We start from the raw sequence: 60,948 nt of genomic DNA on the forward strand, positions 1-60,948 counted from the left end.
TATGAATAAATTTAATGCAGTTTTCTTGGTCCGACTACTCATTGTTTAAAACAGTGGAAGAATTCAACGCCAACATATTACTTTTACTATACCACGACCGTCAGCTTTTGATTACGTTGGAAGCAGCAGCTTCATATCAGAACAAAGCCAATCAAGACAGGAGCCGGACTTGCCAAAGCAATATTCAAGTGCAAGTGTAGATGATGAACTACGTGTATCCAATTAACTTTTTTCTCTATAAAAAAACACATCCATTTCATGAGTCTACATTTAATATTATAGTAATGCCTTCTCTACAACTCATTACCGGAAGTAATTTACTTCAACATAATGTTATGTTACCTCTGGTCTTTCGCTCTGTTGGTGTTTGTATATATTAAGTGTTTTCTATATAACTTGTTGTTAGTGTTGTTATTTTTTTTTCGCCGTTTTTTTGTTGACCATGCTGTTACTATTTGTATTGGACTAATGTTTAAATAGGTATACTTGTTTTTGTTTACACCATTGATCTTGCTTCAAAAGTGCTAATTTTAAAGCCATAATTGCTTACTATCCTGAAACATCTTAGGTGTCAATCTCTACAATTTGTTCAACAAAGTAACAGATTATTTTATTTCTTTGAATAATAATCATATTATGGATTTACGAATACACAATTATTTACATATCATCTGCAAAGAAAAGTTTCATTGTTTGATGATAATTTGTGGCAAAAATTAAAAATATTTATTTGGATATTTCGAATCCGTTTAAAAGATCTTTTATTCAGTTTGATATTTATTAACGGCTAACATGGCTAAAATCACCTGAAAATATTACAGTTGTCACAAATCGCAAATCCATTTACATTGAACATATATTGAGCGGATGCAGTTTAATTAAATTGTAGAACAGTTTCATTTAAATCTGTATCTTGATTATATATATAAAATGAAAACAGTAGGACTCGTGAATATAATAAAACTTTTGCTGTGTAAAGTATATGTTTTTGAAAGAAATATTTTTAGGGTTTCGTACACATCTGACTTACGATATAATATTTCCCACAGTGTGATAAGTCTATCTATACATACTGCAGTTATGATAATATAAATTTACTTGTAATTGTTTATATACATTATGTTTACATTAGTTTATCATAAATCCAGGTCAATGACCAATTTCATTAACAAAGCCGTACCATAGTCCAGTAGTAAATACAGTGAAGTCTTTATATAAAATATTCAAATGTTATCCTTAATTATAACTTAAAGTGTTTCATTTAAATACACGACATACATATATAACCGATATTGATTTAAATGTAAAACATTGTAGTCATTGGTTATATACATTACCTGTGTATTATACATTCAACATGATAAGTGACAAAATGGCACAGGCAGCATCTAAAACTTGTGAGATTTGTGATAGTGCCTCTGGATCTCATTACTGTTTAGAGTGTGAACAGTACTTTTGTGACAATTGTAAAGGTTTTCATAAACGACAGAGAGTGACAAAGAACCACCAGTTTCAGTCTTCCTCTGATGTTATACCGGAAGTTAAATCAAAATGTAAAGACCACAATGAAGACGTAAGTTTTGTATGTAATACCTGTAACGTAGCGGTATGTAGCAGTTGTGTGACTGGCAGTCACTTAGGGCATGCCTTTTCCAAACTTCTCGACAGCATATCACAGCTGAAGAAGAAGAATACAACAGACCTGCGTAGTAAGCTACATGAGGCAACCCAAAACATGAAGCAGCTAGAAGAAGGTCTGAAGGCATTTGATGTGAAGGTGGAAGGAATATTCAAAGCTATTACAGACGAAGGTACAAAGATAAAGACCATGGTTGATAAATGTATCTCAGAGAAGATTGCATCGGTGAAGGATCAATTCAGGAAGGAAAGGGACAAATTAATAAAGCTATTGGAAGATACTCAAATAGATTTGAAGGCAGGACGCGACTTAGACAAGAAAATACATGAACTAAACAAGACACGAAACGATGGAAAATTGTTGCAGTCATTACAGAAGCTTACAGACGACATCGCAAAGCTGACGGTAAAGCCTACACCTGAATTTCCTAGGATACAGTATATTGCTAAGTCCGCAACAGATAACGACATTAAACAGCTGTTTGGTAACTACATAATCAGGTAAATCTACTAAAATTAAGGAGCATTTTGTATTTGTAATACATGTTTTAATATACCCATAGCATCTTAATGAGACACGTATTTTTCAAAATCACAAATATGATTTTTTTTTAAATATCAACTTATGTCGGGATATGATATCACAAACGAAGAAGAGACAACTCATGAAATAACAATGTGTGGTCATTATAAATGTATTGTTCAATATTATGGATTCACAATGTGCGGATAAATACGGGGTCTAAGGTAGTGTACATTTTAAGTTGTATTGATACATGTACATGTACCAACCATGACAATACGTAAAAATGCAAAAATACTTGCTTTCAAACTAGTACAGATATAACTGTTTTTCTCGTTATTTAAATATGTTATTCTAATTGCATGCATTTTATGTTATATTATAAAAGAAATAAAGACAAAAGAAGTATACCGCTTTACAATAGTAATATATCGATTAAACTGAGAAAAAAATCCGAACAAAACTGAGGGAAACACACATTAACTACAAGTCGAAATCAACAGAACAACATAAACACTATACTGCTACAAAAACAAACAGCACAAATACAAAGAAAATTTCTATTTGTTCACAACTGTCATACTCCTGACAATTGACAGAACATTTCATGAAAAAAAAATATAAAAAAATTCTGTTTATCTTTTATCAGTGAAATGCGTACACAACGAATCCTGAACAAAGAAAGAGAATTGCCTTCATCCAAGAGGTAGGGAAATATTTGTGTATATTAAACAGTTTTAAAGTTACATATTTGGCAATATAAACTTGTTATCAAATCTTTGAGTGAATTACACATTATCTTCTTGCATACCTCGCCATTTGACGTTTCAACGGTTCCGATTAAGTTTGTATTATATATTATGTACACCAGTTTACCGTTTAATTTTATTTTCAATAAATCAATTAAAATGTCTCTCTACTTTTTTCCACTACGCACGTTAGAACACTCTGTATTGGACCCGATTGCATTTACGTAGATACATCTTCTTATGATATGCAAACACATACTAGTAGCATCAATTATGTTCAATAGTGTTTAGATTTTGTTGAAATTAATTTTCGTAAATATACTGCTTGTTAAAATGTGTCTGCCTGTCTAGTTGAAATATTTAAAACCTCATAATACTTATAGAATGTCTCTATGGCTTATGTATCTCCTCTTTTTTCCACTAAGTACGCTAGAAGACACTGGCTCGAGCACGATTGCATTAAAGTAAATAAATCTTCTTATGATATACAAACACATACTAGTAGCATCAATTATTTTCAATAGTGTTTAGATTTTATTGCAATTAATTTTCGTAAATATACTGCTTGTTAAAATGTGCCTGCCTGTCTAGCTGAAATATTTAAAACCACTTAATACTTATAGAACGTCTCTATGGCTTATGTATCTCCTCTTTTTTCCACTACGTACGCTAGAACACACTGGCTCGAGCACGATTGCATTTAAGTAAATAAATCTTCTTATGATATACAAACACATACTAGTAGCATAAATTATGTTCAATAGCATTTAGTTTTTGTAAATATACTGCTCGTTAAAATGTGTCTGCTTGTCTAGTTGAAATAAATAAAATCTCTGTATACTTATATAATATAACCAAATATAAAAGACATTCATCAAAGTTATTTGGACTTTTGAGGCACGTTGTACATAGTATAATCAGAAGTCATCATGTTTACAACAACATAAGGAAGTCATACTGTTTTGTTAAGTGTAGATTGTCCTTTTGTAAATAGTATTTTATGTCATATCTTTCCTCAAATGGAAATGTTCTCTTTGTGATGTTTTCACCTCTTTTTAACATAAAAATCATTATTGATTCACACAGTTATTCGCAATCGACTGTCATTGAAGAGTTCAACCAATTCAGCATTCACATTCACAATCGACTGTTGATGCAGGGGTAAACGACTGCAGGAGTCACATTGATAGACGACTGTAGATTAAGAAGTTAACGAATCCAGTAGTCACTTTCATAATCGACTTTTGTTGACGGGGTATATGATTTTATCAGTCACATTCCCGAAATGCATATGGAATTAGTACAAGGAGTTTCAATTGTATAGTATACTTGAGAACTATCAGTCATTACAAAATGATTGGAGTAATCGTATATAGTTCTTCAAACAAGTTAAAACAAGATTATGTTTTAATAAATAGTTCGTCTTTTCATTCAGTTTTTTATTGTCTGTAGGAAAGAAAGGCAAAAAGAAGGAAAAATATATGCAAATCAGGATTAATTCTACATGGATTCGGAATATAAGAAAGAATGACGTGAATGTATTGTGTCCTTGTTAGTGTAAACTCTGATATTGTTTTGGTGATGTCATCCGATTTTGTTTAAAGAAATGTCATACATCAATAAGACCATTACAGCTAATTAAAAAGTCGAAGTTAATTATAGGGTCTTGTCAAAAATTAGGCACGCTACGTAACAACAACCCCCACTTACAACAAATGGTGAATTGTGATACTCTTGGTGGGTAAACAGTTTCTGTTCTACACGGAACCATAGGAAACTTCTCTGAATTTAAGCAATATATCTTCCTGGAAAAAGAAATGTATTTCAGTTTGGGTGTGAGCTGATTTTTTTTTCTTATATATTATTATTTCAATTAATTCAAGATTCATTAACTTGGTTTCTGACTCTTGTATATATTTCAAATGCTTTTTGATATTTTTGCACTGTTTATGTGTGTACCAGTTAGTATAGCTTGTTGGATTTCAATATCATCTTCAAATAGAGTAAATTTTAAGTCAATCAATTGTATTGCTCATTATAGTGATTACAAACAGGATGTGAAACAAAAGGAGCAGGGAAAATACCTTTATAGATGTGACAAGTGTGGGTAAGTTCATTATAATTGTTTTTATGGACATGACACAAAGTTGTACATCTATATCATTTGGCGTATCAAATGTATGATTTTCAAGTGTCAATGACGTGCTTAATAAATGTTTTTTTTCTCTCGAAAAATGCAACTGCTGTCATTTGTAATTGGCTTACGCCACACAGATGTTTGCACTGTTTAAGAAATCAATAAGAAACATTGATGAACAAAACAATTAGAGTGATATAGAACAGCATTATATCTGTTGACTTGTAAATAATTTACACAAGTCATATGTATGAAGGTAATGAGTAACATAGCTTCGCCTGCGTCAACAGTGAATTTAATGAATGTATAATAATGATAATAGACGGCATATTTTGGTACTCATATTTAATCACTCATAGGGCGCATTTGTTGGTTTAACACGTAATCCTTCACGGGTACTGTGCATGATTGTCATAATATGGAAAATTTCATTTTTAATCGGTTGAGTTGTGGTCTAGAGAGTTAGTATTCATGTCAGTAACTGTTATTAGTCTTTGTTGTATCATTGCCATTTTGCATAGATTTTTGTAGTTACCTATTCTGACATCAGACTTAAGCGGGCGAGGTTTGGCTAGATATAAAACCGGATTCAACACACCAATTGTTTAAAAAAATGTCCTGTTCCAAGTCAGGAATATTGTAATTGTTTTCAGATAGTTCAGTTCTATGTATGTTGCATTGACCTTTGTTTTTATTTCACTTTAGTGTTTCTGTTGTTCAATTGTGACTTCTTATAATTGGTGTGTTTCTCTCAATTTTAAATTGTAACCCGGATTTGTTTTCTCTCAAAATATTTATGACGTTGAACTGCGATTGTCTACTGTTGCCGTTATTGGTACTGTGTGGGTAACTGTGTGTTTGTTTTGTCGACGTTGATCAGACGGTTGCACCTCTCCAAATTCAGGAGCCTCTGAGCCGTTGTTTTTTTTCAAATTTAATTTGAGTTAATTTATGTGTTTTGGGGTTTGATATGACGTCAATGGAACTAAGCTAGTACACTTCATTTTGTAAAGAGGCCAGCCAAAGCCCTGCTGGACTATCTTGTTGTGTTTATGACCCATAGTTGCCTTGCATTTTCTCTGCTTTTTGTCGAGTTGTTGTCTTTTTGACACATTTATATTTCCATTCTCAATTTTACTTCGTAGTCTATTTGTACCAGGATACATATATGGTGCGAGGACAATTGCGAAAGGCCAAACAATACAATACTCATTTATACAATATTGCAGTTTTGTTTGGATACAATTTTTAAAAAAATGTGAAGAGCTTAACCAAAATCCTCAACAAAGAACGACAAAGAATATTTGTACATTGAAATGTAATACAAACTACAAGACATTTGCCTTTTTCGTCGGTTATGTTTCAAATATTTAAGACGCTGAAACGGCATAATGTAGATGACATAAAGCTCTAAACGGAGCAAAAAGGAGTAGGTCCGTTAAGGGCTGATTTTGGCCTCAAATTGCAGGTTCATCTTACGAAAGATTTTTTACACTTTTTAAACACTACAGTGTCTATTTTAATTGATTCGATTGTTTTTTGTGAAAGAAAGATTTTAACTGATTTAGTCATTTACAACGCTCCAATTCAAGCTTATTAAATATGCCAAAAAAACGTCACTTTTTAGATGGTTTCTGTCAAATATGAAAGTGGCCGCATTCGTGTTTATCCTCAACCTGTATATATGTAATGAATTATCGTCAAATACAACTTATATTTCAATATTATGAATGAACGCGAATGCGGCCAGTTGCATTTAAGACGGAAACCATCGAAAATTTAACTACAATGCTAAAATTGTGAAGATTTCAGTAATTTAGCATGACTTTATGATGCTAGTACACAGCATATGTGCATTTTATTGTCAAAAAATAGTCCAAATTTAGGTAGCAGAAGCATTTTACATTATAATAAATAGCTAAAAAATTGCATTTTCACAATTTGTAAAACTGCTTTATTTTGGGGTCAAAAAGGGGTCTTACTGAACCAACTCCTTGATGAGTTTAGACGATTTACGTTTGTATTAAATTTCAGACACTTATATTTGCTGAGTCAATTATCAGTTTTGAGTCATTAGTTGTTTGATGCATAAAGGTGTATGCCATCAATTTTATCATGATAATGAAATATTCATCCATAACGATTTTGCATGATTATCTCACAATACAATTCAACAATAGGTGGTAAAATAAAGTAAACTTAACTTAATTTACAGAAACTATTAATATTGCTTTGGAAATGCTTTCTGGATAAACGACAACTTATCTATCAGTATTTTTGTTTAGAATGTGTAACTGATACCATTGATCTGTTTCATCTTTCAGAATGGAAGAGAGATCTGATTTGTAAGTATGATCCACGTCTATTGTAAAAGACAAATATTAAAAGTTCGCAATTCGTCAAATTGTTCATAAAAATAAGCTTACAATAGATTGTGACTTGAGCAACACGACGATGGCTAGGTCTAAGTGTGCTTTGTTTTTTTTATTAAACGTGTTGTTTGGCTTTTTTTCAATTTTTCTTTGCTATGGTGTATGTTTTTTTTTTGGTTTTTATGATTTTCGAATGCCCATTGTATTAGGTTTAAAACATATTTCGAGAAAATAAACATTTAACGTCTATTATACTGTAATCGAAAACAAGTCCCATTTTAAGCCATTGTGCCTTTTATTTTGCTCACCCGTGCATATTGTTGTCAATTTATTCGAATCATATGATACTGTAATACGATTAATAGGTTCAGCTAGTTATAACACAAAGTTAAATCCATCATTTTCTACATTAGTGAATGCATGTACCAAAAACGGGGCGAAAGATACCAGAGTGACAGTCAAACTTATATATCCATAATAAACTGGGAACCACATGGCTTAGAAATATAAAAAGAAACAAGAACAACAAAAAAATAACCAATCATTGTTTATACTATAGAGATACAAAGAAACACATATCAAACAAAACAATCATGTTGATGTACTAATGTTGTGAGATTAATTGCACATTTATAAATACCAGGTTTTACAAATTAAAAATTCATGAAAAGAAAGATTAATGAATGATGTTGTCTCGTTGATAAAGACTCTCTGCGACGTTTACTATGTGTCCAGTTTATGTGAACTGTGGTTAACAGTTTTTTCTATCTAGTTACCATATCGTAAATCAAATGTTGCTCGGACAAAACACTAAGTAAAAATATAGAAGTGTCATGTCGAATGTTTGTTCATTTGTCACATTCCTATTTATACAGCACGTAAACATTGCAGGGTTTGCACCGCACACTCACCATGTTACTGCATAACTTGTTCAATTACATTTAGTCTATTTATCAATTTTTTATAATTATTTATTTGATATTTTCAGGTTGTAAGTGTCAAGTAGAAAACAGATAAGTATAGCGCATTATTGTATATGTTGGTTTGTTTGTTTGTGTCGGTGTATACAGATATTTATATAAATTAGTTAGGTAGCTTTACAATTTGAAATAATCTCAATCACTATGAGGAAACATGAGAAAACAAATTAAACTCATAGTAATGACTTTACTATTGAATTATCTGACAGAACACTGGATATTCTCAAAATGTTGTACTTTTATTGCATTACTTTTTCAATTAAATCCAATGAAGATTTTTTGTTTTTAACTGTATGATTTGCTGTTCAATAAATTGATTATTTTGACTGGTTTTTGTTCAGCGTGTAACTGTCAAGTAACAATCAGAAAAGTATAATTATATATACTATAGTCCATTATAAAGAGAGTAATACAACTGTGTTAAGTAAAACAATAAACATGTCATGATTGTGATGTATGATAGCACCCGTTATGTCTACAAAAGAGGCGGAAGATACCAAGAGACATTTAAACACATAACGTTATAATTAAGTACCCAGAACGACAAAAAGACAAGCAAATGAATACAAAATACAACAATCAGGATTGCGTTGTTTTCTATATGTATCTTCATCTTCATGACATAACGTGTGATTAATGCAGTAATAAAAGTAAAACAATACACATGTCATTAACGTGATGTATGTGAGACTCGCGGGTCGTCTACAAATGAGGCGAACGATACCAAAAAAACATTCCAATGCATTGGTCGAATATAAACTGACACCGCCATGGCTAAATCCTAGTCCTATAAAAACACCAACAACAGTCGTCAAACAAATTGTGTGATTTCATGCACTGATTAATACATTTACCGTCATTGGAAATGCTGAAAGCAGAAATGTGTAAACCTGTATAGTTACCAAAACTGTTGTCAGTTTGTTTTAGATTTATGAGTTTGACTGTCCCTTTGGTATCTTTCGTCTCTCCATTGAAGTATATGTCCTTGGAAAACACACATCAATATGATTATATCGACCTGTCATCCATTTTTTGTTTAGGTTTCTTAACAAATTATAAATGTACAAAGCGCCAAATCACACAACTTTTACATTGCAATAACTGGCATCGTTATATCTTATTGACTATACTTTTCAAAAATATGACAAAAACAAACTGTCATCTACAAATTTTCTCCTATCACATTACTATTTATTCCTATAATTATATTGGAGACAACTTAATTCTTTTCTTAATGGTATGCTGTATTTAATGGTTATTTATTTGATTGTTTCAGGCGGTAAGTGTCAAGAAGCAAACAGATAAGTAATTTACACTTATATAATGTGCACTTTAAAATGTAATAATATGTATATAAAGGTGTTAGAAGAGTTGCAAAGTTAAACAATAAACATACCATTGTAAGAGATAAATTTTCTCAGTACCGCTGTTCGAAAGTCGTATGTCGAATGAGAGAAAACAAGTAGGTGTCACGTAGAAAACAGATAAGTATAGGGTATAATGGTATATATAGGTCATTATATAAAGATATCTGTACCAATTAGTTAAGTTATAGTGAACATTAGATTAACCATTAAAATGATGTATGGTAGACGTGAGCATAGCTCTACAATTTGAAATCATCAACATAACTATTAGGCAAGATGAGAAAACAAAATCTAACTCATAGTAATGACTTTACTTTTGAATTATCTGACAGAACACTCAATAGTCTCGAAATGATGTACTTTTATTGCATTACTTTTTTTAATTAAATCCAATAACGATTTTTGCTTTTGCCTGAATGATTTGCTGTTCACTATAATGATTAATTTGACTGATTTTTGTTCAGCGTGTAAGTGTCAAGTAACAAACAGAAATGTATAATTATATATACTATAGTTCATTATATAAAGAGAGTAATACAAATTTGTTAAGTAAAACAATGAGCATGCGTATAATATGATGTATGATAGCCGTTACGTTATGTCTACAAAAGAGGCAGGAGACACCAAGAGACATTCAAACGCATAACGTTATAATTTAGTACCCAGAACGACAAAAAGTCAATCAAATGAATACAAAATACAACAATCAGGATTGCGTTGTTTTCTATATGTATCTTCATCTTCATGACATAACGTGTGATTAATTCAGTAATAAAAGTAAAACAATACACATGTCATTAACGTGATGTATGTGAGACTCGCGAGTCGTCTTCAAATGAGGCGAACGATATCAAAAAGACATTCCAATGCATTGGTCGAATATAAACTGACACCATGGCTAAATCCGAGTCCTACAAAAACACCAACAACAGTCGTCAAACAAATTGTGTGATTTCATGCACTGATTAATACATTTACCGTCATTAAAGCAGAAATGTGTAAACCTGTATAGTTACCAAAACTGTTGTCAGTTTGTGTTAGATTTATGAGTTTGACTGTCCCTTTGGTATATTTCGTCTCTCCATTGAAGTATATGTCCTTGGAAAACACACATCAATATGATTATATCGACCTGGCGTCCATTTTTTTTAGGTTTCTTAACAAATTATAAATGTACAATGCGCCAAATCACACAACTTTTACATTGCAATAACTGGCATCATTATATCTTATTGACTATACTTTTAAAAAATATGACAAAAACAAACTGTCATCTACAATTTTTTTCCTTTCACATTACTATTTATTCCTATAATTATATTGGAGACAACTTAATTCTTTTCTAAATGGTATGCTGTATTTAATGGTTATTTATTTGATTGTTTCAGGCGGTAAGTGTCAAGTAGCATACAGATAAGTAATTTACACTTATATAATATGCACTTTAAAATGTGACAACATGTATATAAAGGTGTTAGAAGAGTTGCAAAGTTAAACAATAAACATACCATTGTAAGAGAGAAATTTTCTCAGTACCGCTGTTCGAAAGTCGTATATCGAATGAGAGAAAACAAGTAGGTGTCACTTAGAAAACAGATAAGTATAGCGTATAATGGTATATGTAGGTCATTATATAAAGATATCTGTACCAATTAGTTAAGTAATAGTGAACATTAGATAAACCATTAAAATGATGTATGGTAGACGTGAGCATAGCTCTAAAATTTGAAATCATCAACATAACTATTAGGCAAGATGAGAAAACAGAATCTAACTCATAGTAATGACTTTACTTTTGAATTATCTGACAGAACACCCAATAGTCCCGAAATGATGCAATTTTATTGCATTACTTCTTTACATTAAATCCAATGACGATTTTTGTTTTTTGGCTGAATGATTTGCTGTTTACTATAATGATTATTTTGACTGATTTTTGTTCAGCGTGTAAGTGTCAAGTGACAAACAGAAATGTATAATTATACATACTGTAGTTCATTATATAAAGAGAGTAATACAAATATGTTAAGTAAAACAATGAGCATGCGTATAATATGATGTATGATAGCCGTCACGTTATGTCTACAAAAGAGGCGGGAGATACCAAGAGACATTCAAACGCTTAACGTTATAATTTAGTACCCAGAACGACGAAAAGACAATCAAATGAATACAAAAAAACAAACAATAATATGATTATATCGACCTGACGTCATTTGTTTTGGTTTCTTAACAAATTATAAATGTGCAAAGCGCCAAATCACACAACTGTTACTTTTCAATAACTGGCATCATTATATTTTATTGACTATACTTTTCAAAAATTTGACAAAAACAAACTGTCATCTACAAGTTTTCTCCTATCACGTTACAATTTATTAAATTAATGTATTGAAGCTAACTTAATTCGTTGTTAATGGTATGCTGTATTATATGGTTATTTATTTGATTATTTCAGTTGGTAAGTTTCAAGTAGCAAACAGATAAGTATAACGTGCACTTCAAAATGAATTAATTTGTATATAACGATATTAGTAGAGTTGCAAAGTTAAACAAAGCACATAACACTTAAGTGACAAATATTCTCAATACCGCTGTTCGAAAGTCGTATATCGAATGAGAGAAAACAAGTGAGTGTCAAGTAGAAAACAGACAGGTATAGCGTATTATTGTGTATGTAGGTCATTATATAAGGTATTTGTACCAATTAGTTAAGTACTAGTGAACATTAAATAGACCATTAAAATGATGTATGGAAGACGCGAGCATAGCTTTAAAATGTGAAATCATCAACATAACTATGAGGCAAGATGAGAAAACAAAATATAACTCATAGTTATGACTTTACTATTGAATTATCTGACAGAACACTCGATAGTCTCAAAGTATTGTACTTTTATTGCATTACTTTTTTAATAAAATCCAATGACGATTTTTGCTTTTGCCTGAATTATTTGCTGCTCACTATAATGATTAATTTGACTGATTTTTGTTCAGCGTGTAAGTGTCAAGTAACAAACAGAAAAACATATAATTATATATACTGTAGTTCATTATATAAAGAGAGTAATACAAGTGTGTGAAGTTAAACAATAAGCCTGCTTAAAATATGATATATGATAGCCCTGCGGTGTGTCTACAAAAGAATCAGAAGATACCATGAGACATTCAAATGCATAACGTAATCGTACCAAGAACGACAAAAATACAATCAAATGATTACAAAATACAACAATCAGGATTGTGTTGTTTTCTATATATCTACATTACATAAAGTATTATAAGTCTAGTAAATTAAACAATAAACATACCATAAATATAATATATGTGATACTCGTTCCGTCTAATAAAATGGCGAAAGATATCAAAGAGAGATTCAACAGCATTGGTCGGATATAAACTTGCACCGCTATGGCTAAATCCTAGTGAGACATACAGATACAACAGTGTACAAAACAAAACGTAATTTGTTGTCATTTCCCGTCTTCTAGAGATACCTTCATTGAAAATACAAAATCAAAAATGAGTAAAACTTATGACATATAATAACCAAAACTGTTGAAGTTATTTGGCATCATTACTTAATATAAATTAAATATATGATTGTCCTTTAAATTACCGATTCTTGTTAAGTATTCACCAGATAGTGACGTTCAAAGACATGGTATCCTGCTCAGCCCTGTCATATAACTAATTGTCTCCTTTGTATTAGTCAATCAGGAGTATAATAGAAGACACTGTCATTTAACAAAATGTTTTTTTTTTCTATATTTTTATTACGTATTCAACTAATTCCATTAAAGTTTGTTAATTCATTGCAGAATTGCATGCTGTAATTTATAGTTATATTTTTTGTTTTTTTAACCACTTGTAAGTTTTAAGTAGAAAACAGATAAGTATAGCGTACATGTACATAGACAATTTATAATGTAAGGTTTTTGATGCAATGGTAGTAGTAACATAGTTCAGAAAAAAACACTTAAATGCTGTATCTCAGAAGCAAGTTGCGAAAGATCATATAGAGACATTAAAAAATATTAGTAAAATGTAAACTAAACAAATACCATGGCAAAAGTATAATGAGACAAACAACAGTTAAAAAAAACCCAAAAAGACAGGGTATTTTAGAAACGATGAAAGCCAATACAGTTTTAAATGAAAATAGAAGACATACACAAAACTGGTTGAACTATCACTAGGACAACTTTTTCTTGAGGATGTTAGATAAGAGTCTAGGGTTAACGTTTGTTACATATCCGATAATTTGTCAAACCTTCATAAGATTTTCTAAAAAACCTTGGCAGAAGATATTTATGATTCAGAAATCAGGTATTTAATATATATTTTAATTTTCAGTCTTTTTCTTATAGATGGTTTTGAATTAATTTAGTTTTACTTGAAATATTTGTAAACCTGTATTGATTTTCATGAAACTTGGGCTTTATTAATACTGTATATCTCGTTTTGTATACAATGTGAAATATCTGATAAATCCATAAATACAGTTATCATAGATAGTTATTTAAACTTTGCTTATCAGATAGTCTTGGTTGTTAGTGTTGTATCGTTTTATCGTAAATAATTCAATTCTAAGTTTTTTTCTCGCCAATTAATATAATACAGACGTAATTGATAAAAGTAAGAATTCGTTTGCATTGTTTTTTTTTTATTGTTATATAATTAACAACTGGCTACCATAGAATAAAAAACATACAGAAGTATTTTGTTATCATGATTGTTATTATTTCCAAATATATAATCAATCTTGAGGTTTTAATATCCATTTACAATTAGTTTTGGAGAAATGTATTCATTTTCATCATTTGATTTGCCATTTGTGTGTAAATCTATATCTTTTTTTTTTATAGCTCCTACAATTAGGAAACCACAGTTTCTTTTAAATAAGATTAACATTTTCAGAGATAATTCTAAACCTAATATGCATATTTAAAACGTTGTATCTGGTGTTTTTAGTTGAGTATTTCTCCTTTCGTTGTTTTCTCAAATTATTCATCAGATTTTAACTGTACATATATTTTTTTTTCAGGGAATTGTAAGTACCAACCATATAAGTATGTTGTGATAAGTTTAAACAAAATGAAAAATAAAAGAGCATGTGATATTGAAAATTGTTTCTTATAATTTTATTAAATGGGAAAATATTAAAAAAGTTCGAGTAATTAAAGACACAGTTAAAAATATGTGACAAAATACATTTGTATGAAAGAAGCAATCCCTTGGGAAGTTTTGGCTATACATTTTTTTTTCAATTTCGAATACAGCTATTCATATCTTGATTTAGCGTTGGATGTTCAAACATTTTAGCATCGATCATCACTAAAGACACATTGACTGTCGAAATGCACACCTGGTGCAGAAAAAATTAGTATATTTTATGTTATTACAGATGATTTCTTTTTTTCAGGGAATGGTAAGTACAAACCAGATAAGTATTTTGTGATAAGTTTAAACAAAATGAAAAATAAGAGAGCATGTGATATTGAAAATTGTTTCTGATATTTTTATTAAATGGGAAAATATAATAAAAAAAAGTTCGAGTAATTAAAGACACAATTTAATAGATGAAACAAAATACATTTGTATGAAAGAAACAATCCATTGGCAAACAATGGCTTTACTTTTTCTTTATTTCGCATACAGCTCTTCATATCTTAATTAAGCTTTGGATTTTTAAACATTTTTGCCTCGATCATCACTGAAGAGACATTGACTGTCCAAATACACACCTGGTGCAGAAAATTGGTATCGTTTATGTTATTACAGATGATTTCTCATAAAACGAATACAAGCATGTAATTTTCTAGTTATGACTTGTTGATTGTAGCTTATGAAAGTACATTAATGCCATTACCTTCATAAAAGCATTACATTTAATGCATGTCTATATTTCTACAATCTGAAGTACAGTAGTTGTCGTTTTTTCTCGTTTTATATAGCTTAGACGTTGGGTTTCCCGTTTGTATGGTTTTGCACTTGTTATGTTGGGGGCTTTTATAGTTTGTTGTTCGGTGTTATCCAATGCTTCTTGTTGTAGGCCGTGACTTGATCTTATTTACTTTCATAAATTGTTCTTTAAATGGATAGTTGTCTCATTTGGACTCATACCACACATTCCTATACCTATATTTGCACCGTTACTTCTGTATACAGGCATGTATACCATCTATACAGTAGTCAAATCTTAGTTTATCATATAGTTAATGTTATTAGTGTATAGTGTATTTATACACATTAATGGTACTGTTTGGTTCTAAAATAGTACAACCCATACAAGTATAATAACATTGACAATTTCAACCCCTCAACTTTCGATTTTTTGTTGTTGATAAGTGTCACTTTACCAACCGATTATTATACAAATAGCTTTAGGCATTTGTTTATATACATGTTGGATATTAATGAAAACTGGCAGTATGTTGGACTGTTGATACATAATTTCAACATATGGAACTGTTACAATGTTACTGAGAATTACTTAAATTACTTAAATTACTGGAAATCAAATATACGTGGATACTATAATAAGATTTATTACGCCTTAATTACAAATCCTTTGTTAAGAAGCAAGAAAGTTAAGAAAAGATGTAATTAAATATTGCCAATTAGACAGCTTTCAAGGAAAAATGTAATGATATTAGTGGTAGTACAAATTTCAACCCTAGGTTACCCAATGGCTTTAAACAATGGGCACTAAAGTACCATATTGTAAGATAAACAGATAGCTACAACATGACCATATGTGAAGTAAATTAAATATGTAACTCGCCCAGATAAGTTAGATATGTAGGTCCGAGCGGCTTGTTTTAGATCATATGATATTTTCTCATTTTAGCTGTTCATGTGGAGGGTAAGTACTGCAGATAAAACTTTGATCAGCATTTTTATTCTATTGCTTGACAGTACATGACATGAATTAGTCATGCAAAGATGTAGAGATTTTAAAAGAATTGATATGACCTCTAAACGATTATCACGTTTGTATGTGTTTGCTTCTTTCGATCAACAATGATTATGAAATCGTTTGTCAAATGTCCTGCTTTAATCTCTTGCTTTCTTAAAAGATAACAGAATAACGCATGACAGAACTTGTATTCTATAAGTAGGTCTCTTAGCGGACACTATTTTGTCTATTTCAGTCTTATGTCTGTCTCATTTACAAATCGTTTATATTTGAAAACATTGGTACGTTATCATACTGAATACATACTTGTCGAACACAAAATACTTCAACACTTACATTAAATATATTAGATATATACATTAAATAAAGGCAACAGTAATATATGCTGTTTGATAGTCATAAATTGATTTAACTTAAACAAATCTGGATCATAAACAAAAACCGAGAGAAACTCAGACCTATAATATGTATAAGAGTAAAGCAACGGAACAATATAAAAAACTTAAAACTGTCGTGTACTGTTAAAAAATAGTAAAATTGAAAATGGAAATTGGGAATGTGCCAAAGAGAGACAACAACCCGACAATAGAACCCGACCATAGTCTATAGTTCAACTAGTACTAAGGACAGAGGCAGTTCTTATTGAAGTTTGAATACATTGGAAGCTTTTACTTGTATGACTTCTGTTCAATAAGATAACTGAAAGCGAACACAATTCATAGTGTCTGCTGATTTAAGTCGTGCATAAATGCTTAATTAAACAAATTAACGAACAAAAGATTTTAGTTATTTCAAAATAACAATTATATTTATTTCTGCAGTTTGATGGATAGAGTCCAGTAAAGAGACAAACTAAATATTTGCTAGAAACAGAAATAATCCAGGAACTTCCTTTAAATGAAACAACTGTGAAAAATATCTACTGTTTTGTTTTTAATTGCTTTTTATTGTGACTTATGCAAAGATTTCAAATGCATCCAAATGATGTACTATGCAATTTTGTGCTTCAAAGTGAATAAACTATTTTTAAGAATGTATTTCGTTGCTAGAATGCTGTTTTGACCACGAACGTGTTTCATCACACAGTTCTTTGGAATTGTCTTATGTAACTAACTTTAAACTCTAACACTCTGATGAACTTGTATGCATGTAAAAACATTAATTTAAATCGACTTGGTTCGAGAAAATTAAATATGCACAGTGGAACTGTAAGTTATCGCTCAAAATATAAAGAATTTGGATTTGACATATTCAATTCTATATCTCACGATGTATGAAGATTATGTTGATTATTGTATATTTCAACCGCGAAAAAAACCTAATATATATTTAGATAATGTAATTGTAGATATTCTTGTATTGGTAAACGAAATAAACTATAAACCTTGTTAATACCATATATGTAATTTCTGCTTCGCAGACATCAAACACAAGCCTTGTAACCGCTTTATTATGTATATAAATCCATCATTTCAGCATTTTGTTCGTTTTTTGTTCGGTAGTAAACCTTCGACAAAGTTTTCGTGTTTTATTTAAATAACGATTTGATATCTTGTATGTAACATTATAATGATGATTAAAAGCAAAAAAAAAAAATTGTTACTCCGATTATGCTTGATATGGCTATATGTAGCTAGTATTTGGAGTGTTGTTTATACTAATTGTCGTTCAAAACATATTGAGGCACAAAGTCTAACTATATGGTGCGGGGCATCTCAGTTTGTCGCAGATTGTTGTGCGATCCCTGCATGGGTGCACATTTATTTTAAAGTACACTTCCGAAATGAAATATATCAAATACTGTTCTTGTTTCCCCCTCAGCATTACACTGCGGTCGGATATATATAACTGCTGTTTGTATGTCTCTCCGTCAGAGCATAGGTCCAGTTCGTAATCTAATTTGTATACAAGTTATGAAATAGCTTTTAACAAACCACCAGTTAACAATCTTAACAACAAAAAAGATATTTTTAGCTTCCCTGTTTGTGAACTTTCCATATCTATATAGCAACATTCCAGCAGCGCCTGCATACGGAGTATATATCTCCCTATTGATACAAAATTCCCGGGTTTGTATTTTCTATTATGGTTTTCTAGATAGAGGGTTGCTGCTCACAAGGAAGCTATTAAACCAAGATTTCCAAATAACGAAGTTGAAATCATCCCTTCGTTAATTTTACGGACGCCATTACGAGCATGTTGACCGTTTTGGAATAACCGTTTCACAGATTATATCAGATATGTTCCTTATGTCGTAACAACAATCCACTTCCATTTTCACTACGAATGTGACCTACCGAATTATATTATACAACGGGTTTGTTATAACTTTAGCAACACGACAGGTGCCAGATGTGGAGCATGATCTGCTCACCCTTCCAGATCGACTGAAATCGACTGTGTTTTTGGGGACCATGTTGCTTAGTCCTTAGTTTTATATGTTGTGTCTTATGTAGATATAGGAAGATGAGATATGAGTGTTAATTGAAAAACTCTCCATACAAATAACAATTTATAAAAGAATACCAGTATAAGTCAAGGTACGGCCTTCAACACTGAGCCTTGGCTCACACCGAACAGTCAGCTATAAAGGGCCTCAAAAAATAACTTCTGAACTCTTATTTGTCTGGGGTTTTTTTGTTTTTTTTTAAGTCATGGCTTTGTCAGTTTATTTTCCATCTACGAGTTTGACTTTCCCTCTTATATATAATGCCCCCCCCCCCCTTTTTTTAAAGATTGAAAAAAATCTGTTGTGTTATCTTATTGTAAAAAAATGTTTTTACGAACTTGTTTTGAAGGTCTTGATCAGAAAGCTTCGACACATATTGTACATGTAAGAGTAAGCTTGTTATATTTCCCAAATAAACTAAGAAAACCATGAAGATTTTATATATAAAGGCTTGATTTTGAAAAGCCCCACGAATTTGTAAAATTTCCCCCAAAACTGGAATAGTACTTGTTAACATACCACATCCTTATATTTGTATAATGTATGTTTCCAAAGAGAGCTAAACTTTTAAAAGATCTCGTAATGAAGGCATTTGTGAACACGTTTATTAAACATGTTAAACCAACTCCTAATCATGCTAATATCAGTAAAATATTTACATAAAAAATATGGTTATCATTAAATCAGATCAGAAGTTGATTTGAAAACTGAATCAGGTTGATTCAGGTTAATAGGAATTATCCTTGGAGATAGGAAAACTGGTGGTACAGAAGGTAAGAAGAACTAACAATGTTAACGGCTCAGAATCATATGATGCTGGTTCGTACGTAATGTGTCATCATTCCAAGTGTACACTATTTTGTAATATTGTGACTACTAAGCAACTCTGGGAAAACTTCTTTACAAGGGAGTTTTGCAATATATCGGTTGTCCTTCGTTCTTATACTTTGTTATTAAATTGTCTCTAAACAGCTGGGTTTTTGTGTTTGCTTAACTTCACTGATTCATCAGAAACATCTCTTATTGATTTGATTTTCCCGAAATGATCCAAGTTGACTTCTTTTGTGTTATTTTGTGGCCCAGTAGTAATCAGAACCTATTAGAACGGAAATATTTAATATATCCATGTCGCTCAGAGTATACACTTACTAGTATAACAAAGAAGATGTTGTATGATTGCCAATGAGACAACTTTCTACAAGAGAGCAACTGATACAGAAATTAACCGCTATAGTTCAACGTACGGCCTTGACAGTGATCAAAGCCTGTAACTCGTAGTCAGCCATAAAAGACCCCGAAATGACAAAAGTAACACAATTCAAACAGGAAAACAAACAGCCTTATTTAAATATAAAACATGAACGAAAAACAAATATGTAACACATCAACACACGAAAAACACTGCATTACTGTCTCCTGACTGGGTACAGGCACATACATAGAGAGTGTGGCGGGGTTAAACATGTAAATGGCATCCCAACCCTCCCCTAACATGGGATAGAGGTTCTCCTAAGTTCACTGATGTATGGCAGTTAAGTGACACTTGATACTTCCATCCAAGACTAAACTAAACCCTTGGCATACGATATATATTAGTACATATACTTTGATCATGTCTGACTGGACGTATAACTTTTTACCATGTTTAAAACATTTGTCTTTATTTGCATGTTTTTATATATATTTTTTTCATTATAATATTTTGAACGTGTAAGTACTTTCTCCGATCATCGTTGACGTAATTACAACGCATACCATGACTTCTTCAATGAAAATAAGCACAACTAAATTACTTAGTTTCGACGTATGTCCTATTCCGATTGATAGTGTGAAGTGATTATTGTATTTAGTAACAAGAGACAGTTAAGTGCACCCACGTAATTAATTTATTAATATAATTTAACCATAACATTAAATGCAAAGTTTATATAATTATTGAAGAACTTGATAGCAAGTTATAACTATTGTCATGATTTTAGAAGGAATTAAGTATGTTCGAAATATACCTGCATCTTTTTTTGACAATTGTGTGTACAAGTTGAATTGTAGATTTGTTTATTCTAAAAAATTTCCTTTGGTTTAAATAGATAAAATTTTGCTATTTCAATTGAAAACATATCTAAAGAGTGCGGCGTTTTATTTCACCTTATTGTGAAATATATCCGACAGTGTATACAGTTAAACTATCACGGCGTAACTATTTATGTTTTGTATTATTTAAACAATTGAATTCGTTGTCATTGTCATATTGGTTTTGTTATATGATTTTTCAATAGTTCATTAATTTTTGCTGACAATGTATTTTACTTATGTTATTTATTCTCCTTTCAAATACACAATCCCGTTGAATACCTGCGAGTTGTTCATTCGTTGAGTATAAGAGCATGCGATAAAAGTTACACGATAAAGGATTATAGTAATAAATTCGCGATATCGATCCAATTTGAAATTGATTTCAACTCAAAGGATATACAATGATTGTATAAAGAATTACTTAAGTCGCTCTTTTTCATCAATTTTGCATTCGTTTAACTTACATAAACTACTCTAGAACTTAAAGAATATATAAAGGTTGAAACCAAAATATGTGTGGTTACAAACCCGTTAATTAATGAACCTGTATCGAAAAGTGTCAATTATAAAATAAATTCCATAACCATTTTTTGCAAATTATTACATGTATGCAATATATAAAATTATAAATTTTTGTACTGTTTTAAGACAATTCAGATCTTAAAGTATGGTTAACAAACGTTTTATTACTTTGTATAAACTGCATAAATGTAATATTAGGTAACTCCTGATATTATAGTCCTATCCACCATAAATATATTTATATTGATACCTTTTGTTTTGATGTCCAAAATAATTTAATTTAAAACTATAGAACATCTTAATTTGAATCGCGTCATATGAGACAAGACAATAAATTATAAACATAGAAGATCATGTATAAGATTAAAACTAGTGTTTTGGAAGTCAGTTGCCTGGCTGTATATTGTACTGATTGGACAAATTTCTTATACACTGTCTCCCCAAGTTCAGTAAGTCTCCTTGTAAATCAAATAGTTATTTTCTGTCAACCAATATACTTATTGTATATCTCTTTAAATGGAGAATCGTATTTCCTTACCATTTAAACCTTAGTGTTTCTGTAGTCAGAAATCTTCGACAAATGTGAGATCTGTTGTATATGTGATTGCCTTTAAAATCTAGAATACTCAGAAATACTGTTTTCAATTATTTATCCGAGTTCTTGTTTAATTATTCCAAAACCTATAATAACATACTCGATAGATATCCATGCAGATATGATATATAACATTCATCAAAGAGAAACACACTGTTCAATATATAATCCAATCGTCGATTCTTACAGCAACTCATCTCCCAATTCTTCAGTTAAACAATTTGCTGATATGGTTAGGTTTTTCTTTTTAATTTTGTTACATTGATAAACAATATTGATGGTAATCATTTGCTAGTGTGGCTCATATGTGTTTCTCGTTTATCGTTTTGATATGGATTAGAACGTTAGTTTTTTTTTTGTATGGGTTTGTTCTAGTTATTTGTGGGCCAAATTTAAACATGTGATTTAGAGAAAAAAAACGGTAGAAGCTAGAGCAGGTTTAATTACCGTTTACCTCCGTTCCTCAATCGTCAGTCAGAATGCCATTATTCAAAGCTTCTTCACGTTACTTGAGATGATTGTTTTTTTTATTAAGTATGCAGTTAGATATTGTACAGCCATAGTGTGTGAGTAATCTCTAAGTTTCCAGTTTGTACTGTTTTGTATTTACACCAGGTGCTCGTTTCGTCTACACAAGACTCATCAGTGACGGTCGAATCCAACACAGTTGAAAAAACCAAATGAAGTACAAATTTGGAAGAGCATTGATGACCAAAATTCCTAAACGTTTTGCCAAGTACCGCGTAGGTATTCCTGAGGTAGGAAAGCCTTAGTATTTAAAAAAATTCAAATGTTTTAAGTTCTTCTCATATATGTTATGATAGTATGATACTAAACCCCTAACGGGAAGGATTGTGCCTGATGTTCATATGATGAAATTATAATCTTTCAGTCAGTTTAATTAAAGTCTGGAGCTGGCACGTCATGTAATGTTCTTCTCATATATGTTATGATGGTATGATACTAAACCCTAACGGGACGGATTGTGCCTGATGTTCATATGATGAAATCATAATCTTTCAGTCAGTTTAATCAAAGTTTTGAGCTTGCATGTCAGTTAATTGCAAGTAGTCTGTTGTTATTTGTGTATTATTGTCATCTGTTATTAAAGTCTTGTTTTAAAAGACAATTTAAAGTAACCTAAATGAAGTAAACTAGCGAACATTGTTATCACAACTTATCCGATTTCAATTTTAAACTGATGAAACAATTACGAAATTATTGAATGTATTGTTAAAATTTAAATTTTAACCGCACAAACGTCATCAATAAGAATCGACATGTGTATTTCAAGCCCAGCGATATAAAAGATATGCGAATGTAAAAGTTAGGCACGCTGCATTCACATTAGAATTAAGAAATTTCAAAAACGCCAACTGCCCATAGATGTCTATAAAATATTTTCTGTCGATGTAAATAGTCTATTGACCAAATTGAGTAAAAAGCATGTTCCGATCAGAAGTTAGCAGTATCAATTAACTCTATTCCCGCTATATAGATGATGTTCTTTCACTAAATAATTCAAAATTTGGTGACAATGTTGAATGCATCTATCCTATCGAACTAGTTTTATGGGATACTTCAGATACAGTTAAGTCGGCCTCATATCTTGACTTACATCTAGAAATTGACAATGAGATTCGGTTAAAAACACAACTTTACGACAAAAGAGATGATTTCAACTTTCCAATTGTGATCTTTCCATTTCTAAGTATCAACATTCCAGCAGCACTTGCAAACGGGGTATATATCTCCCAATTGATACGATATTCCCGTGCTTGTATTTCCTATAATCATTTTCTCGATAGAGGGTTGCTGATCACAAGGAAGCTATTAAACCAAGAGTTCCGAATAATGAAGTTGAAATCATCCTTTCGTAATTTTTACGGACACCATCACGAGTTGGTTGACCGATATGGAAAAACCGTTTCACAAATGATATCGGATATGTTCCTTACATCTTAATTACAATCCCATTTCCTTTTATGAATGTGACCTACCGAATAAAACTATTTACCGGATTGGTCATCACATTAGCAACACGACGGGTGCTACATGTGGATCAGGATCTGCTTACCCTTTCGGGGCACATAAGATCACCCCTATTTTTTGGTATTGTGTGTGTTGTTTATTCTTTAGTTTTCTATGTTGTGTCAATGTGTACTGTTGTTTGTCGGTTGGTCTTTTGCATTTTTTAGCCATGGCGTTTTCAGTTTGTTTTAGATTTAAGATTTTAACTGTCTCTTTAGTATCTTTCGTCCCTCTTTTATGGCTTACTGTTACACATACTTGTGTTAACTCGTTTCTGATTGAATTGACAAAAATGGAAATACTGATATATTAAGGTTTATTCATATTTTGACTGATTTTGTCAAGATTTTAAAAAACAAAATTGTTTGGGTTAATATACACTTTTTGGGTATATGATTTATTTAGCTTGTTCTTTTGGTTTGACGATAAACAATTCCTTTAACGGAAAACAGGTATGAACAAAGAAAATAACATCAATTTTACAGTGATACATGAAGAGATACACCGTATAAATCGATGGAACTTGAAGTTAAATAAATTTGAATACACAATATCACAATAATTGAAACTTCAAATTGTGAAGTGATTATTATTTTTAATAAAGAGAGACAGTTAAATGCACCCACTAATTATTAATTAGTATGATTTAACCTTTAAATTGGGTAAGAAGTGAATATAATTATTTAAGAAAATGACAACAAGTTCTAGCTGTTTTAGAAAGTATTGCATGTGTTCGAAATGTACCTGGATGTTTTTTGACATTTTATATATACTTGTTAAAATATAGATTTGTATACTAAATATTTTTTTTGTGTTTAAATATATAACATTTTGCTATTTCAATTGACCAAATTATTTAAAGAGTGCGGTGTTTTATTTCACCTTATTGTGAAATGTATCCGACGTTGTATACAGTTAAACCATCATGGCGTAACAATTTATGTTTTGTATGTTTTAAACAGTTGGATTAGTTGTCATTGTCATATTGGTTTTGTATTATGATTTTTCAAAAGTTCATTAATTTTTGCTGACACCGTATTTCATTTATGTTATTTAATCTCCTGCCAAATACACAACCCAGTTTAATACATGAGAGATGTTCATTCGTTGAGAATAATAGCATGCGATAAAAGTTACACGACAAATGATTATAGTAATAAGCTCACGATCTCGGTCCCATTTGAAATTGATTTCAACTCCAAGATATCAAATGATTGTATACAAAATTACTTAAGTCGCTCTTTTTCATCAATTTTACATTCATTCAACTTACATGAACTACTCTAGAACTAAAAGAATATATAAAGATTGAAACCAAAATATGTGTGATTACTCACCCATAAATTGATGAACCTTTATCTAAAAGTGGCAATAATAAAATTAATACCATAACCATTACTGTAAACCAATTAAATTTCGCGAGCGATGTAGTTTCGCGACTTTCCCTAATAGACAAATAACGCAAAATTAAATCGTCGCGAAAAGGAATAACCTTGATCTGTCCCTATCAAACTACATTAAACATAAGGAAAATTGCAAAATTAAATCGACGCGAATTTGACTAGCTGGGTAAAAGTGCGAAATAAAGTATCCACCAAAATAAGTTGGTTTACAGTATTTTGCAAATTTTTACATGTATGCAATATATAAAATTATAAATATTTATCTTGTTTAAAGATAATTCAGATATTAAAGTATGATTAACCAAAGGATGATTACTTTGTTTAAACTGCATCGACGTCTTTATTAATTTAATATTAGGTAACTCCTGATATTATAGTCCTATCCACCATAAATATATTTCTGTTGATACATCTTGTTTTGCTAAAAAAAATTAACTTAGAACTGTAGAACATCTTAATCTGAATCGCGTCATATGAGATAAGCCAATAAATTATAAACAAAGAAGATCATGTATAAGATTAAAACTGTTTTTGGAAGTCAGTTGCCTGGCTGTTTATTGTAATGATCTCGGACAAATTTCTAATATACTAAAAAAGGTGATCGTTCATCGTTCTAGTATATAAGGTAAAACAAACTAGAATGTATATGTTACAGTAAATAGGTGAAATTAGGAATTACACGTAATTACTCAACATTTCAGTAAATACCTGTAATTACTAGCCAATTTAGTAATTACATGTATTTACTAGTTGTTTCAGTGATTACTGGTAATCACTGATTTTTTTGGTCATTTTTACAGCTATTTACTAACTTGTTTTAAAATTAAAAACATAATTCAAGATACCAAATAAAAAAGTAAAGGGATAGGGATTTTAAGAGAGCTTACTTAAGGATGTAGGAATAAGAGGCACATCAAAAGCGCATACTCTTTAGTGTTTGTGAATGAAACTGGAAAATGGTTGTTTTATAGGTTTTGAAACTATAATATATGCATGCAAGACAATGATATCCATCTAAAATTTATTTTCATAATTTGGTTAAACTAAAATCTCCATCATGCACTGTGGTTTAAAACTTTAGAATAACTTTCTCCAAATATCCTGGATTTCTACCAAACATGGACAGAAGCAAAATTTGTAAAGTTTGTAAAAAGAATCCTTTTTTTTCGTATATACATGTAACTTATAAATGGACTAGAAATTTTTCCCAGTTAACATGTCATACACTATGCAGTTAAAGTTTTTAAAACATTAGGTTTTATAAATCATCCTGGATTATTACCCAATTTTGACAGAAGCTTCTTACAGTACTAGTCAAAAGATAGTATCTAGAGGAAAATTTTTATATTTTTTCCTCATTTTTGTTGAGCCTGCGATTAACAGCAAAAGTAGGCTATTTGTTCAGCAAAATCCTTACAACTTTAATAGCTTAATACATCGATAACCCATCTCCAGCTAGAGGTTGAATTGAAGGTCACATGAATACGTATGCAATGAGGTCCAAATATTCACTCGCAAGTGCACAACTCATCAACCTTGTTTCTCAGCTATTTTAACAAAATATAACCAGATTGGCTGCTATCAGTAAATTATAATTTCACTTTATCATTTTTATTAAAAATTTAACAACAAAAAACATATATATTTTTTTTTTCAAAGTTTTCAAAGTTTTCTTTAAAAATTAAATCATAATGCTTTAGGAGAATTTTCCATTTCTGATTTCCATGTCTGCTGAAATTGGTCAAAATTATCTGTATAATGCTCAACTTGAACCATTTTGAATTAAAACTAAAGTTACTCGAATTTAACCAAATATTTGAAAGTCCATATTTATTCAAAATATTTTTTTATAGAAATCAACCATTCAAAATTTACTGTACTGTACTAACTGATCTTTTAGTTAGTTTTACCATAACTTTTGATCACCTGACCATAATACAACAATGTTTTAGCAGTCAGTAAATAGGTGTAAAAATTCATTTTAAAATTAGTAATTACTGGTAATAACTGGGCCGTTTCAGGAATTACTTGTATTTACTAAGTGCTTCGGGGATTACCTGTAATTCCTAAATTTTAGTAATTACATGTAATTCCTAATTTCACCTATTTACTGTAACATATATAAAAGACATCAAAATGCAATAAGATGTGCGTTTATAATCCGTTCCATAGTGTACACATGTTCCCTACGAAACAGTGCATATATTATGAAAAAATATGATTTTAAAGAGTGTTTAACTGTTTAAGATTGCTCTTTTTAGTAACAAACAGGTCTATAGAGGTGTTCAAAATAACTCTTGAACAAAGTTGTTGACAAGTTGATTTTCCATTTTATTTGGTCTGAGATTAACACTTTTATTGAAAGACGCCCAGATTTGTCTAGCTTTATTTAGCAAGTTATAATTACTTGATCGTATTTTATTCCTGTAAAAATAAAAGATAAGAATTATCAGTGTATGTAAAGTGCGGATCCTAAAATATCATTTTTAATGTATATGCCATAATTTTTTTATGTAGAATGATAAATAGACAGACGAATTATTTTTGTAATTTTTATTACATAATACTAATAAAACAAAGTAAGAGATGCGAACGGGTTTTTTTTTCGCGCCTAAATCCAAATAGCTGTGAAATATATACCAAAATAGGTGAATATTTAGGACATTTCACGAACAGATCGTGCAGGTGTTTTATAATTAACAGGTAAGATGTTGTTGCAGAAAAAGTATTCATTTCAACACAATCACAAAGTTGTATAACGTAGAATAGGTTTTGTCATTCAATTTCTTCATATTGAATTGAATTCCACTATGATGCTATCTTTATGCGATTCATGTTTACTATCGAATAATGATACTATTCTTTCATTTTCACTGTAGAGCGATTCATTATTATTGTATATGCGGCGCATTTTCACTGTATGATATATTTTTTTTTAACTATTACAGCGTATTTTTTTAAGCATGTAAAGTAAGACTTTAGTTAGCGTGCTTGCTTTGTTTTTTTGTACAATTATTATGAAAACACCCAATTTAATTCAAATATAATAATTATATAAATATAGGCTAAATACATATTTTTTTTATCTTCATCCTATTGTTACAGTCATGCCTACAATAACAAATGTATCCCATGCAATCATTTTTATATTTTTGGTCCCTTTTTCAAGTTTGTGGTCTTCAAATTTATAGACAAAAGACCTTATGGATATTTGGGGTTCTTTGACATGCTGTATCTAACCTTGTATCCAGTTTTGGGATTTTTTACCAAGTTACCGTAATAGCCCACATAGAGGTCCAAAGGGTCTAAGATCATCAAACATGAATTGAAGCATGCATGTCGTGTACAATTACCCAAATGTGCATTGTTTGACCTCTGTGGTAGTATCCACTCGCGGATCTAGAATTTTTTATAAGTAGGGGTCCAATGACTGCCTAAGAGGGGTCCTGTTCGAGTGATTCCATATAAAAGTACATGTAACCAAATGTTTTCCCAAAAATGGGGCAACCCCTGTCCCCTGAATCCTCCTCTGGTATCGAGCTGTCCATTACAAATCTTTTTTTTTGTATCAAGGGTGCTCTACTTCACGTACCAATGCAAACAAAAAAGTTCGCCCACACACCTTACAATTCATGTTTTAATGACTGTGGATAATTTATGTCACATACCGTTTCACCTTATACAGTAAAAATCATGCTAGCAACAATCGAGTCAAGAACATTTATTCTCCCATAACTGTCTTTTTCAGAATATGGAAATTGAAGCAGTTGAGGTTACAACTGGGAAAGTTAATCTTTTATAAGCTTTTCTGTCAACATTGCGTTTCAAGATGCATATTTCTCTGTTCGCAAGTGTATTTATTGCGTGGAAGATAACGTCCTCAAATGTACTCGTCTCTATTTTAAACAGACTGCACTTAAACTCCGCCATATCAATCTTCGACTTAAAAAAATACAGAAATATCTTTTATTTCTTTTTTTAAATCAAGGAAAACCGTAATTTGAAGAATACAATATGACATTTTGAGAAGCGTTTTTGTTACAAGTTTGAAAAGCTACATATTTGATAAAGAATGAATGAGGAGTTTGTATTTCAATTTGAAAATACATTTATCATAAATTCTAAAGTCATCAACTAAGTTTTTTAATTTGTTTCAAGTGCATTTATCACATAATTCTACAATAAAAATTCCTCGCATCTTCGAATATTCCACATAAGAAATGACTGCACTAACAGTGATAATTCATCGCATCTAGAGTTAAAATGGATCGCTTTCAATAATCGATATGCTATATTATGTTGCTCTAATAACACTTATTTGAACTTTAATGCTATGTTTGGACATAACAAAGACATTTCACAATGAAATTATGTAAAAACTTTCCTTCAAATCAATCAATTTGGTATTTTCAAAACGTAAACAAATACAGTTTTCCCATGATCCTTTATTCTACAATAGACATACCCGCATATGACAGTAAAAATGAACTAGCTGGATTCGCACTGTATATACACTGATTATCATCTGATTGAAGAATACGTTTTAACAGTTTGATATATTTGTGCTTATCAATTTATTTAAGATTTGCTTTGAATGCATTGATGTTCATCATTTATATGTTGTCAATATGATTTTCTCTAATAAAAAAATGAAGATATTTACGTATTTTAAATTCAAATTTGGTAAATTAACAAAATTTAATTTCGTCGTGGATAATTCTTATTCACGAAATAAACAAAATTAGATATGAAATGAAAATTTGTGCACTTACAGTAAGATTATATTCTTTATTTTAATTGTAATGTACATAATGATATTTGTATAACACGCCTAGTAAAAACTAAATGTAAGTAACATGAGTAAGTACTCAACCTAATCGGAAAGCTGTTCAACCACACAATAGTTTTGTATACAAAATCATAATTGTTTTACAAGTTTTTATTTAAAAGACGCGTCATACATAAATAGCCGTCAATTGTGTATAGTGTATAATATTATTGTCATTGGTTATTTGCCGTACATATGGAAAGTACCTTATAATCAATCATTGACAACATGGCACAGGCAGCTTCTGAAACTTGTGAGATTTGTGTTAGTGCCTCTGGATCTCATTACTGTTTAGAGTGTGAACAGTACTTTTGTGACAATTGTAAAGGCTTTCATAAACGGCAGAGAGTGACGAAGAACCACCAGTTTCAGTCTTCCTCTGATGTTATACCGGAAGTTAAATCAAAATGTAAAAACCACAATGAAGACGTAAGTTTTGTATGTAATACTTGTAACGTAGCGGTATGTAGCAGTTGTGTGACAGGCAGTCATTTAGGGCATGCTTTTTCCAAACTTCTCGACAGCATATCACAGCTGAAGAAGACGAATACAACAGACTTGCACAGTAAGGTATATGAGGCAACCCAAACCATGAAGCAGCTAGAAGAAGGTCTGAAGGCATTTGATTTGAAGGTGGAAGGAATAGTCAAAGCAATTACAGAAGAAGGTACAAAGATAAAGACTATGGTTGATAAATGTATCTCAGAGAAGATTGCATCGGTCAAGGATCAATCCAGGAAGGAAAGGAACAAATTAACAAAGCTATTGCAAGATACTCAAATGGATTTAAAGGCAGGACGCGACTTAGACAAGAAAATACATGAACTGAACAAGACCCGAAACGATGGAAAATTGTTGCAGTCTTTAAAGAAGCTTACAGACGACATCGCAAAGCTGACGGTAAAGCCTATACTAGAATTTCCTCACATAAAGTATACTGCTAAGTCCGCAACAGATAACGACGTTAAACAGCTGTTTGGTAACTACATAATCAGGTAATTCTGCTAAAAATAACTGAGCATTTAGTAGTCGTAGTACATGTTTTAATATAACCATAGTATCTCACAGAGACACTTTTTTTTGCAAAATATTTTTTTTTTTTTTTTTTTTAAATATCAACTTACGTCTGGATCTAATATGACAAACACAGGAGAGACAATTCATAAAATACAAATATGTGGTAATTACAAATAGATAAATGAAGATGTGGTGTGAGTGCAATGAGACAACTCTCCATCTAAATAACAATATTAAAAAAAGTAAACCATCATAGGTCAATGTACGGTGTTCCATGTATTGTTTAATATTATGGATTCACAATGTGGGGATAAATACGGAATGTATGGCAGTGTACATTTTAAGTAGTATTGATACATGTACATTTAATACCAACCATGGCAATAGGTAAAAATGCAAACATACTTGCTTTCAAACTAGTACAGATATATCTTTTTTTTTGTCGTTATATAAATATTTTATTGTAATTTCATGCATTTTATGCAAGATTATAATATTATAAATAAAGACAATAGAAGTATACCGCTTTACAATAGTAATATATCGATTAAACTGAAAAGAATCCGAACAAAACTGAGGGAAACACACATTAACTACAAGTGGAAAGCAACAGAACAACATTAACACTGTACTGCTACAAAAACCAACGCCAGAAATACAAAGAAAATGACTATTTGTTAACAACTGTCATACTCCTGACACTTGACAGAACATTTTATGATAAAATAAATATAAAAATTTCTGTTTTTATTTTATCAGGGAAATGCGTACACAACAAATCTTGAACAAAGAAAGAAAATTGCCTTCACCCAAGAGGTAGGGAATATTTGTGTATATTATACAGTTTTTAAAGTTACATATTTGGCAATATAAACTTGTTATCAAATCTTTGAGTGAATTACACATTATCTTCTTGCAAACCTAGCCATTTGACGTTTTAACGGTTCTGAATAAGTTTTTATTATATATAATGTACCCCAGTTAAGCGTTTAATTTTTTTTTTCGATAAATCAATTAGAATGTCTCTCCTCTTTTTTCCACTAAGTACGTTAGAACACACTGGCTCGAGCCAATTGCGTTTTAGTAAATATATCATATGATATGCAAACGCATACTAGTAGCATCAATTATGTTCAATACAGTTTAGATTTTGTTGCATTTAATTTTTGTAAATATACTGTTAAAATGTGCCTGCTTCTCAGGTTGAAATATTTAAAACCTCTTTACACTTCTAGAATTTCTCTATGGCTTATGTATCTCCTCTTTTTTCCACTACGTACGTTAGAACAAACTGGCTTGAGCACGATTGTAACTAAATAAATCATCTAATGATATGCAAACGCAAACTAGTATCATTAATTATTTTCAATAGTGTTTAGATGTTGTTGCATTTAATATTCGTTAAATTGTCCCTGCTTGTCTAGTTGAAATATATAGAACCTCTTTAAACTTATACGATATAACCAAAATATAAAAGTCATTCATCACAATTATCTGGACTATTGAGGCACGTTTAATCAAAAGACGAAATACTGTTTTACAACAACATAACTGTTTTGTTAAGTGTAGTTTGTCTTTTTGTAAATAGTCTTTGTATGTCATATCTTTTCTCCTATAGAAATGAGCTCTTTTAATGCGGTGACTGAAAGCAGATTTTATTTTAATCTAATCTCCCCACCGAACACACATCTATATAATATATCATTGGAAAGAGGAAATCGCGTACTATAATAATATGCCTGTCGTCAGGACTTGATATGGTCACATTTTTTTATAAATTGAGGTCAAAGGTCATATGTAAAAATCTGTGAAAATTCGGGAGGGTTTCAATTTTGACATTTTTTCTTTTTTTCTAAACTCTATCTAAACACACATGATACTGTTTTGGCTTTAGTAATGTTTGTTATTAAAAAACTAAAACGATGTTTTATAAACAAAACTTCATAAATCAAGTTTTCAACCTATAAAATGTTTAGAGCACCTTAACCTTATGAAAGTTTTCAGTTTCAGGTAAACATTAAGTGTCATGCAGGACAGTACTTTAAAAAAAAATTAAACTAACATATTGGGTGAGGTATCAAACCAAAGCAATAGAACTCTACAGTCAAATATTACCTCAAATTGAATTTGCGGATACTTCAGTTTTTTTTTATCGACTACTCGTTTTTCACAATTATTACTGCTTCCATAGTAGTATCTGTTGTTGTGTTTTCTACTCTGGTTAATATCTATTACATTTTTCCCTTTGCAACGTACCACAAACTTCAAAAGTATTCCATATAAAAAAAAAACATGTAATATGCTTGCAAATAAAACAACTCTTAAAATAAGACCAAATGAGACATAAATTAACAAATAAAGGTCCTGTACGGGCTTCAACTATTAGTTAAATTCATACGGCATAGTCTTCGATTCCTGAAATGAATAAATTAAAACAAAAGAAAAATATAACGGCCTGATTAATATACAAAATAAATAAGAAACAAACAAATATAGTATACAGAAACAAACACCAAACACTGCATAACCGTCGCGTGACTTGTAAAACACATAAAATGTGGCGGGATTTAACTTTTTTAAAGTCGCGCCAACACTCCCCTAACCTCGAGGAAGGGACTGTGGGTACATTTTGTACCAGTGCAACAAGCTCTATACAAAATCCACCGTTATCGCCATCATCTTTATTTTGATCAACCGTCACAAGACATGTTTTAATATTTCTACCAATTTCACTCATGGCCACAGTTCTGCACATGAAAGGTTCTGGTCAAAGCAAACACATTATTTTGAGTTTTTCTTTACAAGTACCGATAGGGTACTACCATTATAAGAGCACTGATAAGAAAACAATTGACGTACATTTGAGTTGAGTTCGTTTTTACGCCAAAAAATGGCGGTGCGACAACTTTGTAAGCCTTTGAAAAATCGCTCATAAATTACTATATATCATTTTTCAGGATATATGTCTTTAAATTCATAAAATTAAGCAAATACTAAACTTTTATCATTTAGATAAAAGTTTTGGGATTCTCAAATCTGGAATCCCAATTTTTTCCCCGTGGGACAGATTTGCTCTTGTTATACGGAACGCAGGTTTTTCAATGACGTCATCATAACATCATAAAAAGTGCATACAAGACTGAAGGAACCATTCTGTTTAATAATTGAAAAAACATTTTGACGAAAATGATAGTTTAGTGGTTACAATAAATGAATTATGTTACGCGGGACAGCCTTAAAATCGTCTTTTTTTTAAAGGTGAAGCTTGTCGCATGCAGCAAAAAACATAGTTTCGGTGATTATTTTTTTCGTTTTTATTTTGAAATTCTTTAGTTTTTAAAATACGTACAATAGCAATGGATATGATATCACAAAATTATATAATTGGACTTGCATCTTGCCAACTACACCGAATTTCCAATAAGGTACTAACATCGCGCGTAACGTCATAGTATACATTTACGCAATTTTTATAGTGCCCTTTCCAGAGAAAAGTCTTGGCTGAATGCAGTTTCATCGAGTAACCATTAAATAAATTGCAATAAATACGAAGGCCATGACCGAATTGAAGATGAAAAAGACAATTCATCCGAAGCTGGGTATTCTTCTGTAGAGTTTCGCAAGTCTTTTTGAAGTATACTTGCAGCGGAATGAAATATATGTCCGTTATTTATGTCTATTACAGTTGTCATTGAGATTTTGAGGTCAGTTTTCAATTGACTAGCAGTTGATATGGCATCTCAAATAGTTATTTTGCTATTAAATATTATGTTATAGTTGCCTTGAACTTGTTGAAGATGTTTGACAACTGAATTTCTATAGACATCGATGAGTTTAGACAGCACTTTACAAGTAGAATATTTAAAATAAGAATCAGCCGGAAGAAAAGATCTATATTTATCAAGTAACGGTGTCATGAGGAATGACCATTGAATTGTTCTCCATAGCCAAACTAAAATTAGTAAAAGCAGTATCGAGATCCGAAATATCTGCTTCTACGGGTTTCGATTTGTTTTTGTTTTTTTCGTTTTTAGCAAATATTTTGTAATACAACCGTAATGACAGAGTGCTTGCAGTTTGAAAGATGGACGGGAAACTGTTCTCAACTTTAACCTCATCTGACACGAATAAAACATTCTTGATACGCTCATCTGATTTAAACTTCAGTTGTTTTTGATCTTACTAAAATGTTTTGTTGCAGCAAAATATACAAGCGCTCCAGTTGAACGACTGCATTCTAGAACGCGTACAAATACCCGAAACTGAGGGACAACAGTCCGATAATTTTATGTCGTCATTAAATGACAGATAGAAGCTTCCTCACTCTAAAAGGGGGAACAAATATATTTACTTGTGTAACTTTTCTAACATGAACAACTGTAAACTTCCTGCACAGAGTTCTTTAGATTAACAGCTTCCGCATGCAACATCTGGATGTTCACCTCATCCAATCTTTTATTCAAGTGCAGAATCAAAATCGACTTCCCCATACTAGTAAAATAATTTTTGGCATATTAAGCAATGCATAAATTTTAACGACTTTTGCCTTTTCTTTAGACTTATAATGGAGCAAGTTGGAACGAACTTAACATATCACGGAATATTTACTGAAACTATCCGTTAATTATTTTGATTTTACAAACATATAAAAACAAAGTATGTGGCATATATCAGTGCACTTTAATTAAAAACATGTGTATATAAAGCAAAGAAGGTAGTAATTTCATATTTCAGTTGAGATCAAATTATTGACTAATACACAATATGTGACGGAAGGCAAGTGATTGAGTTCAATGTTGAAATTGAAGTTTTTTACTCCAGTCTTTTTTCATTGATTTCGTAAGGTTTCTTTGATATTTTGGTTCCGAAATTGTTATCACTAACTAGTTTTATGAAATATTATATGCTTAAAATATTATGGGTTAATGTTTATTACTACTATGAAGAAGAAACTAAAGTTTGTGTATGAATTTGCAATTAAAATTACCTCGATTTTAACTCGTCAAAAATTTGCAAATTTCATAGATTAGAAGAAAATAAAATACTGAATAGAATACTTTGACATATAAAAATAGCTCCAGGAAAAACTATTTCAATTAAATGTAAGCAAACATACACATTTTTTTTATTTTGAAAAAGGGGGGTTGAAACTCTCAAATATACTACTAGTCATTAAAACGACTTTTTAGAAAAATGTGACCGTACGAAATTTTGACGAAAGGGCAAAAATAAAAAAAGACATATTTGTCTTTAAGTTAAGACAATTTTTAGCCGTGTTTTATTTGGGAGATTAAACTCGCGATCTAAACGACTTTTTACACTCTGTCACCGCACTATTTGTGATATTGTCACCTCTTTTTACCATAAAAATTATTATTGATTCACAAAGTTATTCGCAATCGACTGTCAATAAACAGTTCAACCACGCCAGCATTCACATTCACAATGAAGGGGTAAAAAATTTCAGCAGTCACATTTACCCTATTCACAATCGACTGCTGATACAGAAATTAACGAATTCAGTAGTCACTTTCACAATCGAATTTTGTTGACGGGGTGAATGATTTTATCAGTCACATTTCCGAAATGAATATGAAATTAGTACAAGAGGTTTCGATAGTATGGTATAATTGAGAACTATCAGTCATTACAAAATGATTTGAGTAATCGTATATATTTCTTCAACAAGTTGAAACGAGATTACACATATGCTGTTTGATGAATGGTTAAATTAAAATAGTTCGTCATTTCATTCAGTTTGTAAGTGTCTGTAGGAAAGACGGGGAAATAGAGGGAAAAGCGTATGCAATCAGAAATAATTCTATAAGGATTGGAAAGATAAAATATATATGACCTCAAATTGAATATATTGTTTTGGTTGATGTCATCTAATTTTGTTTAAAAGAACGACATACACCAATACGACCATTACAGCTAAATAAAAGTCGAACTTAATTATAAGTTCTTGTCAAACATTACGTATACTACGTAAGGACAACCCCCACTCACAACACATGGTGAACTATGATACTCTTGGTGGGTAAACAGCTTCTGTTCTACACTGAACCATAGAAAACATCTCTGAAGTAAAGCAATATATCTTTCTAGTAAAACAAATGTTTCTATGTCAAGGTGTAAGTTGATTTATTTGTTTATAGATTATCATTTCAATTCATTCGAGATTTGCTGATTTGGTTTATGACTCTTGTATATATTTCAAATGCTTTTATTATATTTTTGCACTGTTTATGTGTGTATCAGTTAGTAATAGCTTGTTGGATTTTAATATTATCTTAGAATAGAGTAAATTTTAAGTCAATCAATTGTGTTGCTCATTATAGTGATTACAAACAGGATGTGATACCAAAGGAGCAAGGGAAAAACCTGTTCAGATGTCTCAAGTGTGGGTAAGTTCATTTTAATTGTTTTTATGGACATAACACAAAGTTGTACATCTATATCATTTAGCGTATCAAATGTATGATTTCAAAGTGTCAATGAAGTGCAAACTACATGGGTCTTTTATCTCGAAAAATGCAACTGGTGTCATGTGTAATTGGCTTGCGCCACACAGATGTTTGGACTGTTTAAGAAATCAATAAGAAACATCGACGAACAAACCAATAAGAGTGATATAGAGCAGCATTATATCTGTTAACTTGTTAATAATTTACACAAATGTAATGAGCAAAATAGTTTCGCCTTCGTCAGCAGTGATGTAAATGGATGTATGATAATAATAATAGACGCCATATTTTGGTACTCGTATTTAATCACTCATAGGGCGCATTTGGTGGTTTGATACTAAATCATTCACGGGTATTATGCATGATTTGCATGATTTGCATAATATGGAGAATATAAAAAAAGAAGATGTCAATGAGAAAACTATCCACAAAAGACCAAAAAGAAATTCATTTTTAATCAGTTAAGATGTGGTCTAGAGCTCGCATGCATGTCAGTAACTGTCTTTCTTGATATTCGCATCACTGCCATTTTGCATAGGTTTTTTTAGTTACCTTTTCTGACATAAGACTCTTTCAAACTAAGTCAAGTGCGCGAGGTTTGTTTAGACTTAAAACTATATTCAACACATCAATGGTTATAAAAATGTTCTGTTTCAAGTCAGGAATATTGAAATTGTATTCAAATAGTTGGGTTCTATGTATGTTGCATTGCCCTTTGTTTTTATTGCAGTTCAGTGTTTCTGTTGTTCCATTGTGACTTCTTATAATTGGTGTGGGACTCTTAGTTTTAGGTTTGTAACCGGGATTTGTTTTCTCTCAACATATTTATGACGTTGAAATGCGGAAAACTACTGATGTCGTTATTGGCAATGTCTGGATAACTGTGTGTTTGTTGTGTCGACATTGAACAGATGTTTGCACCTGTCCAAATGCAGGAGCCTCTTAGCCTTAGTTAGTCTTTTTAAATTTAATTTCAGTTAATGTATGTGTTTTGCAGTTTGGTTTGACATCAATGAAACTAAGTTAGTACACACGTTTTGTTAAGAGGCCAGTTAACGCTAGCGCAGGATTATCTCATTGTCTTTAAGACCCATAGGTTGCCTTACATGTTCTCTCCTTTTTGTCGGGTTGTTGTCTTTTTGACACATTTGTATTTCCATTCCCAATTTTACTTTGTAGTCAATCTTAGAGGGAGACATATATGGTGTAAGGACACTTGTCGAAAGGTCAAACAATACAATACTCATTTGTACAATATTGCAGTTTTGTTTGGATTAAATTTCCAGAGAAAAAATGAACAGCTTAACCAAAATCCTCCACCATAAACGACAAAGAATATTTTTACATTGAAATTTTTTACAAACTACTCGACATTTGCCTTTTTCGTTGGGTATGTTTCACACATTTAAAAACGCTGAAACGACATAAAGTAGATGACGTAAAGCTCTAAACGCAGCACAAATTTGTGAATTTAGAAGATTTACGTTGGCATTAAATTTCAGACCCTTTTATTTGCTGAGTCAATTATCACTTTTGAAACATTAATTGTCAGATGCAGAAAGGTTGATGCCGCCAATGTTATCATGATAATGTAATATTCATCCATAACGATTGTACATGTTTATCTCACAATACAATTCAACAATAGGTGGTAAAATAAAGTAAACTGACCTAAATCTATAGAAGCTATTAGTATTGCTTCGGAAATGTTTTCTAGATAAACAGCAACTTATCTATCAGTATTTTTTGTTTAGAATGTGTAACTGATATAATTGATATGTTTCATCTTTCAGAAAGGAAGAGAGAACTGATAAGTAAGTATGATCTACGTCTATTGTAAAAGACAAATATTAAAAATTCACAATTCGTCAAATTGTTCCAAAAATAAGCTTACAATAGATTGTGACACGACGATGGCTAGGTCTAAGTGTTCTTTGGTTTTTTAATTAAACGTGTTGTTTTGCTTTTTTTTTATTTTTTCTTTGCTATGGTGTATGTTGTTGTTGGTTTTTATGATTTTCGAATGCCCATTGTATTTGGTTTAAAACATCTTTCGAGAAAATAAACACTTAACGTCTATTATACTGTAATCGAAAACAAGTCCCATTTTAAGCCATTGTGTATTATTTTGCTTACCCGTGCATAGTGTTGTCAATTTATTGGAATCATATGATACTGTAATACGATTAATAGGTTCAGCTAGTTATAACACAAAGTTAAATCCATAATGTTCTACATAAGTGAATGCATGCACCAAAAACGGGGCGAAAGATACCAGAGTGACAGTCAAACTTATATATCCATAATAAACTGGAAACCACATCGCTTATAAATATAAAAAGAAACAAGAACAACAAAAAAACAATCATTGTTTATACTATAGAAATACAAAGAAACACATATCAAACAAAACAATCATGCTGATGTGCTAGTGTTGTGAGATTAATTGCACATATATAAATACCAGGTTTTACAAATTAAAAATTCATGAAAAAAGATTAATGAATAATGTTGTCTCGTTGATAAAGACATTCTGCGACGTTTACTATGTGTCCAGTTTATGTGAACTGTGGTTAAAAGTTTTTTCTATCTAGTTACCATATCGGATAGGTAAATCAATTGTTGCTCGGACAAAACACTAAGTAAAAATATAGAAGTGTCATGTCGAATGTTTGTTCATTTGTCACATTCCTATTTATACAGCACGTAAACATTGCAGGGTTTGCACCGCACACTCACCATGTTACTGCATTACTTGTTCAATTACAGTTAGTCTATTTATCAATTTTTTATAATTAATTATTTGATATTTTCAGATTGTAAGTGTCAAGTAGAAACCAGATAAGTATAGCGTATTATTGTATATGTTGGTTTGTTTGTTTGTGTTGGTGTATACAGATATTTATATAAATTAGTTAGGTAGCTTTACAATTTGAAATAATCTCAATCACTATGAGGAAAAATGAGAAAACAAATTAAACTCATAGTAATGACTTTACTATTGAATTATCTGACAGAACGCTCGATATTCTCCAAATGTTCTTCTATATGTATATGTCCTTGGAAAACACACATCAATATAATTATATCGACCTGACGTCCATTTTTGTTTAGGTTTCTTAACAAATTATAAATGTACAAAGCGCCAAATCACACAACTTTTACATTGCAATAACTGGCATCATTATCTCTTATTGACTATACTTTTCAAAAATATGACAAAAACAAACTATCATCTACAAATTTTCTCCTATCACATTACTATTTATTCCTATAATTATATTGGAGATAACTTTATTCATTTCTAAATGGTATGCTGTATGTAATGGTTATTTATTTGATTGTTTCAGGCAGTAAGTGTCAAGTAGCAAACAGATAAGTAATTTACACTTATATAATATGCACTTTAAAATGTAATAATATGTATATAAAGGTGTTAGAAGAGTTGCAAAGTTAAACAATAAACATACCATTGTAAGAGAGAAATTTTCTCAGTACCGCTGTTCGAAAGTCGTATATCGAATGAGAGAAAACAAGTAGGTGTCACGTAGAAAACAGATATGTATAGCGTATAATGGTATATGTAGGTCATTCTATAATGATATCTGTACCAATTAGTTAAGTACTAGTGAACATTAGATAAACCATTAAAATGATGTATGGTAGACGTGAGCATAGCTCTAAAATTTAAAATCATCAACATAACTATTAGGCAACATGAGAAAACAAAATCTAACTCATAGTAATGACTTTACTTTTGAATTATCTGACAGAACACTCAATAGTCTCGAAATGGTGTACTTTTATTGCATTACTTTTTTAATTAAATCCAATAACGATTTTTGCTTTTGCCTGAATGATTTGCTGTTCACTTTAATGATTAATTTGACTGATTTTTGTTCAGCGTGTAAGTGTCCAGTAACAAACAGAAATGTATAATTATATATAATGTAGTTCATTATATAAAGAGAGTAATACAAATATGTTAAGTAAAACAATGAGCATGCGTATAATATGATGTATGATAGCCGTGCGTTATGTTTACAAGAGAGGCGGGAGATACCAATAGACATTCAAACGCTTAACGTTATAATTTAGTACCCAGAACGACAAAAAGACAATCAAATGAATACAAAAAAACAAACAATAATATGATTATATCGACCTGACGTCATTTTTTTTTTGGTTTCTTAACAAATTATAAATGTGCAAAGCGCCAAATTACACAACTGCTACTTTTCAATAACTGGCATCATTATATTTTATTGAATATACTTTTCAAAAATATGACAAAAACAAACTGTCATCTATAAGTTTTCTCCTATCACGTTACAATTTATTCAATTAATGTATTGAAGATAACTTAATTCGTTGTTAATGGTATGCTGTATTATATGGTTATTTATTTGATTATTTCAGTTGGTAAGTTTCAAGTAGCAAACAGATAAGTATAACGTGCACTTCAAAATGAATTAATTTGTATATAACGGTATTAGTAGAGTTGCAAAGTTAAACAAAGAACATAACATTTAAGTGAGAAATATTCTCATTACCGCTGTTCGAAAGTCGTTTATCGAATGAGAGAAAACAAGTGAGTGTCAAGTAGAAAACAGACAGGTATAGCGTATTATTGTGTATGTAGGTCATTATATAAAGGTATTTTTACCAATTAGTTAAGTACTAGTGAACATTAAATAGCCCATTAAAATGATGTATGGAAGACGCGAGCATAGCTTTAAAATGTGAAATCATCAAAATAACTATGAGGCAAGATCAGAAACAAAATATAACTCATACTTATGACTTTACTATTGAATTATCTGACAGAACACTCGATAGTCTCAAAGTATTGTATTTGTTTTGCATTACTTTTTTAATAAAACCAAATGACGATTTTTGATTTTGCCTGAATGATTTGCGTTCACTATAATAATTAATTTGACTGATATTTGTTCAGCGTGTAAGTGTCAAGTAACAAACAGAAAAATATAATTATATATACTGTAGTTCATTATATAAAGAGAGTAATACAAGTGTGTGAAGTTTAACAATAAGCCTGCTTATAATATGATATATGATAGCCGTGCGGTGTGTCTACAAAAGAATCAGAATATACCATGAGACATTCAAATGCATAACGTTATTGTACCAAGAACGACAAAAATACAATCAAATGATTACAAAATACAACAATCAGGATTGTGTTGTTGCCTATATATCTACATTACATAAAGTGTTATAAGTGTAGTAAAGTTAAACAATAAACATACCATAAATATAATATATGTGAGACTCGTTCTGTCTAATAAAATGGCGAAAGATATTAAAGAGAGATTCAACAGCATTAGTCGGAAATAAACTTCCACCGCCGTGGCTAAATCCTAGTGAGACATAGAGATAAACAACAGTTTACAAAACAAAACGTAATCTGATGTCATTTCCTCTCTTCTAGATTTACCTTCATTGAAAATACAAAATCAAAAATGAGTAAAACTTATGACATATAATAACCAAAACTGTTGAAGTTATTTGGCATCATTACTTAATATAAATTAAATATATGATTGTCCTTTAAATTACCGATTCTTGATAAGTATTCACCAGATAGTGACGTTCAAAGACATGGTATCCTGCTCAGCCCTGTCATAGAACTAATTGTCTCCTTTGTATTAGTCAATCTGGAGTATAATAGAAGAAACTGTCATTTAACAAAATATTTTTTTTTCTATATTTTTATTACGTATTCAACTAATTCCATTAAAGTTGGTTAATTCATTGCAGAATTGCATGCTGTAATTTATAATTATATTTTTGTTTTTTTAACCACTTGAAAGTTTTAAGTAGAAAACAGATAAGTATAGCGTACATGTTCATAGACAATTTATAATGTAAGATTTTTGATGAAATGATCATATAGAGACATTGAAAAATATTAGTAAAATGTAAACTAAACAAATACCATGGCAAAAGTATAAAGAGACAAACAACAGTTAAAAAAAAAAACCAAAAAGACAGGGTAATTTTAGGGACGATGAAAGCCAATACAGTTTTAAATGAAAATAGAGAACATACACAAAACTGGTTGAACTATCACTAGGACAACTTTTTCTTGAGGATGTTAGATAAGAGTCTAGGGTTAACGTTTGTTACATATCCGATAATTTGTCAAACCTTCATAAGATTTTCTAAAGAACCCTTGGCAGAAGATATTTATGATTCAGAAATCAGGCTTTTAATATATATTTTCATTTTCAGTCTTTTTCTTATAGATTTTTTTGAATTAATTTAGTTTTACTTGAAATATTTGTAAACCTGCATTGATTTTTATGAAACTTAATCCATAAATGCACTCATCGTAGAAAGTCATTTAAACTTTGCTTATCAGATAGTCTTTGTTGTTAGTGTTGAATCGTTTTATCGTAAATAATCCAATTCTAAGTCTTTTTTCTCGCCAATTAATATAATACAGAGTGACGTAATTGATAAAAGTAAGAACTCGTTTGTATTGGTTTTTTCTAACATGATTGTTAAATAATTAACAACTGGATACCATATAATAAAAAACATACATAAGTATTTTGTTATCATGATTGTTATAATTTCCTAATATATAATCAATCCTGAGGTTTCAATAGCCATTTACAATTATTATGGGAGAAATATTTTTTATCATTTTATTTGCTTTTTATTTGTATATTTTTTTACTTTTTTGTAATAGCCCTCACATTTAGGAAACTACAGTATCTTCTAAATATGATTAACATTTGAAGAAAAAATGCTGAACTTAATATGCACAAGTAAAACGTTGTATCTGATGTTTTTATATGAGTATTTCCCCTTTCGTTGTTCTCTCAAATTATTCATCAGATTTTAATTGAATTTATAATTCTTTTTTCAGGGGCTTGTAAGTACCAACCATATAAGTATGTTGTGATAAGTTTAAACAAAATGAAAAATAAAAGAGCATGTGATATTGAAAATTGTATCTGATATTTATTTTTATTAAATGGGAAAATATATTAAGAAAAAGTTCGTCCCTCTTGTATCCTTGAGTTTATGGTATAAGTGTATAGTGTACGTATACACATTCATGGTACTGTTTGGTTCTAAAAAGATACAACCAATTTTAAGGAGCCACGTTATCTATTATATGAGAATTGATATGGCATTTTGATGTAGCAACATTTTTGCTACATTATTTAAAACATTATGTTATACAGTAAATCTTGCATCTTGTGTTTTATTTTGCAACTTCATATACTAGTATGTTATTTTAATTCACAATTGTCGATTTGTACTTATTTATCTTTGATTATAATTAACCTACGTCAACTTGTTTAAGGATGAAAACACCAAAGTGTACATTTGTATTTCGAAAATCTTGGTGTATAAAAACAAAAATCATGCAATTCATAATAGAAGTTGCTTGATGTAATGTTGTTATTAAAATAGCTAGGCAATACAATACACATACCCTTTAAATTATGTCACACAGACGTGCGTTACGACTACAAAAGAGTCGGAAGATTTAGAGTATCGTTAAAATGGTATAACCAGAAATGTTTGAAGCCATGACATATGATAACCGGAACAGTTGAAATATTAGACCATAAAAAGCATAAGTGAAACAAGTTTACTCAACCTCAGTTCAACTTAACTTTTGTGTGGTGCAACCTTAGTTCTCAAATGATTTCTAACTTTATAAAGCGACACGTTTAATGCATACACATACTGTTTATCACATTCCAATGTTTGCCATGCTTGATTTATAAACTAATTCAATAATCTGACTTCAAAATAATCTACTATCACAACTACCTATGGTATTCTTATATTGTCGTTGTTATCTCTCACTGCTAAATTGTATGCTGTTTTCTGTGGTTATATTTCTATAAGTTGTCCCTCAAGTTAGTTTCAAGTTAGGCAAACACATAGGTATGGACAGTAGTAATTTATAATATAAAGTTTTGTTAAAATGGTAGAAGTAGACTATTAGATTAATAAAAAATCATATCAACTTAATGTTGTATCTCAGACAGGTTCGTCTACAAGGAGACAATGCCATGACAAACAGCAGTATACAAAAAAACAAAATCAATATTTTGAGTCATGTTTTATAGCGAAGCGGAATAAATCAGACATTTTTCAGCCCACTTTCATGGATTGTACTGCATGAGAAACACTAAAAGCAGAGATGGTGAAATAAAAAAAAGTTTAAAAACAAATTTATTTGGAAAACTGTTTTGACTTATCAACATAAATAAAAATGGTTAAATCAACTCAAGGTCAACTTTATTCGTTTTTGAATTATAATTCAATATTATGCTGTATTCAATGATTATGTATTTGATTTTTTTCAGCCGGTAAGTGTCAAGTAGCAAACAGATAAGTATTGAAAACAATTATATATGCAATTTATAATATAACGATAGTTATACAATGGCGTTAGCAGAGTAGTAAAGTTAAACAATACACATACTAGTACCATTTTATGAAGTTTAGAAGTGTTTTAAATAAAATTGAGAATGGACATTTGTTAGTAGATAACCATTGTCTGTGTTTTGTTTTTTTAAAAAACCCTTTTATAAAGATTAAAAGTAATATCACAGCATTTGTGTTCTTAAATAACAGCTCTCAGCTTTTCAAATATGAGAATAAATTGATTAGATTACTTCCGTTTTGAATTTTACTCGAAGTTCAGTATTTATGTGAGTTTACTGTTTGTTAAGTGATTAGACATGATAAGATATGCAAGACTGAGTTTTTAAAATTTGAGCCATGTGCTTGTTTATGTGTACAGCCAGTGTTTTGTAAACATATGTTGAAAAGAATGTCGGCAATTCTATATGTTTTGCATTTCCATAATTATTCTGTCTAACAAAAAAAGTAAAACACTATAAAAAATTCAAAACGCCAGAAGCGCTCTTTTGGATAAAAGTAACGTGCACTTGACGAAGCGGAACAAGTCAGACATAATTAGTTCAGATTTTTAGCTACAGTACTATGATTGCTATGAATACCATAAGCATCATATAAAGAAAACACATACAGAGTTGATGCTATTATGATTTGTTTTGTCTCAAATAAAGGCAACAAGAGTATACTGCTGTTCGAAATTAATAAATCGACAGAGACAGGAAAATACAAATCTGGGTTATAAACTAAAGCTGAGTGAAACGTATCAAATATAAGAAAACTACGTTACAACAGAAACTCAACACCAAAATGTAACACACACAGAAACGAACTATACAGTAACAATGGCCATTTTCCCGACTTTGTAAAAGGCATTCTATGAAATAATGGTGGGTTAAACCTGTTTTTTGTGGCATGTCAAACCTCCCGTTTTAATGGCAATGTTAATAATAAAATTAAAATGACAACATTACACGACAGGGCTACAATAAATAAATCGAAGAAAAATAGGACAGAGAAACAAACGAATAAAAGCCATCAAAGGGTACCAGGTTAGAAATAAATGTATACGTCAGACGTGCGTTACGTCCTCACAAAAACTATGCTCAGATGAAAAAAGTTTGAAAGCCAAAACAAGTACAGAGTACAAGAGCGATACACGGTTTGAACAGTCATTTCCTTTTTGGGGGAGATAGTCATATTAACAACTTGGTTTGTCATTTTGTTTTATATTTAAGCATCGTTTAAGTAGCGACAATATTCACACAGTTTCATCTAAGCAACAAACAAGCAATTTAAAGCAATATTTAAAAAATAGCAAATTGATAACTGATGTTTTGAGAAGATGTTTTATGTGTATCTGGATTTTGCAAAGTTTTTCCTTAGATTTCAAACTTTTTTTTATATTTTTCAGTTATCCGTAAGTGTTATGTAACAGATAAGTATATAGTGATAAGTTTACCAAACAAAAAGAATGAATAGACATCATATAGCGAATTGTGTGTGTGGAATTTAAAGAATGGGAAAATATAAGCCAGTTCCAAAAAAAAGCATTATTATATAAATGTTATAAGAAGCCAGGCGATATTTTGAATTCTGTTTTTTTAAGAATAACATCAGATAGTGATGATTACACATATTCAATAATTTTCTCCAATATTTATGTATTGTGACTTATATTAGAACGTTCATATCTTAAGCTTTAAATCCAATAGATTATCTTATGTTTCATCATTAAATAATTATACATTTATTTTAACTGTTGAACCAATTAACGCAAAGTTCAATAAGGATGTCCGAGCGACATGTTTTATATAATTAAGTTTTTTTTTTTCTCATTGTAGATGTTCATGTGGCGGGTAAGTACTGCAGATAAAACATACAATCCATATTGCTCTTCGATGACTTTAAGTTCATAGTATGAATTCGTCATACAACGACGTAGAGATTAAAGTATTTATTTAGTTTATCAATTAAATTAAATATGACATGCGTATTATTGTTTTATTCTTCCATTTAGCATATGATAGGTATTACTTAATGTTATTATGAGTATGTGCCTATCACAAGTGAACAGCCTGTAATTCACATATTTGTTTTTTCGTTTTGAACAAAAATTAGGCCGTTAGTCTCTCTTTTGAATTGTTTTACATTTGTCATTCGGGGCTCGTTGTTAAAGAAGGTTATGTGACATATGATTTTTTTGTCATTCGGTTTCTCTTGGAGAATTGTCTCGTTTAAAAATCAAACAACATATTCTATGTTATTTTTGCTGCAGAAAAATCTTTTCACTTGCGTTTCATAGAGACACGATAGAAGACGGATGACATACTTTATGTTAACAAATATATTCTTTAGAAGGACACTTGTCTAATTGTTTAGTTAGTTTTAATGGCTGTCCTGACATAACTTGTTTCCATTTAAAAGAATTGGTTAGTTATTATACTTGATATATACTCACCGAACAAAGAACATTTCAACGTATAAAGTATAAATATAAGCTATAGAAATCAATATTATACAGAACTTACATGTACTGTTAAAAGGTATCTTAAATACAACTTGAACAATAGAGTACGATATTCAACACATCGGAAGCTTTGACTTGTACGCCTTTTGTACAATAAAAACCGAATGTCAACGTCAAAACTTACTATTCATCTAGTCAAATCATGACCAAATCCAGGAGCAAGCAACGGAACCAACATGAACAACAGTCACTCCTGATTTAGTTAGTATATAAACCAATAAGTCATTAAATAGCTTCAACCAACCATGTCAGGACTAAAAGACTCACAATAATTTAGCAAAACATGCACACACTGTTTAGTTTCATGAAGAATAAACCAATTGCAATCAAATCGCATAGAGTACAAATAACAACAAATTTATACTATTACGATTATTTTGGAATGATATAATGTAATTATGGTGCATACATTGTAATAATTATAATTGTCCATGGTATTCATGTTTTCAGATTAATGGATTATGTCGAAACCAGTTAAGAGACAGTCTGTAACAAGCATTTGTCAGACAAAGAAATAGAAGTAGAAATGTGTTTTCTTCTAAACTGGAGAACCTTATGTTTTCATTTTGTATGTACATATTTTGTTACTGATATGATTCATTACAATGATAATATTTGATAATATTTGTCCATGGTACTCATGTTTTTAGATTGATGGGTTATATCAAAGAACAGTAACAAGCATTTGCCAGACAAATAAATAAAAATAGAAATGTATTTCCTTCTTAACTAACAGGACTAAAAAACCCAATGTTCTTATTTTATATGTACATATTTTTTCTTGATATAATATATGATTATAGCTACGAATAAAATAACCTTTCAAAAAGGTAACTAAAATGTTGTTTCTGTCAGGAGTAGTTTTATCATTATCAAAGTCATGTATAGAGTTTAAAGCCTAACACATGTTTCAAATACACTAGCAAAACTCCAGAATATAAGCTTGTAGGGCTTCTGACTTCAACATCAGTCTTGTGTGTTCACTAGGAAGGAACAAACAAATGTCAAAATAACAAACATCTGTCAGGGAAACATGTCACTACTGGACGAAAAAACGTCTGTCCATACCAGTAACAGTCGTTCTAAGACTGATAATGTTTGTTAAAGTTGTAACAGTTGTTAAATTTCACTGCTGCAGTTTTTTTGTAACTGTCCCAACTTTAAAAATGTTTGTCTACAACATAAATCGACTGTAACAACGCAAGAAATAACTGTCACGGTCATTAAAGGACTGATACAACTATTTCAAAGTTGTAACAGTTGATTTACAACTGTCCCAACTCGAAAAACGTTGCAACAGTCATAAATAAACTGATTAAACGCCTAAATGGTTGTCACAGTCGTAATAAAACTGATGCAACCATTAGAAAGTTGTAACAGTTATTTAATTACTGTCCCAACACGGAAAACGTTGAAACAGTCACGAATAAACTGTTTAAACGCAGAAAAAAGTTGTAACAGTTATAATATGATAGCTACAACCATTTCATATATGACAAGCCGTTTTGGAATTTATTCCCTATTGATAAATATTAATAAATCATTTATTAATATTAAATATTATTTTTTAATATAAATAAATCGAATATTTAATATTAATAAATATTTTGTTAATATTAAAAAATTAATAAATTAATAAAAAGGTTTTATTTTCTAATATTAAAAAATCATTTTTTAATATTAGATATTTGATTTATTAATATTAAAAAATAATATTTAATATCGAAAAATAGATTATATTTATTATGTATAGGCATAGCTAATTTATAAGCGTAGCAACTTCCAAACATTGTCCTTTATGTACACTTAAAAGTCACGGATACAAAATGTCTAACAGTCGGGGATATAGGTTCAATTATTTGTAAAACAATTTTACTGTTGTGACAAAGAGAAACAACTATCACTCCCATTTATTACATTAATTTTAGACAGATATTGATTTAAAAAAAAAAATATTTTGTAATATTTGCCGCTGAACACATTTTTGCATTCGTCGGTTATTTAGTGAATGTACAGAATTTATATATTTTATTAACACGTCATCGTCTTTATCTCTTCGAACAAATAAAATCGGAACCAGCACTAGATACTTGCAATTTCACTAAATAAAAGATAACTACTAACAGAAAAATCGAAAAACATTCCCCAATATATTTGTAACCAAATGTATCTTTATAACTGATTTGACAATTTTTAGTATTATCTAAATAACAATTTAATTATTGTTCATTAACTTAGTTAGGTGTAAAATCATTCATGCATACACGGTTGTTTTCAATACCCGTATTTTACGAATCACATTACTTTCCTAATAACGCTCAATATACAGTATATACTCTAAACCTAGCGGGGAACTCCTAATATACACACTTGTCAAACTTATCCCCATATACAACTGCTTTTTTATTTTCTTGAGGGCTTATTTCACACACTTATTCTGAGCTTTTATTTGGGGCTACATTTTTGTCTTGTAAAATCATAATTATTGCCGTATTAACCATTTTGATTTCTATACATGTAAAAAAAACATAACCAGACATTTAACACATCTTTTGCAGCTATGGAAAGCAAATCTTAAATCTATCTGAATTTAATCTATTTGATCTTATCGTATTTTATTTTTGAATAGTTCAATATTAACTCGACTTTGTATTTCAATTGTAATTGATACACATGATACATGTAAATAGCTCGTCAGCATTCAAGATTGAGGTAAAAAAATATTATCACTCGCGAGAAAAATTCATATTTTCACCGGATTTTTCGCAAGCAATTTACCATACATATGTAAATACTAGTAGATGGACGTACTGTACAAGACCCGACAAAATAACTAGCACCAGTGAAAGTTCAAATGTTCAAAACAAGAAAACTCGCATTGTTTCAGACAGGGAAATCAAATCTTCTTTTATTTTTTTTCACATCACGGTTTAGAACTTGATGTATTCTTTAAACTCCGCTCTTATTAAATTCTAAAGACTGACATCGGATTTTCTTATGTGGTTTCAGTTGATCAGATGTACTAACGTTTATCCAAAATATTTTCCCATTTCAAATTATTTAATCCTATAAATGCTTGTACAAAATGACATATTATTCAATCAGTAACGAAAAATAACAATGTTACTAGATGTACAGACAATATTTTGGGTCTCTTTATATTTTTTGTTCGGTGTGAGCCGATGCTCCATGTTGAAGGCCCAGGGGAGGATCCAGCCATTTTAAAAAGGCGGTGTTTCTAACCCAGGTCAAAGGGGGGTTCCAATTACATGTACCCATTCAAATGCTTTGATCGTCCAAAGAAAATTTGTAAGGGTTCCGCGTCAATAAAAAATATTCCTCTCGATACTATCTTTTCATTGCAAGAGGCTTCTGTCCAAGTTTAGTAAGAATCTAGGATAGTTTATGAATCAAATAAATGTTTAAAAACTTTAACTGCAGACTGTGTGAAATGAGAACTGGAAGAAAAATTAAGTCCATTTATAAGTAAAATACAGATACACAGGCATGACAGGTACAAAATTTCCTATTAAATACTAGCTTATGATCATAAACAAGCTTCTGTCTAAGTTTGGTACAAATAAAAAGTAGCATAAGAAAGTTATTATTTTTTTTTAAATGTAACCACAGATCGATGTGTTGATTCCTGGCAGAAAATCTAAGTCCATTTAAATGTAAAATACGAAAAAATGGATTTAGTTTTTTACAAAATTTACTTCTGTATACTATCTTTTGATCATAAACAAGCTTCTGTCCAAGTTTGGTACAAACCCAGGATAGTTTAAGAAAGTTATTAAAATTTTAAAAACTTGAACCACAGAGTTTATGAAATTGATACACATGATACATGTAAATAGCACGTCAGCATTCAAGATTGAGGTAAACAACGTAGAAAAACTAAGTCCTTTTATAAGTAAAATACGGAAAAAATGGAATTTTATTTTTACAAAATTTACTTCTGGATACTATTTTATAATCATAAACAAGCTTCTGTCCACGTTTGGAAGTAATCCCAGTATAGTTTAAGAAAGTTATTAAAATTTCAAAAACTTTAACCACAGAGTGAATATTTTTGGACGCCGCCGCCGCCGCCGCCGCTGACGACGGAAAGTAGGATTGCTTAGTCTCGCCTTTTCGACACCCCTGAACCTGGTACAAACCCAGGATAGTTTAAGAAAGTTATTAAAATTTTAAAAACTTGAACCACAGAGTTTTTGTAATGTTTCAACGTAGAAAAACTAAGTCCTTTTTATAAGTAAAATACGGAAAAAATGGAATTTTATTTTTACAAAATTTACTTCTGGATACTATTTTTTAATCATAAACAAGCTTCTGTCCACGTTTGGAAGTAATCCCAGTATAGTTTAAGAAAGTTATTAAAATTTCAAAAACTTTAATCACGTACAGCGTGAATATTTGTGGACGCCGCCGCCGCTGACGACGGAAAGTAGGATCGCTTAGTCTCGCCTTTTCGACACCCCCGAACCTCCCCCCCCCCCCACCCTTTCTGGATCCGCGCCTGAGTCCGTACTTTGACCTATAATGGTTTAGTGTGTTATACATGTATGACTGTGTAATGCTTATTGTGTTTATAGAAAACAATGAGAAAATGTTCCTTAACATCTTGGGATATATATTTAGAAGGTATTTATTCAAAAGCAGATATAATGGATTTGTAGAAAAAACATAAATAAGGGCAGATGATCAGCTGTTTAAGTACAAGTCTTTGGTTAACCACAAAATATTTGTCATCACTGACGTGTCAATGTTGCTTTTATATAGTTTACATGGTATAAAAATTAAACTTGGGTTTCTCATCTAAACTTATTTACATCGTGTTACATCATCCAATACATGCAATATGACTAGGCCTGTTATAGGTTTTTCATTATCACACTTATGCGGAACTGATTTTGCTCATTGTTGAAGGATGTACAGTTACCTTTGGTTGTCTTATTGAAATTCATACCACATCTCCTTATTCTGGTTATCATACAGTATATATGTTATACCACTGTCCCAGGTTAGGGGAGCGTTAAAATCCCGCTAACATGTTTAACCCCATCACATAATTTAAGTATGTGCCTGTCCCAAGTCAGGAGCCTGTAATTAAGTGGTTGTCGTTTGTTTATGTGTTGTATATATTTGTTTTTCGTTCATTTTTTTACATAAATAAGGCAGTTAGTTTTTTGTTTGAATTGTTTTACATTCTCTTATCTGGGCCTTTTATAGCTGACTATGAAGTATGGGCTTTGACCAATGTTGAAGGCCGTACAGTTACCTATAATGTTTAATGTTTGTGTCATTCTGGTCTTTTGTGGATAGTTGTCTCATTGGCAATCATACCACATCTTCTTTTTTATATGTTATACAAGACTACAATACCTTGTATTATCAAATGAATTATAACAATTGTTAATAGTTGTCAGACTTTTGTTATCAAAAATCAGCTACATCATGTACATGTGTATAATCAATATGGTAGACATGATCACTGGTGTCAGATGTCAACAAGAGTGACTGTACAACTGCTGAAATGTCATTTATGCTCTACCTTCATGTATGAAGGTTTTACTGCATGTGCAAGTATCACACCAACATTCAATTTTCATTAACCTTTGAAAATTAAGTTGCAGTCAAATTAACCATGCCAGACAGATGATGTACACCCTACAAAGTGAAACTGACATTCCATACCCAAAATTTAGTGATTTATACTGTCTGTGAAATAGACTTAACATTCTTAATATCCAAACCATGAAAACTAACTTATGAATATCCAATAATATGCCAAAAATAGTGATCCTATACATGTCGTGCATGTACATGTAGACTAGTTTATACTGTAGCATCTGAGAAACATTTGGAAATACATGTAGATCAAACCACAATAAAGGGCTGCGCTTTAGCGCATGATACGCCTGTTGCTTATCTAAGTTGCATAAAATTTTGTGAAAGTGTTAGTTATTGTCCCAAAATTGGAAAATCACCCTTTTTTATGAATAAAGCCCCATTAATCCAAAACTTAAAATCTGAAATTTATAAAAATTGAAATGGAGCTTACATCAATAGATATAAACAATTCACCAAAGTTTCCTGGACATTGGTGAAAGCTTTTTTGAGTTATTGTCCGAAGTGTTGAAAATCCCCCCTTTTTTATGAATAAAGCCCCATACATCCAAAACTTAAAATCTGAAATTAAAAAAAAAAACGAAAGGGAGCTTATCTCAATAGATATAAACAATTCACTTAAGTTTCATGGAAATTGGTGAAAGTGTTTTTGAGTTATTGTCCGAAGTGTGGACAACCGACGGACGGACAGACAGACCGATGGACAACAGTATACCATAATACATAGTACATGTATGTCCCGTCTAAAAGAAGGGCGTATAAAAACTAAGCATTGTGCAATGAACCATGACATTTTCATTGAGGTCAAAGTCTGATGCAAGTCTTGCAATTAGACATATATATTCACCTTACACTCATTTCATACACCAAATATAGTTGACCTTCTATTCCTATACTGCTTGTAGTATTTAACATGTGTGACAAACAAACTTTACAAATTACATGTAACTGAAGTAATCTTAATCACTGATCCATGAAATGAAGTCAGGATCAGGCCAACCCTGCCTGATAGACAATGAAACATGTACACCTTTCAAGATACCATAAAAAACCTCAATTAATATACATTTAAGACTTAAAGTGTATTTCACTGTGACTGTTCAAACAGTAATATTTTTTTTCAAACAGTTGCATGTACATGTACAATGTACATGTATATGTAGTGTACCATGAAAACAATGGTAAAGTGTAATGGACAAATCACTTACAGAAACTTCATAACATACGGACGTATCCAGGCCTTTCAGCTTCTAAAATGTATCTTGTGAAGCTTAAATACAAAACGGTGACTGTAGCCACTGCCAGATTGTAATACATATTTCTTGCATGCATGTACTTCAACTTTTGTTGCAGGAGGGATAATAAAATTATTCTTTAAAGTACATGCATGGTTTATTTGTTTCAAATACTTGGCCACTAATCATGCTAATTAAGATTTTTATTTAATTATAATTCAGACTTTAATAATTTAAGTACAACAAGCAGTCATTTGACACTAAACAATTGACACGGACTGCACAAGACCCTCATAGTTGGTTAAGATCTTTTTACACACACTGGACATGCTGGCGGTACATGCAATTAACAATTGCAACGCCAACATAAACTTTAGATGTGATATACATGTACTGTTTTGTAAATTTCACTGAAACTAGAAATTCACATTATATCCATATTGTTGTTATTTAAAATGACTGATTATCCACTAATTCAAAGTATTCATGAATTCAGATATGATGCACTATTATTAGTAGTAACTCACTGAAACTATGCATTTTCATTATTCCAAATTGCTTTTTCAAATGAATAATTATCCTGGGTATTCATGGAATTCAGAAACAATATACATGTATGATTGGACTATTTATATTCACTGCAACTACTAAATTTTGTTATTCCAAATTTACAATTGGTCATGATAATCCAAGGTAATTAGTCCTCCAGTAATGTGGTCCTCCTTTAAGACAATTTGTAAGTTTGCTATTTGTACAAGGCACAATTTTCTTCTTGTCCAATTTAATCAGAACATCACATCATCATCATGGAATAATGCTGCACGCCATAGTCATAATTTCCAAAAACAAAAGATAACTAGCATTAAATAATGAATTAATCCATTGTTTCACAATTTGCAGCTATAGAGCGACTCAGTGACATCTATATTTCCTATGCATCAAAGCGCACACGTTTCCTATGCATAAAAGTGCACATGTACTAGCAGGTGTCATATTCTAAGTGGGAATCATGGCCAAACCAATACATATTCAGTATGATTCTACAAAATAAAATATACATTTAGACTCAAGTACAGTAAATGTTTAACTATTAATAAATATATAATACTACATGTATATACATTGTACAATAATAAGAAAGTTAATTACAATTACTGTATTCACCTAGATAAAACTAGCACTTCTAATTTCATTGGCTGATAAATTCTAGCACTAATACAATTCTATTTTCAAGTCACTATTAACAAGAAAAATAAATCTGTTAAGGGGGTCTAAATTCTATATACATGAAGTGTTGTCTTTTTTCCTGCATTAATGATTTTTTAAGTGTGATTGCGTACTTGCATTGACGTGTTACTGTCTTATTGAGGCTCACACCATACTTTAATTCATCAATTCTTTAAAGTCAGACATCATGGACATAGTAATTCCTCTCTAAAACACAACAGGTTATTTCTTTTGTTCATTTGAATTATGTTTATAATTTAATGTGAAATATATTAATACTACAAACATGACAAAGAAAAGTTTGAGGATGAAATAATAAAATAAATAATCAAATGCACTGTTACCTCATGGTTACCGTTACTATTTATACATGTACTAGATGATATTGACTTTACCTTTGTCCAGTGCATATAATGAATAAACTTTGTGATGTAAACATATTGTTCCAAGACTCAACCATCCCAGTTAATGTTTTAAATCCTTGAGTTTAATAATTTTTACATCTTTTGTGTTACCCTGAATACTTTTTACTTATTCTTATTACAGCTTGCATCAAATAATGCTTTGCAGCTCAGACAACACTTTTTTGTTTATTTTAATTCAGTCATTCATTTACCCAATTTTATTTTAATAAATCAATATTTAAATTTCTTTTAAAATTTGAATTTTTATATCCAAAATAAAGTATATCCTGCTGTTTCATATTTTTCTTGAATTATAATTTGTTTTAAAAAGTTATCAAAATTTTAAAGAAGACAATTTTAATCATGATAATTTGTAAACATTATTATAAAATTAATTTATATCATTAAACCAGAGACATACAATGTATAATGTCTCTGATAAAACCAATGACAGATTAAATATCATCCCCCAGGGCAATAAACTATTGTGTCTTAATTTGTTTATTAGCTACATGTACATCATGTATATAAGAATTTCTTATTTATACCTATCAGATATATCCAGTGTTAACATCCTGATTATTACCTATTTAAATGTCACATTTGCATGGTCATATTCAGTAAATATAAATATTTTAAGTGTTTATTTTTTTTTTAAATATTTTGAGCTTCATAAAATACTTTAAAAAAGTGTTTACCATGTTAACATAAAAAAATGCATACAGATATATATGACAGATAGATGTTTTGTTATGTTTTCCTGACATATTGAATTTTAACATAAAATCATTATTATGATTATGAAGAAAATGCAAAAAATCAGCAATCGTATGTGAGGCCACACCAATTTAATTTCTTGTTCTACGGATTTTTGGACTCCAAAATATGGGGCGAGCGAGCGATTTGAAAATTTTAATAAAAAAATATTTAATTTGCAAATTTTTGAGGCGAAGCTTGAAAAGTAAAGGCGAGCGATTATATTTTTTTTTTGTAAACATTAAAAAGTAGATTTTGACAATATTAAAACTTGATTTATCACTTGTACGTTGACATTTCTTTTATTTCTGATGTATTTTTTTCCCTGTTCACCAAGAAATAGTTACATATGGTCTATGTGTGTGTGACTGACAATCAGACCATTCTCCATTCAAGTCATAATCAGTTTGGGGGCAACCCCTTAATGTTATAAATATCCCTTTTACATGTTTTATGAGGGATCAATATAAGTTATAATATATTTGTTTGTATAAAAGAGCTCATATTTTCTCAAAGAACTACATATCTATCTGGTATTAAATGGTCAACACATGTCCAAGAATTTTGTAATATTCCTGGAATTTAACCATGTTAACACATTTACTTTAACAGTTTAATATTATTCAAAATAAGTGGACCCCTCTTTTAGAAAAAGTTGTTTAATATATGATGCAACTCTCCTCTTTTTGAGTACAAAATTCTAAGTTTTCAAAGGTTTTGTAAAGAAGAACTATACAAATTCTTGGTATTTCTGTTTTCTTTTCTACATCAATAAAATGACCCCTTATCTGAGGGAGGGTTGTTCATTTGTCAACCTGATAATAACAAACACAGGTCGAAGTACGGCCTTTTACACAGGGCTTTGATACAGACCAAACAGCAAGCTATAAAGGACCCCAAAATTATTAGCGTACACAATTCGAACAGGAAAACCAACGGTCTAATTTATATATATATCCAAACAGGAAAATACCAAATTATGAACAACATCAACAAACGATAACTGCTGAACGACAGGCCCCTGAATCAATCAGGACAGGTGCATAAACATGCAGTGGCTATAGATAGTTTTGTTTCGCCAGCATACAATATAATTGCAGTTGAAGGCAAATCCTTCAGAAGATCTTCGTACTTTATTCTAACAGCGAACATGTTTTGATATGGAATATAAGTCAGGGGGAAAGAAATCAATTGTTTGTTCTTTACAGGTATTTCCGCGCTGTTATAAATTTATATCGGAGCACTCCCTCTTTGGATAAATAGGTTTCATGCTGAAGCAACTATTCTCACAGATATTTACACCTTGTGGTAGAATGATTTTATGTTTAAAGTCGTTATATACAGGTTAGACTGTGATTTTAAAACAAATGTTGATATCTTTTTATAATATTTACAAAAACAACGGTACGGGAAATGGACATGATTACATTTTCCGGATGCGGGAATATAAAAAAATAAAACAATTCTGTTGTGAAAAAAATAGTCCGTTGAACAAGGAATCAAATTGGTGTTGCCTGAATGCACATGATCAAAGGAGATCTATGTGGGATATATCAATGATGCATCAACTCAACAGTTAGGCACAATAAAGTAACCAAAACACAATTGAATGCGTGTCAAAAAATATGACTCATGATTAGAAGGTCTTTAATAATTGCGGAATAAATAAGAAGACCATTGAATGTTACTACTTGTAAGTTAGATAACATGTATGGCACAAATGAATTTGGAAAAACAATGCTGACAGGGCACAATTTATATAAAAGTTTCACATGAAAATATATAGTTTAGGTTCAAAGTATTAACAACTTAAAGTGATTTAATATATATTCTATGTTAAATCTAAAGAGAAAAAAATTATGATGCTAGCTTTGATCTTTTAATATTTGTTTTTTAAACAATGTAGTACTACATAATAAAACAATTACTAATTGAATTAGCACATTTTGTTTAATTAACGGTGTTTAAATGGCAACTGTTTATGACTCTGTGCCTTGTTTCAGGAACATTAGTTTAATGATATTGTTTTATTTTGATGATTAATGCTATTTTAAACCATTTCTAAAATACCTATTCACTTTCAATGCCTGCTATTATCAGATTATCAAAAATATATATTAATGTTTTGTTGTCCATGATTTCAGAATTATTTAAAATCTAAATGAAAGTGGACACTTGCTAAACAAGTCACTATTTAATTTTAAAGTTAATAATTTTCATAACACTTTTAAGATCAAATCATATGTTTTTAAACTATGCATGGTTTTTTTTATGGACATTGTGACATCACAATGCATACTTAATCGAACAAAAACTATCAGCTGATAAAGCAAAACCAGGGAAATACTAGTAATCCAGCATATGCATGAAAAGAAACACATTTATGTGGATACATTCATGTAAAGATCGGTTGGTTGTTGGTTATAAAATGTCCAGTGACAAGTATTTCATGCAAATTTAGGACCCGAGTTAGCAATACATTAACATACAATATGTACACTACATGATGTATATGTCAGTGGCACATCCAGAACTTTTCAGAAAGGACAAGGTACACTGACTGCCCTTAGGGGCACCGATCCAGTCACGCTTGAGTGATTCCCTATATAATCAACCAAATTTTTGCCCACAAAATGGGAAGATATAGAGTAACCGTTCCTGTATTCAAATAATTAAG

The 60,948-nt window shown here is 30.6% G+C and overlaps 2 protein-coding genes across 2 annotated transcripts; both read left to right on the top strand.

The window, feature by feature from the left end:
- Positions 1-1,357: 1,357 nt before the first annotated feature.
- On the top strand, positions 1,358-17,531 carry LOC134717557 (E3 ubiquitin-protein ligase TRIM71-like). Its single transcript, XM_063580047.1, has 12 exons — positions 1,358-2,139; positions 2,811-2,867; positions 4,952-5,017; positions 7,372-7,392; positions 8,408-8,410; positions 9,676-9,678; positions 11,155-11,157; positions 12,225-12,227; positions 14,814-14,819; positions 15,192-15,197; positions 16,620-16,634; positions 17,510-17,531. Exons 1-12 carry the CDS (start codon positions 1,358-1,360, stop codon positions 17,529-17,531), a joined length of 987 nt encoding a protein of 328 aa, XP_063436117.1.
- Positions 17,532-30,817: 13,286 nt separating this feature from the next.
- On the top strand, positions 30,818-49,496 carry LOC134717558 (E3 ubiquitin-protein ligase TRIM71-like). Its single transcript, XM_063580048.1, has 12 exons — positions 30,818-31,584; positions 32,366-32,422; positions 37,948-38,013; positions 39,867-39,887; positions 40,890-40,892; positions 41,424-41,426; positions 42,493-42,495; positions 44,972-44,977; positions 46,434-46,436; positions 47,903-47,908; positions 48,333-48,347; positions 49,469-49,496. The coding sequence occupies exons 1-12, from the start codon at positions 30,818-30,820 to the stop codon at positions 49,494-49,496; spliced, it is 978 nt and encodes a 325-aa protein (XP_063436118.1).
- The last annotated feature ends 11,452 nt before the right edge of the window (positions 49,497-60,948 follow it).

Source organism: Mytilus trossulus, chromosome 5 (assembly GCF_036588685.1).
Source record: "Mytilus trossulus isolate FHL-02 chromosome 5, PNRI_Mtr1.1.1.hap1, whole genome shotgun sequence".
NCBI lineage: Eukaryota > Metazoa > Mollusca > Bivalvia > Mytilida > Mytilidae > Mytilus > Mytilus trossulus.

Coding starts and splice junctions, on each gene's coding strand:
- LOC134717557 (XM_063580047.1), top strand. CDS start 1,358: ATGATAAGTGACAAAATGGCACAGGCAGCATCTAAAACTTGTGAGATT. Junction 2,140..2,810: donor TTTGGTAACTACATAATCAG/GTAAATCTACTA, acceptor ATCTTTTATCAG/TGAAATGCGTACACAACGAA. Junction 5,018..7,371: donor TATAGATGTGACAAGTGTGG/GTAAGTTCATTA, acceptor TTCATCTTTCAG/AATGGAAGAGAGATCTGATT.
- LOC134717558 (XM_063580048.1), top strand. CDS start 30,818: ATGGCACAGGCAGCTTCTGAAACTTGTGAGATTTGTGTTAGTGCCTCT. Junction 31,585..32,365: donor TTTGGTAACTACATAATCAG/GTAATTCTGCTA, acceptor TTATTTTATCAG/GGAAATGCGTACACAACAAA. Junction 32,423..37,947: donor AAATTGCCTTCACCCAAGAG/GTAGGGAATATT, acceptor TGCTCATTATAG/TGATTACAAACAGGATGTGA.